Here is a 69,245-nt window from a genome sequence, read left to right as displayed (position 1 = left end):
TATTTTGCTCTCCGCGTAGCAAGGGTCCCTTTTAAAGGTTCGGGGGTCTGGCGGGGGAAGGGTGGCCTCTGCTCTCCCTGGTCCGTGCGCCCTGCAGACCTGGGTTCCCGGGTGTGTATGGGGGCGGGAGGGGCACGTCACCCACGCACAGAGTTGGGTTTTGCTCTGCTTTTAACATGTGTACGGATGTGTGCACGCAGTAGAGCGTTTCTTGGGCTGCGGCCGGTGAGTTATCTCTTTGAGGTTGGCACATAACTGAGCTGAATGAATGGGCCTGAGCAGGGTCAGCGGAGCGGTGCAGCTCCAATGCCCACCCTGGCCGTGGCCCGCTGGGCTCTTTGCAGCCGGGCAGTGAAGAGGAACAGCTATTGGAGCTTCCAAACTGAAATATGCAGGCTTCTCATCTAAGCCCATAAACCCGCCAAGGCGCGCGCACACGTGCGTGTGCGCACACACACACAGCCTGTGTTTAGTTATTCCTTCCCTGTTGGACCGGGGTCTCGAGCTGCAGCCAGTCAGAACCTGTGTTCTGGCCTCAGCGATTTCTGTGCGGTCCTGATTGGCCTCCATGAAAACCTCTCATCGCTGGCTCCTGGCTCTCAGACTGGGTGGAACTGCTCCCGTTTAAAGGGGAGACAGGGTGCGCCTTGTGAGGGGCTTTCTTTAAGTGGTCGGAGCGCCCAGCAGCAGCTTTGTCGCCCCTTCAGTGAGGCTGCCTTTCTTCCTTCCCACCCCTCCACTGGCTCCCGCTCCATTGAATGAGGGGCCCTGCCTGTTTATTCTCAGGGATGAAGTCTCGGGCCAGTGGGGGGGGCGGGTGGTGCCCCAGCCCCCAGGGGCCGCACTCCCTTTGTGCCCAGTCCCCTCCCACTCAGCTCACCGTCCAGTTTCTGGGCACAGGATGAGGTGATAGGGGCTGACCTTCCAGGGCCCGGCTCCACGCTGAGAGGCCCCCTGGTTCAGACGCTGCAATCAGTGGCCTCCCCTGCCAGGAGTTTCTCGTTGGGAGCGATAGAAAGGCAGCCCACAGGTGCTGGGTCCCCTCTCCATTGCCCTTACGTCCATGACAAGTGTGCCGCCAGGGGGGAAACCAGAAGTTCCCATGTCAGTGAGCTGCCAGGAGGTGACCCTGGAGCCCACCTGCCCAGAGGTGCAGGGTTTCCCAGCAGTTTGCGGACAGCGGCCGAGGACGGGCAGATGAAGTAACGCTATAGCCCTGCCGTGTCCCTGGAGGCAGATGAAGTGGGGAGAAGCATCTGAGGGCAGTGGGGGGCTTCCCTGGGCCCATCTTCCCATGTGCAAGACGGCCACTCCCCTTGGGACCTGGCAGCGCAGGTACTTGGGGTTAGTGTTGTAGGGGACGTGTCTGCTTCCTTGCGGGTTCTCCCCGCCTCTCCTTTCGTCAGGCTTTTGTGAATAAGTGATACATTCACAGGCTCACGTGCTGAGAGAAGGGAGTGAGCGATGACCCCTCTGCAGAGGCCACGGTGCCTCCTCCCCCCCCCACCCCGTTGTCTCTTCCAGCAGCTGTTCTCTTGGTTAGCATTTCTGCTGTTGGCGGCGGGGTGGGGGGAAGGTGTTGGGGAGGTTTTTTTGTTTTTTTAACATTATTTATTTGGTTGCACTGGGTCTTAGTTGCAGCACTTGGGCTCCTTAGTTGTGGCATGCAGACTCTTAGTTGCAGCATGCCTGTGGGATCTAGTTCCCTGACCAGGGATGGAACCCGGGCCCCCTGCACTGGGAGCGCGGAGGCTTAACCACTGCACCACCGGGGAAGCCCCTGTGCTGTTTTGAAATGAGCGTCGCAAGCTCGTGATCAGAGTCCGGCCCGGCTTCTGCTCTCGCTGGCGCCCACTTCCTGACCACGCCCTCAAGATCAGCCATCTGCGGGACAGGGGCCTGGGTGGGGGGGGGTCCAGGTCACAGGGGTCCTGCTGCGTCCCCACTCACAACCCCTTTGCCTCCCTCCCTCTCCGCAGATGTGAAGTTCATTTCCAACCCGCCCTCCATGGTGGCTGCCGGGAGCGTGGTGGCCGCGGTGCAAGGCCTGCACCTGGGAAGCGCCAGCAGCTTCCTGTCCTATCACCGCCTGACGCGGTTCCTCTCCAAGGTCATCCGGTGTGACCCGGTGAGTGACCGCTCCGGCGCCGGCTGGGGGGCCTGGCCGGCGCTGGGTGCTAGAAGCATCCAGGGCCTGGGGGTCCCGAGCTGCAGTCGTCTGGTGGGAAGTGGCAGGGGCTGGGGCCACGTGGGGGACAGGCGGCCACCTGCGTCCAGAGGCACAGGACCTGGCCGTGGCCCTGGCACACGCTGCCTGGGGGCCGCTCCTCCCCGTCTCCTGGGGGGCTCCTTTGGGAGGAGAAACACCTCCCAGAACTTGCCGATGGGCGGGAGGGTCCTCCCAGGCTTCTGGTGGTCCCAGGGGCGCCCAGGAGCCTAAACTCCCCCTGGGGTTGTGGCGGGGGGCCGTCAGGAAGAGGGGCCACACGGCAGGCCGGGTCAATGATCCGTGCCCTAATGGTGTGTGGGGTGAGGCCCGGTCGAGCTTTGTCTGGGCAACAGCGTGGACGCCCGATAAATGGCCGCTTTACAAGGGCCCCTGTGAGGTCTCCCGTCCACAATGGGCCTGGTACAGACAACTTGTTTTTATGACCCCCTTTGAGAGGCTGCTGCTTTGGAAGCCGGAGTCCATTGTATCTTTTTACTTAAAAATGCCATTGTCTTATTCCCCATTCTTTTCTTTTCTTTTCTCAAAGAATTAAAATAACAATTACAAGGGTTTGGGGCTTCACCAAATTAGACCAGCGAGGTTGGTGGCGGGGGTCACTGCCAGGCCCACTAGTGTCCCGAGTAGGAGCAGGTGACCGCCTTGACCCTGATCCCCGGTCCAGGTCCGGCTCTGGCCGCTACTGGTGGTCCACCCTCGAGCGCCCAGGAGGCTCGGGGAGGAAAGCTGGGTGTGAGATGGATGCCTTCCTGTCCTCTGCCAACGGTGCTTGGCCGCCAGCCTGCGTGACCCCCAGAGGGTGGGGGGGGGTGCCTTCTTGTTTGTAGGCGCGGGCAGCCCGGTGGCCCCCTGGGAGGGGGAGTCATCCTCGCCTGGCTGCCAGGACCAGCGCCATCCCCCAGCTAGAAACGCCACAAACAGCGCTGTCTACAGACAGTGGTAGGAAATCGCTGCATGATCCCTTATCTGAAGAGAGATTATTTTAATTAGATCTGAAGCAAAATGCCTTACGGCTGAGGGATGGTGGGAGGAATCAGTTGAGGCTGAAATTCGTTAGTCTGGTGACCAGGTAACAAACGTCGACAAACGTCGCTGAGCTCGGACGCAGAAAATTCTGGGCTGTGGAGGCCCCGGGGCGTGGCTGAGTGCGCCGTTCCCTAGAGCTGCCCCCGTGGTCACAGTCTGCTCTCACAGGCTGAGGCTGCAGCGCCAAGCAGGCTGCTGGGAGGAGGGAGCGTGGGCCGTGGAGCTGGAGGGTGCGCCGGGGCCTGCACAGAGGGGAGGCCCCTCCTGCATCCCTGTGCTCTCCGCTCCACCGCGCGGCCCCCCAAGTTGCAGGGGCCAGGGAGCCGCCCCCGGGGGGCTGCCTTCAGTGGGTGGGTGGAGGCTCTCGGGCCTCAGTAGGCCGTGGTGGGTGTTTGGATCAGAGCCTGAGGGGGCCGTCAGGAGTCTTGGGCCTCAGTTTCCTCCTCTGTAAAATGGGGCCTTTTGCACCTTCCCTGCCTCCTCCTCTGCCGTGACGAATACTGAAAGGGTGGGTAGGAAAGCCCCCCCGCCCCATAAGCCCTGTCCCCTTGGGAGATCTCCAGGGATTCACTCAGAAGCCCTCTTGGCCCGGCTTCACTTCTTCGGGGCGGGGTACACCGTTTCCAGCCCCATCTAGGAGGAGGTTAGCAGCGCCTTCCCCATGCTGAACCTCGTTCCCGTGGGAAAGGCGTGGGTCTATTTCCCAAGCTGCCCTGGAGCCTTTCCCTGGTTCTAGAACAGAAGCCCCGTGTGGCATCCCAGGAGTTGGGACAGCCTCTCTGTTCAGATCCGGGAGCCGTGGCCGCCCGGCTGCGGGCGGCGCCTTCGAGCTGCTGGGAGACTTGCCCGCGGTGGCACCAGGAGAGGCCCCCGGCCTCCGGGGTTCCTCCTCTCCATTGAACATGCGGGGTGGTCGCTGCCGGGAGCTGTGTGCGGCCGGAGCGTCTCCCAGGACGCAGGCCCGAACGGGAGAGGACAGGGATAAAGGCCCCAGGGCCGCCCGGCATTCATCCTCGGTCAAGCACGGCCTAACGCTTTTGACGGCCATTCATCACGGAATGCTGGGTTCACTGCGAGGGCTGACACGGCAGAGGTTAAGTCCGAAAAGCGGGGCTCAGAGGGCCTCCCCATGCTGGATCAGATGGCGCTGAATTCGCTGAGGGCAGCGGTGGGGCTGGTGGGAACCTGGGCCCGGAGATGAGAGCCCTGGCGAGGAGTTCCAGCGAGGGGCCGGGCAGGCAGGGGACTCGGGGCAGGTGGGCAGGAGCGTCTGTGTCCGCCGGAGCCCTTGGGTCCTGAGTGGGCTCACCATGGCCTGGTTGGCATGGGCTTTTCAGGGCGGGAGGGCAGCTGGTGGGCAAACAGGGTGCACACTTGTCGATCCTGGGGTCTGGGCAGCGGCTTCCCGGGTTCGGGGGAGGCGGCGTTTTAGGTGAGCGTTGGGAAGGGGCCCCTCACTGCGGACCCCCCTTCTGAGGACCCGTCTCGTGCAGGACTGCCTCCGCGCCTGCCAGGAGCAGATCGAAGCCCTCCTGGAGTCCAGCCTGCGCCAGGCCCAGCAGCAGAACTTGGACCCCAAGGCCGCGGAGGAGGAGGAGGAGGAGGAGGAGGTGGACCTGGCCTGCACGCCCACCGACGTGCGTGACGTGGACATTTGAGGGCGCCGCGGCGGGGGAGGGGCCGGCCCGGGCTCCGCGGACAGAGCCGCCCAGGCCCGGCCGCCGTCGGAAGGCAGCCCGCTCCTCAGTGTCCTGGTGTTTTCCTTTGCCCTTTCTCCCTTCTGTCTCTGAGTTAAGCAAAAGAAAAGAAACGTCCCCGAAAACCTATGTTTAAGAAAAAGAAAAAAAAAAAAAAAAAGGAGAGGAAAAAATAGAATTTGCATAACCCTGAGCTGGAGGGGGGAGGAGGGTTGTGCTACAAAAATAGAGGATGTTATAGCCCGTAATCAACTAGTTTTTATATTCATGTGTTTGTGTCTCTGTGTTATAAGGATAGGCGTTAACACAAGGAGCGAGTCTGCAGGGGAGGATTAGATTTGATTCTTTATGTGTTTCAAACAAACAAACAAAAAGCATGAAAACGTTAAAAAAAAAAAAAAATAGGAAAAAGTCCACAACCCATTTTTAAAGTAGAAGAGGGTTTTAGATAGAACCCTCCCCGTGTGCTTTTCCTAAGGGCACAGCTTTAAAGCGGTTCTAGGCATCCTGTATCTCGCTTATGCATGTAGTCACTTTATAAGTCATTTGTTTATTTTATTTCGTAGGTAGGCATGTAACCTTGACCTTGTCCATGGCTGATGTAACCTCTCGGCTAGGGTAGCGTAGAGTTCGGCATTTTCAAGGTCTGATCCTCTTTCTGCGTGTGGACCAACCACCTGAGGGGTTTGTCGGGCGCCAGCCTGCGCCTCGGTGACGGAAGGCCACCTCCGACTCCTAGCGTCCGCTACTAGAAAGAGAAACCGCAATAGTGACCTAATATATTCTATTTTTATAATCTTCATATTTTTGTAGTTACCTGTTCATGAGGTGCTGGTTTTTCACCCAACAGATCTGCAGCCTGCTCACATCCAGGTGAAATCTACAGCTGTTTTTTTTGTTTTTTGTTTTTGTTTTTTTGTTCCTTCTCAATATTCCAAAACCATTCCATTTCAAAGCACTTTCAGTCTCTAGGTGACATCTCTGTGTATGCTGTGTGTGGAGGGGGCGGGGAACGGTTTCTTAATGGAATGGTTTGGGAATATTCCAGTACTTGGGTGCAGACAGGATGGCGAGGCAGGTGCTTGTCAATATGGTGTTAGCGAAAGGGAGATGATATTTTGGAGGGCTAGGTTCCGGTCCAGGAGAAGAAAATGTGCATTCATTCTCACACTGCCAGGATGATGTGTTCCTTTCCTTTTCTGTAGAGAAGTTGAAGTTTAGGGATCCTTCAGTGCCAACTGGTGTTTGAAAGTAGGGGCCTTAAAGGTTTACCTAGAGAACCAGCAGTTTCAGAGTTATCTTTAGATGTTTTGCAACGGAAGGTTTTTAAACACTAAAATATATAATTTATAGTTAAGGCTAAAAAGAATATTTATTGCAGAGGATGTTCGTAAGGCCAGTATGATTTATAAAGTAATGCAATCTCCCCTTGATTTACACACACACACACACACACACACACACACACACACACACACACACACTTTTCTGCCTTAGATGTTGCAGGTGTAGGACAGTTTGTTAAAGTTAGGTCCTTTTATAAAAGAGGGAAAAAAATCCCGAGAAAAAAACACAAAGACGTGGATTTGGCTAATTTGGCCTGATTGGCTTTTCACAGAGTGATCCAACTGGAGAGGTGTCAGAGTTATAAGCACAATTAGGATGCTGGAAACAAGTTCAGTTCCAAGTTCAGTTCCAATACGATCTCATCCCCGAACCCTCCTTTCAAAAAAGAAATTTAGCAACCGCTAGATAATTTGCACATCTTGGCTATGTACCTTTTTGTAATTATTCTGTAGGGAGTGTTGAAGGGAGCGAGGAGGTGAGGGAGGAAGTGTGCGGAGGGGAGGTGGGCGGGGACCACGCGAGGGACAGGCTGCGGCTCCATTTTCTTTATTCGCTGCTACCGATGACTTCCCAGTACAGTTTGGAAACAGATGCATATCGCTTCTCTATTCTTTCACATTGTTTTGCTGCTATTGGAGAATCAGTTTTTTTTTGTTTTACAATGTCATATACTGCCATGTTCTAGTTTGAATTTTCTCATAGAAAAAATGTATTACGGATGCCTTTTTTTTTTTGGTAGTGTTGTTGGGTTTTTTTTGGTTTTTGTTTTTTTTTTTTTTTTTTTAATGTGATCAATTTTGACTTAATGTGATTACTGCTCTATTCCAAAAAGGTTCCTGTTTCACAATACCTCAAGCTTCACTTAGCCATTTGCAGACCAGGTGGTCAGGCTCTGTCTGCTGCTTCGGCAGACAGACACGCGGACGAGATCCCAAAAAGGACCTGGTGGGGATCCCCACCCCGCCGGGCCGCGTTCACAAGGACCCCCGGGTGTCTCTGGAGACAGGCCATGTCCGTTTCCTTTGCCCTGCGCCTGTTATGCTGGACTCTCCATCTGACCTGGGATTTACCATCATCGTAGTTTTTACAGCCCATATCCCATATCGTTCTTTGCGTATAGCTATGAAAGTTGCATTATTATTATTATTATTATTATTGTAACAAGTATGTCTTAATGTGCCACTGTGGTGCTGTGCTGTAGGACTCGGTCATTTGGCATGATTGGAATCGCTTCTGGCCTGTGTCACAGTTTGGGGTGTGTTGTATCTGTTATTAGTGTTCTGTTTGTTGTTCTGGTCATTATAGCAAAAATGCTCCTTTAAAGAGACTTCAAATCTCAATGAAGCCAGCCAACAGTGCTGTGTGCCCAAGAGCCGCCTAACACGCTGCCGAACCAAAAGGATTTGGATTTGCACCGTCCGCGGCGGCCCCAGGTGGGGCAGCCCGTGCGCTTCAAGGCCATTGGCAGGTGCAAACCCGCCCCACCCCACCCCTGCAGGAACACTGCTTCCGCTTACCTCAACCATTCTGGCCGCGGCGTCTCTGTCTGAACCAAACGGGGTCCATGAGGGACGGTCTGTCCGTGGTGGGGGGTGAGATGTGTGCGCTCTAAGGCCAGAGGCCAGTGGCAGGTCTGGGAGCGCAGGGAGTCTGCCCCGTGACCCGCAAGTCTGAGGGTCTGGGCGGGCAGGCACTTGGGGGTCTGTGTGTGTTTTTGGTTGCACACCACGGTGTTTCCCAGCACAGACATGTAACCGGCACGTTTCCAGCAGGAAACAAGACAAACGTGAAAAGTCTAGAAATAAAATTGGTAAAACCCCAGTGCAGTGCCCGCTTGTCTGTTTCCTGGGGCGGGCAGGGAGCCAGGGCCGTGCGCCCCAATTTCCTTGGATGGGGGTGGTAGGCGGGTAGGGGGCCCGCCTCGGCCCTGCGGACACCGGGGCCAGGCCATCATCTGTCATGGGGGGCTGCCCTGGGCACCGTGGGCTGTTGGGCTTTATCCCCAGTCTCCACCCGCTAGAGGACAGGACTGACCCCGGTCGTGACAACAAAAATGCCTCCAGACGTGGCCAGTGGTCCCCTGGTGATGCAGAAGGAAAGTGTGATGCCCTCCCAGCCGGGAGGAAATCCGGACCAGGGGTCTGTAGTGGGAGAGGGCCGCGTGGACCCCCCAGAGTTTGAGGACGGGCTTGCGGGCGGCCCCGACCACCTCAGACTACGGCTCTGGCCCCGGTGACATGACCCCCAATTGATCAGCCGCCTCCCAGCCCACGTCTGGCCAGTTCGCCCTCCTAGGTTATTTGCAGATGGGAAAGTAAATAAATGCGTTAACCCTCTTCTGGCGCAAACTGCTGTTTGCTCTGGGTGAATCATGGCCCCAAGGTGCCCTGAGCTCGGGGCGGGGGGTGGAACAACGCCAGTGTCCGGGCAGCGGTCCAGTGGCCTTTCACACGGACCCGGCGACCTGGGAGGCCTGGTGGACACCTGTGACGTCCACCTTTGGGCTCCAGATGCCTGCGAACTGGCCGCGTTCCCAACGCCGGTGGAGGTGGGAAGTGGATCTTGGTCCCAGCTCTGCGGGGCCAGGGCCTCTTCCCAGAGCCTGGGGGTCCCCAACGTGCCCTCACCCCCCAGCTGAGCATTCAGCGAGCGCTCCAGAGCCAGGAGGAGGCCTGGGTCACGCGCCAAGGATGGCACTACTTGCCAGGTCAGTTCACCGCAGCCCTAATGAAGCGCCTGCCGTGTGCCAGCCTGCCTGGGGGGTGCCCACGGGGTCGGTGGGGCCTGTAGCTTCTGGGAGGAGGTGGGGTGTGCAGGCACCGGAATTGCTGCCTCCCCCCTCGCCGGCTGGGTGGGGACGTGAGGCAAGGCCCCCGCCCCCGGGGCCTACAGGGTGCTCTGAAAGGGGGTCCCGTACAGCAGGGGACCGAGGGACGGCCAGAGCCCCGGGAAGTGCCCTGAAGCCCAGGGCCTGCTCTGCACCACCGCGGTGGCTCAGCCCCGGGGACCCGCTGGTCTGTGTCAGCACCGGGGCCCAGTGACATCGACGACCATGGGCGTATAGAGGGGCCCAAGCGAGGCTCCGACGCCGCGAGGGCCTCGGGTTATCTTGAGGAACAGGGGCAGCACTCTGATTGCGTTAAGTTCCAGCGAGAATCCGGGCGGAGGAAGCCGGGGGGCCGCCTCCCGCCACAGGGAGGCGGACGCACAGGACGCCAGACCTGCGGGGCTGTTTGACGGTTTCTAATGTTTCAGGTGGAAAATCTATCTGTGGGCTGACAGGTCGGACAGTGGAAAGGAAGAGGGCATGACGGGGGTGGCCTCGTGAGGCACAGGGGGAGGAGGGGAGGCAAGGGCAGGGGCGCAGATGGGACCCAAAGTACACAGAGGATTTGGACCAAGCGAGGAGGGGCCCGGAGCGCCCCAGGGCCGTCTCCCCAGCCGTGAGGCCCCCGGAGGACGGGCAGTGGCCTCCTCTGTTATGCCACGGGCCCAGACCTCTCCAACCGCCCGCGTCAGCTCGGGCATCCCCTCGTGGGGACCCCCCCGTGGGGGTCTGGCTGCCCTGTGCGTATCAGGAAAACAAAAACTGGCCTTTGGAGACAAAGCCTTCCCGTGTCCACTCCGCTGCCCCCTCCCGGAAGCCCGAACGCCTGCTCTCACTCCGGCCCACGGCCACTCACCTGGGGCCTCCCTGCCTCCTAGCCAGTCTCCCTGCCCCAGGCGGGCCCACCACCCTCTGCCAGAACCCCCTGAGGCTTCTAGCTCCATCCGGGGTCCTGGGACCTGGCCCATCTCTCCAGCCTCACCCCCCATCTCCCCCCAGCCTCACCCGATGTCCCCCCAGCCTCGACCCCATCTCCCCCCAGCCTCAGACTCCTCATTCCCCGAAGTTTCTGCCCAGGGGACTGCAGGACACACCAGACTACTTCCGGCCTCCAGGTTTGTGCTGGAGTGCCCACCCCCTGCTCTCCCCCAGGCTCACATAAGACTCTGCGGTGTTCTCCACCCTGCCCCGGACAGGTGGCTCTGGGTGGTCCAGGAACCATTACACGTGGTGTTTCCCCTCCGGGCTGTGAGCCCTTGAGGACAGCTGTCTGGCTGGTCCTCCTCTGCCCACGCCCTGCCCCCCGCCTGCACTCAGCGGGTGCTGAGCAGTAGGGCCGCGTGCGGGCTGCGGGCTTTGTGAGCTGCCGAGGGCTGGGCCCTGCCTGGCCCGGGTGTGGTGGGCAGACCCCGAGTTGTGAGGAGTCGGGGGCTGGGGGGCTCCCCAGGGGCCGGGAGCACCTCGTCACCCTGAAAAGGCCCCAGGACACAGCCTGGGCACTAAGGCGAGTCAGTTGCCTGCCAGGACCCCAGATTCGAGGGGACCCAGGGCAGGCGTGTTTGCAGAGGTGGGTACTGCTGGGACCCTGGGCTCCAGGCTCCCCACCTTCCCTCTGAGCCCGTCCCTCCTGGAAGCCCGGCAGCAGCGGGGCTCAGCTGTCCCACCACGAGGCCAACCCCAACTCCGGGGGGCGGCTGCGTGGGGCGTGTGTCCCGCACGCTGGGCTGGCCTCCGCCGTGCACAGGGCTCTGTCAGCCCAGGAATGTCTTTGATCAGGAGTTTATGCAGAGGGGACACAAGCCCCCAGCCTCTAATCCGTTCCCACAGTCCCCCTGCCCGCCGGCCCCTGCCCTGAGCCACACCTCGGCCCAGCAGACAATAACCGCGGCCGGTGGGCGGGCAGCGCCGGGGACGAGGGCCGGAGGCCCACATCCGGGGGCACTGTCACCGCCACTCACAGGGCGCACAGGAGGATGGGGAAGCTCTTGGCTCAAGGGCTGCCGTCGGCCCAGAGCCTATCAAAGACGGCAGCGTCTGTTAATCCTTTCAAGTTCCAACTAGCAGCGAGATAGCCTCCCCAGGGCGGTCCCTCGAGCGCAGACCCGTCTAGCTGGAGGGTCGCCCCGCATTCTGGACCCCAAGCCCCCGAGCACGCCGGGCGGTGTTCCTTCCCTGGTCCCATCGCAGGAGGACAATAGCTCAAGTTCACCCAGCACGTACTGGGGGCCAGGCATTGTGCTAAGGGCCAAACACACCATTTCTCCCTACATCTTTTTGCTGTTGTTGTTGTCGTTTTGTTTTGTTTTTACGGCTGTGCCGCAGGGCGTGCGGAATCTTAGTTCCCTGACCAGGGATCGAACCCACGCCCCCTGCATTGGGAGTGCAGAGTCTTAACCACTGGAAGGCCGGGGAGGTCCTCTCCCTAAATCTTGAAATAGCCCCCAGGGGTTGGTGACAGGCAGGGGACACACTGGCGAGGGGGCCCTGTGGAGCCCACGTTCCTCTCGCAGGTACAAGTATTCCCATCTTCCGGGTCAAGGGTGGGCAGGCTTCTCCACAAAGGGCCAGACAGTGAGTGTTTGGGGCTTTGCTGGCCACGGCCTCCATCCAGCTCCTCGACTCCACCGCATGGAGCAGGCAGCCGCGGAGGACGGTACGGCGACGAGCACAGCCAGGCGGGATCTGGGCTGAGGGTGGGAGCGAGCCGACTCCTGTTGGGGACGAGTAAACCGGGGCCCAGAGAGGTGAAGTAACTGAGCCAGGATCACACAGCAGGGAACTGACCGAGCCAGGCCAGTGGCCGAGTTTGTGTCTCTGGGGCCTGCGCCCCTGGCAGTCAGCTTGGCTGCCTTGCTGAGAACGAGGTCTTCAAAAATGGGCTTGAAGAAAACGCACGAAGTCTTCATTTGAGTATTTTCACCCAACGGTCAGTGCGTGCACTCGGGGCGGCCCTGCTTTGCCAGGAGGCCCAGGGGTCGAGGTCAGGTCCACCCACGTCCAAGACTTCAAGTCAGCGGTCCCTGCAGTCAGGGCAGAGTCTTGGTCAGCTGGCCCGGAGAAGGGCGGCCAGGCATGCTGGCAGTGGCGTCTGACGTGGTCAGTCGTTGTTTGAAAAACACTCTCTCACACATGAGCACGTTTTAGAGGAAAAGACCCAGGAGTTGGATCTCAGCTCTGCAGCTTTCAGGCTGTGCGGCTTCGCCTTCTGGGCCTCAACTTTCTCATGCATAAAATGGGGATAGTCACGTCTATAAGAAGGGCGGCTCTGCGAGGGCATCCTAGCATCTGTGACACACCCAGCACGGAAGCGGGGCTCAGTCAATCTGTTCAGTGACCGCCTCCTGGGGTGACGCGAGGACCAATGGCTCGACGTCCATGAAGCATTGAGCACAGTGCCTGGTGCACAGGCATCACTCAGTAAACGTCACCATACTGTCAGTGTGACCACCACCATCCCGTGCATCGTCCAGGTGTGCAAGGAGGCCCCGCTGGTCCCCGAGGGGTGGTCGAGGCCATGCTTATTTCCGTCCTCTGGCAGTTCTTGGTCTTTGTGCCCACACTGAGCCCCCCCACCTGGTGTTGACAGCACCCAGATTTCAGTCGGTGGGAACCACCGTTCTCAGCTCTGTGGCTCAGGTAGGACTGACCCCATCCCCAGCTCCAGGACAGGCGCCAATGGGCTCAAAGCCAACAGCACATCTGCCCCCCAGGACGAGTGGCAGGTTCAAGGGTGGGTGTGAAATCTAACAGCCAGCGAGACTCAGGGCGACCTTTTCTGGAGCTTCTGGAAAAGAGAGCACTCCACCCTGTTCCTTAGGACTCCTGGGGGCTGGCACAGCCCTTCTGCCCTGATAGGGGCACCCGTGGTGCCGCGGCCGCAGGATGGAGCCCGAGCGTGAAGCCGGTCGTGCAGGAGCGCAAGAGGGGGACCAGGTCTCCAGACGAGCTGCTGCAGACTGCCCATCACTGCCCCTTACTGTTTGAGTCCAATTGATATGAGTTTCCTAGCATTTTCAAAGCTGCTTAACTATCACACCGTATGTGTGTTTTCTACCTTCTCTAGATGTAACATGCATTACTGATATAAACAACAGGGGCTGAGACCAGGGGAGAGCTTCGAGCCAGCCTTCACTGGCAGACCCTGTCTCGGCCCCTGTACAGAGCCAGCGGGGCCCCCCAAAGGCAGCAGCCTCTCAGGGGAGGGAGCCAGGGGGCTCCTGTGCCTTGAGATAACAGCGTCTTTCTGGGGCATAGGTACCACCTGCTCCTCAGAGCAGCTGAGACCAGGGAGCTGAGGCAAATGCCTTAAGAAGGAAGCTCCCCACACATCAGGCCAGGAAGAAGGGTCTGGACATCACCGCGTCCTGCCTCTTCACTCAGCAGACGGCCAAACGACAGCCCAGACCCCGTTATCAGTGTCCTGGGCCTGCTATAACAAGCCATCACAGAGTGGGTGGTTACATCAGCAGAAATTTATTCTCTCACAGTCCTGGAGGCCGGGGCCGTGCTCCCTCCGCCAGGTCTCGTGGCTGCTGGAAACCCCCGGCGTCCCTTGGCTTATAGCCGCCTCACTCCGTTCTCAGTCTCTGCTCTCGCACGGCTGTCTCTCCTCCATGTGTCTCTCTTCACATGGCATTCTCCTCTTCAAGGACACGGTCATGTGAGACATAGGGCCCCCTACTCTAGTACAACCCACCATAACGTACACCCGAGTCACAGCTGCAAAAACCCTATTTCCAAAGAAGGTCACATTCACAGGTACCAGGGGCTGGGACTTGGTCATATCTTTTAGGGGACATGGTTCAACTCAACAGATGTGTCTGAGCTCTCAGAGCTAGGGAACCTGTTCGTGGAGCACCCTGGGATTTCAGGGGCGCATGCCCACCAAAAATAATGGAAGTTCAATAAATCCTTGCTGAAAGGATGCAGACAGCCCGCCACTAAGTCTTCAGTTCCATGGCCATTTACTTGGGGCGTGGGGTCCCCTGGCCCATCACACTCCTGAGTGGGTAGAAACAGGATCATATTCAGGTATCGCTCCAACCCTAGGGACCCAAGGCCCAGCTGATCTGGTAAAGGGCACCAGGGAGATGGGGCCGAAGCGCTGTCTCCACGGGGGCCCCCAAGGGACACACCAGCAAGGGCCTCCATGTAAGGTGAGGAGTTTAATCAGCCATCAGAGCTATGGAGAAGTTCACGTGCAAGGAGTGACTGTCCTTCTTGGGACACTGAAGCCCCCCTGAGCCCCTAAGTCCTGGTGGCTTGGATAGGCCCGTCCCTCTGGGGGCCTGGCCCAGCACCTGCACGACTCTCGTGTCCTGTGAGAACTGAACGCAGTGCCCGCTTTTCTCTGATGGATCATACTCGCTTGGGGACACGTTTCCTGGGCCGCAGACCGGTTCCTCACTTCACTCACTAAGGAATGGAATAACTGTGGACTTGGGACGACCTCACCAGTTACTTACAGGTTTTGATCTCTCCAAATTACATTGTGTTTTCAGGTAGGGTGGAAGAGACATTCTCCACGGTGCTGAGCTCAAATGAAAGCTTACAAAGCAAGTCATGCCAAGGTCACCTCCTCCAGGAAGGCTTCCTGCCCACCTTCCCACTCTCTTATCCCCCAGGCAGAGCTGAACGCCCCCCACCCCACCTCCAGGCTCCCCATCCGTCCCTTAGTGAGCCACGCTCAGAGGGTCGAGGGCAGCTGATGGCCCACGCGGTCCCTGCCTCTCCTACTGCAGCCAGCACGGGTCCGTTCCCGTAAAGCCGACTGTCTCTGCCGCGATCAGCTAGATGCAAGACTGGTCAGACAGGCTGTGAATTATCGGGAAAATGAGAGTCTGTTCTGGCTAAGAATAATTTAAGCAAACCCCTTGACCCCCGCTGTGCTTAGGCCTGAGGTCAGCCACTTACTGCGACCGCTGGCACATCACTCAACTCAACTGGGAGCCCCAGGCCCCCATCTGCCGGGGTGAGCGGGCCAGGCAGCGACCCCACCTCATAGGCTTTGTGGACACTTCAGTGACCCAAGGAAGGTCAAGGCGGCCACGAGCAGCCACTCGGTAAATAAGACTTCTTATCCCTTCCTCCAAATCACTTCATTCTTTTCTCACCACTGGGTAGAGAAAAACAAGCTGAACGTGAAGTAAAAGTAAGCGTCCGGGGCTGGGATCTGGCCTGTGGGTGGGTGTTTCCCACCACCCACCACGGTGCCTCTGAGAGTATAGTTCCAACGTGGTAAGTTCAGGGGGAGGATGGATTAGCCTGCTTATTCCCAATTACTAATGTTCTAAAAAATAAAATGAAGTAACTTCAACTTTTTTTTTAATAAAATTTATTTATTTATCTATTTATTTTTGGCTGCGTTGGGTCTTCGTTGCGGTGCGCAGGCTTCTCATTGCAGTGGCTTCTCTTGTTGCAGAGCACGGGCTCTAGGCACGCGGGCTCAGTAGTTGTGGCTCGTGGGCTCTAGAGCGCAGGCTCAGTAGTTGTGGCGCACGGGCTTCGTTGCTCCGCACCATGTGTGATCTTCCCGGACCAGGGCTGGAACCGAAGTCCCCTGCATTGGCAGGCGGATTCTTAACCACTCTGCCACGAGGGAAGTCCCAAAGTAACTTCAACTTTTAAGTGAAATGGCCTTCTTCTCTCCCAAGTTAAGTCCGTCCAGGCAGCCAGACAGGGTGGCTATTACAGGCCACCCTGTATTCACCCTATGGCTGAATTATGTCCCCACCAAAATTCATGTTGGAGTCCTGCCCCTCAGAACCTAGAATGTGACTATATTTGGAGATGGGGCCTTTAAGGAGGTCATCAAGGTGGGCCCCAATCCAACAGGGCTGGAGTCCTTAAAGCAACACCGACACACACAGGGATGACTGTGTGAGGACACAGGGAGAAGACAGCCGTCTACACGCCGAGGACAGAGGCCTCAGGAGGAACCGGCCCTGCCCACACCTGGATCTCAGATTCCAGCCTCCAGGACTGGGAGACAGTGAATGCCTGTTGTTTAAGGCACCCACTGTGCGGCATTCGCTATGGCAGCCCCGGCTGACTAATAATGTGGCACAAAATATGCTGGGAATTTCCGACAGGGCAGAGCAAGTAGGCCAGAGCCGTGGGAAATCTACGAGCCCCTGGAAAGGGGTGAAATCCAACAAGGGTTAATATCCAGCAGGACCAGGTGTACATGCACAGGAAGGGGTGGGGTGGGGTGGGGTGGGGCGGGGGGAAGGCAAGCAGGATCCCTTCGCCTGCTAACAATGGAAGCCCTACCGAAGTGGCCTTGAACCAGGGCGTTCATCAGCTCCTATAACCGAGGCTGGCAAGCAGAGCGCCTCTCGGGGGTCAGTCAGCACAGCTGCTCGGCAATGTCCTCGGGCTGGGTCCTCTCTGGCTGGGCTCTGCCATGCCCAGGTCTGGCTTCATCCGTAGCTACTTGCAAGCTGCCTGTCATAATTCCAGGTGTCGCATCCCCACAGCACAACTTCCAAAAGAGATACCATCTCTCTCAAGAGTGATGTGACCTTTCCCAGAAGCCCTCGGGTGTCCTCCACCGTCTCATCAGCCAGAAGAGCAAGCTCCCTGGACCCCATCGCTGGAGGTGGCATCACAGGAGCAGAGTGGTTGTGACGCGAACAGGGGCTCTGTCTGTACTGGAATCCAGAACATCTGTCTTGGGTGACCAAGGGGTCCTGGAAACTGGGTCTCATCCTCCAAGAAGGAGCCAGGCTGGCACAGGTCAAGTCCGGTGTCCAGGGGCCCTGAAGATGATCTATGAGGCAGCTCGGCCCCGCGGGATGGGGGAGAGGAAGTGGCGGCCGGCTGCTCTGGCTGACACCTGGCGTGGGAGAGGCTGAGAGGAGAGAGACGGAAGGGGTGGGGGGGAGTCAGGTTTGGGGCAGGAGAGGTCAGTGGTAAACGCACGTGGTGGCTGGCCAGGGGCAGCAGGACCCGACCCCTTCCTGAACATCACGGAGCGCCGTCCTGTCGCGGCAGCTGCCGCCATGCATATTAATGAAACACGCAGACACAAACACAACAGAAGGCTGTTCAGTGCGACCCTGGCACCTCAACCCCAAATATCACGGAGAAAGGAATGAATTCGCTAGATGTCGCATCAAAAATGGTCCCAGACGGCCTTGTGCTTTAAAATATACTCTTTTGTTTTTTCAATTATAAAAATAATACATTATCCAAACAGATTGCTTAGGAAGCACAAAAATCCACCCAGGAAAATGACAACAAAAGCCCCTCCATCCCACCAGCCAGAGATAAGCGCTGCTGGTGTCTGTGACGAAGGCGCACCTGGGGCCGTGCACCGCGTACAGATGATGCCTTTTAAGTCCAGGCAGAAGACAGAGAACTCACACCAGAAGGCAGGCTGCAGCAAGGCTCCGAAGTTTCTGCACATAGAGCGGTGGCCTTAAAGTCTCCTCCCCGTGACCGTTTCTGATGCTGCAGAGCCCCACCCACCCAGGGACACAGGAAGAGCACGTCCCGGCTTCCTGGGGACAGGGCTGGCCTCTGCTCCTCTCAGACAGACACCCACGGCCATGGGCACATGAGATGCCCCAGGGCTCCACGGGGCGTAGCGGGGACCTGCGGGCAGGGACCCCGAGCCTGTGGGCGCGAACGTGCATTCCAGAGCGGGCACCAGGAGACGGGGCTGGAGTCCCAGCTCTGCCGCCCACCGCCCTTGGACCAGGCGGTCTCTTGGGCCTCAGTTTCCTCGTCTATAAAATGGGAATAACGCCTACCTCATGGGCTCCTGAATGGACTACACAAAACATGAGAAGCAGGTCACAGCACTGGCACATCTCAAAGGTCAATAAATGTCACAGTACCCATCACTCCTTCCATTAACCTGCTTCATGTCAACCCTGTGGCTCTCATTTTTTAAAAAACTGTCCCTCTGAGCGCTGACCAACGCCCGGGGGGTAAAGGGGAGGTTTATCCTATCCAGAGCCAACCCGAATCTAGATCCAGCCAGGCCTGCCAGGTGACGAGAATCCGTGAGCCAGGGGCCTGGACCCTGGACCAGAGAAGAGCAGCCCGGTGAGGGCTCTGTCAGTGCCGCGTTCACGCTGCAGAGCAGACAGGGTCCAACAAAGGACGGGCCTATGTGGAGGGGCCCCGTGGGGGGCACCGAGGCCACCCGGCAGACCTCGGGGGAAGGAAGCCCTTTCAGCGGCCAAGCTGGAACCCTCCCTGCAAAACAATGAATCCCCCATCATTGTTTTGCCTTTAATCACATTTTTAAACACTTAACATACGAACATCTGTTCCCTGATGTTTCGTCTTTGTGCATCTGTCATCCTCAAAATGAAAGTCCGGAACCTTCTGCACTAACTTTAAAGTCGGGATGGACGTTTAGTAATGAACAAAGCTGAAAACACAAAAGAAAACAAATGTTTTTTTAAATTAGAGCAGAACTCTCGCTCTCTAGCTGCAGCTCTACTTGTCTAGGTCACCACCCTTCAAGAAGTTCTCACACCTGTTCCCTAGACGGTCCTCGGTTTCCTTACATCGACATACACAAGGATTTGCTTTACTGACCATTTATATGTTACCGGTGGCCCCAAAACCATTAGCAAAGTGAGCCCCCAGGGCTGCCCCAGCTACATCTGAGAAAGGCCCCCTGATCAAAAAGAAACACACAGGACACAAACCTGCTTAAATTTCCCTCTAATTCTGTCTAAGTCTTCATGAAGTTTATCGTAAGTAGGATCATCATAAGGGAATTTCTGAATCATTCCAATCAACGATTCTAAGACCTTCATCTTTTTGCTGTAAAACACAGAAATAAATCCTTTTAGCCCTTCGCACACGACAGGCTCAGCTTGTGTAACAGCAACGCCGCTCGCCGGCTTTAAGGTGGTGGTGCTGAGCGTGTCTGGCCTCAGGCGCTGGTGACTGACTGTCATCACACTGAACAACCTTTACTCACCTGGCAATGTGAGCCCGCCCACAACTGCGTCCCGACATCAAGAGCGAACTGACCTTACAGGGACGGCTCCATCCGGACCCAGTGGCCAAGGCAACACCGACCAGCACGCCAACCGCCGGTCCCCAGGCCTGACCCCAGAGCAGACAGAAGCGGACGGGAAAGAGTGCCGGGCGTGGCCTTGCCTGCTCCGGACCTGGGGATTTTCCAGGATCTGCAATCTTCACGCTCACGGCCTCTGGGAGTTTGACAGCAGGTAAACTGGCAAGCCCCCTCCACCCATAGGGCAGAAACCAGTGGCTGGTGTTTGAGTTCGTCTCCCTTTCCCAGGAAGACGAGGAGCTCAGCTGGTGGGCGGCCTGGACAACCGCCCCAAGGCACTCAGGTATTTCACATCTCCGAGCCTCAGCGTCCACATCTGTAAAATGGGGCCTCAACGGCCACCTCCCAGGCTCTCAGGAGGATAAGCCCAGAACGTGCTACAGAGTAGGGGCTCGATAAACGTCAGTCTCCTCGCTTCATTTGGGAGGGTGGGTGCCCTCTGGGTCGCGGGCAAGCGATCCTGCCGAGCCGCCTCCCCCGACCACATCTGATCCCCAGGGTGTCAGGAGCATGCCAGATATCTGATCCCTGGCAATCTTGAAGGACTCATCCTTAGGATGAAGCAACAGCCATTCAAAGTGACCAGGACCTGCTCACATTTGCGGTTTTTAAACCAGTTCAGAAGAACTATGATGGCCACCTCTTGGAGAAAACACAAAACCGCAAAAGGTCAGAGGGAGTTAATTAAAGCAACAAAGCACTTGGTTTCCAGGGAGTTGGAAGGCAGATGCCAACATGTGGGAAACGGGAAATGGCTGCACCTGCCACGATACGACGACTACCACCCACTCCCAACTCTGCAAGCGCGACGGGTCGTTCCTGCCTTCCCGGGTCAGTGAAGCTACTCCAGACACGCCCAGCCCGTCGCACGGTCAAAGCCAGTGCACGTCAGGAGGGTGTGACCCGCTCACGGCTGGTGTAAGGGAAAGCGCCTTCACCAGGCTGTGGAAGGGGCAGAGGAGCGTCTCAGGCTGGGTCAGAAAGCTACAGTCACCTGATGAAAGGTCGCCATCCTTCAGGCTGAGATACGGCTCTCCACACAGCTTCTCTCGTGTGAAAATTCCCTTAGCTCACTGAATGATAACACACATGGCAGGTGTTTCTCTTTTAACATCCTTACTTGAAACATAAAGAAGCAGATCCTCTGCCCGCCTTCTACCATTTTTAAAAAAACTGTACAGACTTAGAAAATCCAAAAACCATTGCTCTAAGATAAAGGGTCTTAGGCTGTGTTTCAAAGGGCTCCCCGGGCTCGCTGGTGGGGTGGGGATGGCGGGGCGGCGGGCCACGGGCCCTCTGATGCACAGACCGGGGGCGCGGCTTTAGGAAGGGAGGGAACCCCTGCCCTGGGGTGTGGGTTGGCAGCCCCCGGGTGCGAGACCCTTCACACCCAGTGCAGGGCCCTCCGTGAGCCGCAGATGCCGGTGCGGGGAGAAGGGGAGGCTGCCGGAGCATTCCAAGTCCGTGCGCCCCACCCCGCCTTCGTGGGCCGGGAATGGGGGGCACGCTCCGCTCCGACCGCCGCCCAGTGGCGCCCAGGGCTGGCAACCACTGTCCCAACCTGAGCGCCAGCTACCCGCCCACTCCCACTGAATTTTCAGAGGAAAATCTCCCCAAGATGGCCCTCGGCTGATGGACGAATCCGGTCAACTCCCACTTGCTCAGTGACGGGACAAGTCAGAGAGAAGGCGACCCCACAATCACCCAGACTCTGTCTTGAGCATCCCTGCTCTGACATTTCAATATGGCTGTGGCCCAAGTTCTAGAAATTCAAAATATTCCAAATAAGATGACAGATCACGTGGACGGGGGAATGCCAGCTTCCCTGCTCTGTCATCCACTCTCCTGGCACCCCTCCCAGGCCAGGCAAAGCCACCAGACATCAAGATGATGCAGAGCAGCCGCCGAAGCCCAGTGTCGGCTCCCATGAGCGGCAGGACGGCCTTTCACATAAGGGTGCGTTTCCAGCTTAAGAGAGAAGACCGGGGGTGGGGACAGGGTCCCGGGGCTTCAGGAAGCAGCACCCAGCAAGAGCACGCTCCAAAGGCTACAGACGGGCTTCCCTCGTGGCGCAGTGGTTGAAAATCCGCCTGCCAATGCAGGGGACACGGGTTCGAGCCCTGGTCCCGGAAGATCCCACACGCCACGGAGCAACTAAGCCCGTGCGCCACAACTACTGAGCCTGCGCTCTGGAGCCCGCGAGCCACAACTGCTGGGCCCATGTGCCACAACTACTGAAGCCCGCATGCCTAGAGCCTGTGCTCCACAACAAGAGAAGCCACCGCAATGAGAAGCCTGCACGCTGCAACGAAGAGTAGCCCCTGCTCGCCGCAACTAGAGAAAGCCTGCGTGCAGCAACAAAGACCCAATGCAGCCAAAAATAAATAAATAAAAAAAAAAAAAAAAAAAAAAAGGCTACAAACACTACAAATAACAGCTCATGGTTACTTAGTGCTTCCAGGTACCTGACACCTGTGAACCACATGAAATGGGTCATCTCATTAGCAGACCTTTCAGCTACATTAAAAAACCCAGGGACAAGGGAGTCACCATTTCTGAGCCCTGATCATACCAAGACTGTTCTGCTCTGTTTGCTAGAAGCTCAGAGGAAAGATGAATGAGAAGATAGTATCATTTTCATCGTGGTTTGACGAGCAGGGTAACTAAAAGCCACTTAGCGCCCTAAGGTCTCCAGGGAAAAGGCAGGGGGATCCGAGGACCCCTGGGAAGTAATAACAACGGATGTTCACCCAACACCAGAAATGCGCCCGGCGCTTTCTAGTTACTATTTCCTGTAAACCTCATGACAACATTTCAGGTTCAGCCTGGTTATTTCCCCATTTTACAGATGATGAGACTGAGACACTAACCGCCCAAGGTCAGAGTGAGCTATGAAACCGGAACTTCCCATCCAGACACCGAAGAAGAAAGAAGGCTCAGCTTTACCTGTCCTTCTCGGTGGTGCAGCCGTGCAGGAGACATCTCCAAGCAAAAGCAAAACCTTGGTAGCACCCGATCTGTGAATTTACGAAACATTCAAGAGTGAAATGACTAACAGCTATACTTGATCTAAATATCTAACTCTCAAATCAAAAAGGCGGGGTGTGGGGGCCAGGGGGCAGTGGTGCTTCTTCTCTTGCTGTTCTGGAAGCACCCATTGGGCACCAGGCTACAGAAGTTGGAGGTCACGTCACCAGCGGGGCAGCCGGCCTCCAAGGTGGCCCCACTGGACCCCACCTCCCCACCCCCGGGTATTCCTGCCCTGTGCGGTCCCCTGACTGGATCGGGGTGACCTTGCTCAGCAGGAGAACACACAGGAAGAGGCAGCACACGACCTCTGAATCTAGCCACTAGCAGACAATGTCACCTCTGCCCTGCCGACGTGGGTCACCCGCACAGTGTCACGAGGACACTCAAGCAGCCCTGTGGAGAGGTCCACGCGGCGAGGACAGCCGCGGGAGCAGCCACGTGAGAAGTGGCTCCTCCAGCCCCAGCAAGCTCTCAGCTGACTGCAGGCTGGCTGACTCTTAACTCCAGCATCCAGAGAGCCCGAGCCGGAACCGGCCGGCTCAGCTGCTCCTGGACCACAGACCCTCAGAATCCATGTGAGACGATAAACACTGCTTGTCTTAAGCCCACGTGTCTTGTGCTGATTCGTTCTGCAGCCACAGACACCTAATACAGTCCTGACGGCCTCAGACGTTACTGCTTAGGGCCAGTTATCTCCGTAAGTGAGGGCCAATCTAGGTCGAAGGGCCGGAGAAAAGGAAAATCGGGGATTTTATGGAACTCCAACAGAAATATAAACGGCATGTTTTCACATGACACAGGGCGCTCAGTCTCTGGGGGAGGATTCAGCTGGCTTAAGACACAGGCCAGCACCATGACACTGGATGTCGACTGAGGTGAGGGGGGCCTTGTTTTCTCTTTCTCCAGCCCACCCGACTTCATCATCTCCACACAGCAACACCCTCTGCGGGTTCCCTTCTGAGATGATTTCTCCGTCAACGTTCTATCTAGCCTACTGCCATGGGAAGAGGCCTGAAGTGGTGGCTCGATCATACTGATCATCAAGGCAAATTGTCAATGGTCAGAGAAAAGGATTCCTTTCTAGGTGCGGGGGTCCCACTTACCTCGGATCCGATTTTAGCTCCATGTAACGTGCCATACTGTCTTCCTTCAATCATGCCCAAACTACTTCCTTTTTCATAGCCTTCCTGATAACCTTCCCCGTGAAACCTGCAACAGAGGAGAGGAAGCGTGAGCAAATAAACAGGAGAAGGTGCATTCTTCCTGCAAAAACTTTCCTCTTCCACATCACCCAGACCCAGCAAGACAAGACCTAGTACTGTAGAAAAAGAACAAAATTTAAGCCAGAAAACTTAAGTTCCAATCTCAGCTCCACCCCTCCCTAAGTCTCTCCGTCTGGCAAGTCGCTGTAATTCTGGAAGCCCCATTTACCTCTTCTACAAAGAGGAAGGTGGGCCAAATCGGTGATTCCCAAACCTGGCAGAATATCAGAAACACACAGGAAAATTTCAAAGATACAAATTCAGGGGCCTCACCCCTCGTATTCAGTTAAGTCTGGAGTAAGGCCCGGGAATCTGCTTTTCAAAATCTCCCCGGTAATTCGTCTGCAGCCAGGTCCTCGAGCCCCAGTTCTGCGTCTGTAAGCTAGACTGCTTGGTCAAGTGCTTCAAAAAAAAAAAAAACAAAAAAACAAAAACTCTGCAACATGTACCGGGCTTTCCATCACATCTCAGGAGACTAGCAAGGAGAAACGCCATCAGATGATCACAAAATGTACCGTGACCGTGGCGCCTGCAGTAGAAAAAAGGCTCTGACTCTGAAGGCCCAGCAGTGTAACTGGCACCATCATAACCTGCAGTCACCAAAGTGAAAGGGGTGTGCGGGAGCGCCCAGTGAGGCCGAGGGGATAGCTCCCACTTACTGGCTGTGGGGCCCTGGGAGTGACCTTGCCTCCTCCTCTGAAAGACAGGGTGAAGGACAGGATCCACTTCACAAGTAGGGCTAAAATAAATAACGGGATACAACGCTTAGCTCAGCGTCCAATTCACAGCGATCTCCAAATAAACGTCAGCGACTGTTTACTGTTCACTCTCTTCCTTAACTGACATCTATTGATGTCTCAAGTGGGCAGGGCACTGGAAGACAGCCACAAAGCAACCAACAGCTCCCCCGCCTCCCCGTCACAGCCCTAGGCGCTCCCCGGGGGCTCAGGAGGGAAAAGGATGACGCCTGACACCTTTAAGAGCGTGTCCGTGAACGCTGCCGTATGTCCTACCGCTGAGGAACAAGAAAAACGGGAAGCGCCCAGATGGCAAAGGCCCGTCCCACCCGAGGAAGGGGCGTCCCTGGAGGGAGGCAGTCACCAGGCCGAGCAGATGCGTGAGGCAGCCCCGGACGGGGGAGGCGGGTCTAGAGGGGCAGCTGGGCACGTGGCGCTCGCCCGAGAGGCCGATGAGCAAAGGAGAAGCAGCAGCATCTCGGGCCCTCCCGCGCCAGCCGCCTTCTGAGCCACAGCGCGTTCCCCCAGGGCCCGGGCGGCCGCCGCAGCCCAGCGGCTGAGAGCAGACCTGCCCGGGTGGGGGCCCGGCCCAGCCCCGCTACCCACCTCTCATCCGCCATCACGATGGCTTCGAACATGTCCTGACTCCCGGCCATGGCGGCAGCCGGCCCGCCCCTCGAGCTCCGGCGCCAAGCGCTGCGGCCGCAGACACACGAGCCTCGGGCACTGACTCACCGCTTCTGAGGAGGCGAAGTCCACTTCCGGGGGCGGCCGCGCGGGGCAGGCCGGGTAAGGACGGCACGCGGGAGGGCTCAGCACGCGCCGGCGCGGGGCCAAGCCGCGTGCGCGGCGGCGGCGCTGGGCGGAGCTGGGCCAGGACGCGGCCCCGCCCCGAGGCCTCTTTGCCCCGTTCCCCGGCTCCCGCCAGGGGTCAGCTGCTCCCCGGCTGCATCATCTACCTGGCTGCGAGGGGGGATGGGGGGGGGGTGGAGGGTGACCCGGGGTGGGGGGTTGACCCGGGGGGGTTGGGGGGGACCCGGGGGTGGGGGGGACCCGTGACCTCACCGTCACAAAACCAGGCAGATGCAACCGAACTGCCAAAAGCGGCTTGGAAGGAATCAGGGGAAAAAACTGGAAAAGTTACCAAAGAACCAACGCCTCCGGAGGCTCTGCCAGTGGGGTTTTGAGGGGAAAAGTTCCAGGAAGGGCAATTCCCGGGTTGGAGACACGACCCAGAGGAGAGTGGCCCGGTCCCCCACCGACCCCGACCCAAAGCCAGGGGCCACCTTCCAGGACGACGTCAGACTTGAGACCCCGCCTACAATGCCATTAAATCCATGTTAACAGTAATCCAGGGACTGCACGCCTTTGTCCAAGAAACGCAGGGCTGACCCGACCCCAGGGAAAGTGAAACAGCAGCAGGTGACAGAGAAACAGCCTGGTCGTCTTAACACTCGCTGGGAAAGGCATTGTACATGTTGAAACTTGATTGAAACTCTATAGTTTTTTGAAAACTGGAAATAAAAGTTTTTGTGTTTTTATTCTTGCAGTTGTTTGATTGTAAAGCAAAAGCAGAGTAATTCATAATTCACGTAGAGAGTCAAGAATCAGCACAGAAGGGTTCATGGTTAACAGCCACCGGTGCCCTCACTCCAGCCGGAGGCATCCCTGCCTCTTGAAAAAAATAGCTTCTGGCTTTAGTCCTCCCATTTGTCATTGCCATGACAGGTACTTCCTGAACACGATTTTTAAAAGGTACTTCAAACTATCAGCCACAATAGAACATAGATATGAAATACCAAAAGCATTCCCATTAAAATCGGGAGTTAAACGAGAATGCCTTTATCACGTGCCCATTGAACGCATCTAGGAGGCCTAACCAACGCAGTAAAATTGAGCAAAAAGTCTATCCAAAAAAAAAAAAAATCCAACAAACTACTGTTATTTGTAGGTGTGATGGTCCATCTAGAAATCCCCAAATAAGCATTTACGACACTCAGAATTCGTAATAGAGTTCAGCAAGTAGCTATGTACATGATGAATCGCCAAAAAAATCACTTGCTTTCTATTATTCTAACACTAATTGGTAGTAGCCTGAGCAAGGATGACTGGGGAAATCCACTTTACCAAGGTCACAGTAAATTTCTTAGAAATAACAAGATTTGAGCAGGACCTATACAAAGGAAACTACAGCTATACCACCACCCTGGATGGGAAGAAATGCAATACCAATCAGTTTCCACATGATCTGGGGAGAATGTGTCAAATTCTAAATTTCATCTGGATGAATAAATTGATAAGAATAACTAAGATGTTTTTGAAAGAGAGAATGATATGGAGGGCTTGCCGTACCAGATTTGAAAAGATAGAAGTCTCCGTAAAAATATTGTAGCATATTGGTTCAAGAATAGACAGATGAATGAAATAAGATGGAATGGCCTGGAAGGAGACTCTAGGAAATGTAAAACCTTTGCACATGATAAAAAGCACCACAAATTAATGAGGAAAGGGGATATGCATCAATCACTAAAATGGGAAAATTTGTGGTTTGGGAAAAGTCAAGTTCCATTTAGATCTCATCCCATTCATCAAAATAGTTCCAAATGAATTAAAGACTTTTTTAAAAAGACATTTAAAAATTTAGGTGGAACATTCAGGTAAGCGCGGAGATGCATTTTTTTTAAAATATTTATTTGGTTGTGCCGGGTCTTAGTTGCAGCAGGTGGGCTCCTTAGTTGCGGCAGGCATGTGGGATCTAGTTCCCCGACCAGGGACCAAACCCGGGCCCCCTGCATTGGGAGCACGGAGTCTTATCCACTGCACCACCAGGGAAGTCCCTGGAGATGCAATTTTTTTTTTTTTTTTTTTTTAAGAAGGAATGCTACCCAGCTCTTAGGGCTAAACTGACCCTTTTAGTCAGCTGGTTCTTTTTATTTATTTATTTATTTATTTATTTATTTATTTATTTATTTATTTATTTATTTATGGCTGTGTTGGGTCTTCGTTTCTGTGCGAGGGCTTTCTCTAGTTGCGGCAAGCGGGGGCCACTCTTCATCACGGTGCGCGGGCCTCTCACTATCGCGGCCTCTCTTGTTGCGGAGCACAGGCTCCAGACGCACAGGCTCAGTAGTTGTGGCTCACGGGCTTAGCTGCTCCGCGGCATGTGGGATCTTCCCAGACCAGGGCTCAAACCCGTGTCCCTTGCATTGGCAGGCAGACTCTCAACCACTGCGCCACCAGGGAAGCCCTGGAGATGCATTTTTTTTTTTTTTTTTTTTTTGAGATGCATTTTTAACACATGAAAAGCCACGGAGGACATCACGAAGGAAAAACCAATGCAAATGTGGTAATGAACAAAATTAAAAACTAAAGAACAATCTGGGGATATATTGGTCATAAATTTTATAACTAAAGGAATAATATTTCTGGTTTATAAAGAACTTATTCAAATGCATAAGAAATAAATGCATCTTAACGGGAAAAAATGGGCCAAGGACTTGAATATCTAATTCACAGAAAAGAACAACAGCTGACTGGCAAACAAAAGTATAGCAAAGACAGACTTACTAGTAGTAAAAGAATGAGAATCGAAAGAAAAAGTCGACTTTTTTACCTTTTTAAAATTGTAAAAAAAAAAAAAAATCATCTTTTTTAGAATGAAGATACTCTCAATGCCCATGGATGCCTAAGTTAAAGCTACCTTTTGGTCCAGCTGTTTGAAAAGATAGGAAGGGCATTTAAAATGTTTTTTACCCTTCCACCTAGTAATTTCACTTCTAGGACTTCGGCTCAAGGAAATAAACAGAGAAAAGTGAAAATTTTTTGTACAGCGCTGTCCATTGCAGCATGATAGCATTATCTGTAAAAGCCAGAAAGAAAACCAGCTTATGATGACAAAAGGGAAGATGATACATGTATGGTAGGATATTCATACGGAAGACTCTTAAGCAACCACCAAAAATAATATTTGAAACAAGAGTAATGTCACAGAGAATGCTCGTGATGTTTAAGGAAAGAGAAAAAAACTCTGGTACACCTGAAACTAACACGATACTGTAAATCAACTATACTTCAATAAAAAAATTAAAATTAAAAAATAGAAACAAAAGGGGAAAAAGAGAAAAAACTCTACATATACTCCAATTCCATCAACATTAAACAATTATGCTTTTAAAAAGACTAAAGTAAGCACACCAAAATGTTAACGGTGATTATATCTAGATTTTGGAATTACAGTAATTTTTAAATTTCCTTTTATATTTTTTCTAAGTACTCCATGTTCGCACAGTGAACACGAGTGACTTCTATAAGAATAAAAACGTCCAAAAAAATATATTTGGGGAAGATGAAATGAAATAGACTTTGTATTATTTGTCCATTAAATGTCTTTTCATTTTTAGCTTTTTTTTTTTTTCGTAAGCAAATCAAATCACAAAACATTTGGGTTGTAGGAAAAAGAGCCAAACAAGAAAGCAAACAAATCCACTCTCCCACCACTCTGGCCACCGATTCATTTTTGCTAATTTTGTTACATTTTTCCCGTTGAATTTCCACACAAAAATAATCTTCATATATATACAACCTTATATCCTTCCCATACCCACTTCACACTGCATTACAAACATGTCCCAAGTAAGGGAACTGTTCTCTTATTACGACATACATAAAATACATGTCCTGACCATAAACCTTATCAGCTGAAAGAAAATAAAACAAGCTATATCTTTTGGCATAGGGAAACAGATATGTGATGAGAAAAAAAAAAAGAGACCAATCACAAGATAAAATTCGTGGGTATAAAGATTTGTACAGAAGACCACGAGTCAACCTCAAGCTTTTTAAAAAAGTGTGCAAAGCTTTGAAAGATTATATGCATTACAAATATCAACATTATTCATTTCACACTATTAGTTTGAAAATTAAAGCTTTAGAGGGTTCCCCGGCTGTGTTCCTAAAATATTGTTTTTAACACAGATTGTCTTAACATTGAAGGATAAGAGTTTGATTACATTATCTTGGATTTTCAATATTGTATTCAGAAATTGCTTCCTTTTGCAATAAGGGCCAGACTTTAAAACTAGGGCCTTGAAGGTAGAAAAAGGCAAAGTTTTAAAGTTCAAATATAATTTATTTCAAAAGCCTTAAGTAAGTTTCAAATTTGGTGCCCATGTTAGCAACTGAACCCATAAAAAGTAGGCAGGGGACTTCCTGGTGGCACAGTTGTTAAGAATCCGCCTGCCAATGCAGGGGACACGGGTTCGATCCCTGGTCCAGGAAGATCCCACATGCCGCGGAGCAACTAAGCCCATGTGCCACAACTACTGAGCCTGCGTGCCACAACTACTGAAGTGCACGCACCCAGAGCCCGTGCTCTGCAGCAAGAGAAGCCACCACAATGAGAAGCCTGTGCACTGCAACAAAGACCCAACACAGCCAAAAATAAATAATGATAAATAAAATTTGAAATATATATCAACTAAAAAAATTTTTTAAACACAATATTGTGTTAATTTGGACCCAACACAGCCAAAAATTAATTAATTAATTAATTAATTAATTTTTAAAAAATAGAAATGTTTTTAATGGAAAAGAATATGAAAAAAATATATGTATAGCTGAGTCACTTTGATGTACAGGAGAAATTAACACAATATTGTAAATCAACTATACTTCAATAAAATTTTTTTAAAAATAGAAATGTTTGCGTATTCTTGTTCAAGTTCAAAGAGAACCAGGTGGATATAACTAAAATGAAAAACAAACTTCATCAAAGCTTATTGGAAAGTGCTGACTTATTAGAATTGATTTTTTTTTAATTTTATATTCACATGAAATACTAGGCAGCCTCCAAAACTAACCAAACAAAAACTGATCTGTAGCTGTACAGTGGTTAACCTGGAAACACATCCATTTTATTAGGACAAAAAAAGCAAGTTAAAAACAAAATGTGTCATTTGCTCCTATGGTGGTTGAAGAAGAAACCTGCAAGCGTATTTTTTTAATATAAATTTATTTATTTATTTTTGGCCGTGTTGGGTCTTCGTTGCTGTGCGCGGGCTTTCTCTAGTTGTGGCGAGCGAGGGCTACTCTTCGTTGTGGTACGCGGGCTTCTCATTGCGATGGGTTCTCTTGTTGCAGAGCACGGGTTCTAGGCACACGGGCTTCAGTAGTTGTGGCACACTGGCTTAGTTGTTCCGCAGCATGTGGGATCTTCCCGGACCAGGGCTCGAACCCGTGTCCCCTGCATTGGCAAGTGGATTCTTAACCACTGCGCCGCCAGAGAAGTCCCCTGCAAGCATACTGACTGGTTTTATTATATGTTCAAAAATAATCTGCAGGAGGGACTTCCTTGGTGGTCCAGTGGTTAGGACTCTGTGCTTCCACTGCAGGGGGCATGGGTTCGATCCCTGACAGGAGAACTAAGATCCTGCATGCCTCGCGGGGCCAAAAATAAGTAAAGAAAATAAATTAAGAATGACTTTAAAAAATAATAATAATCTGCAGGAACAGGGTCCCTTTCCTAGTGTAGATTAACTCTATCCAAGTCCTAGAGTTACAGAGCCCCTCTCTGGGGGATAGGATTGATGAGATTATAAGTAATCTTTATTTTCTCCTTTATATGTGTTTATGAGGTTGTTTTTTTTTTTTAATCACAAAGTAATATCGCTTTTCATAATCAGGAGAAAAAAAGGATTTCAATTTCTTAAAAGGAAGTCATTAAATGACAACTCACTTCCAGGAAACAAACCTCCGTCTTGTTCTCTATTCATCACACATAAGTGAGAACACAGTTGGAAAAAGAGGCGTGCTTCGGGCTTTCATCCAAGTTTGACCCCCTGGGGCAGGGGGCACAGAATCCAAGGGTTGAGTCCCTTTCAGGCTTTCTGTTGGATTCTCTTCTGCTCCTTCCCTGCAGGAGGCGCTCTGGAGCCTGCCTGCAAGGGCCATTTTCCACCTGCCTCCCCAGGAACCCTCAGCAGCCACAAAGTAGAAGACCTGGGGTAGGGGTGGGGGCCTGAGCTGTGACCAGTGACCGTGAGCAGGCAGGGGTCCTCTGAACACCCACCTGCTACAGAAGGGTCCTGGCCCCGCCACCCCCAAAGCAGCAGGGACCCCTGGGTGGCTGAACGGCATAGGCCAGTGCTGTGCAGGACAAGCTCTGAGATGCGGGCCATACTGTGTGACCCCAGCCTCCCAGCTCCTAATCACCCATCTTTCTGGCTCGGCTCCGGGATCCACAGGGACAGAGCCATCGCTTCCCAATGCAGGAAGAAGAAACGGTGGTGGCCGCCACTTCCTTTCTTGAAAGGAGAGTCCTCCGAGCAGGCAGGGCCAGACTCCCTGCCTCCTTAAACCCCGGGCCAGTCTCAGGGGAGTCACATGCAGCTAGAGAAGCAGAGAGATTTGGGGAAAGTAGCACAAAGATGTGACAACAAGCCCTCCAGTGAGGGGGGCGTGGAAGTCTAAGAGGAGACTTACTTTTCACTCTTGACCTTTGTGTTAGTCAGGCTGGGCTAGGCTGGGCTGCGAAAACAAAGAAACCCTGCCGTTGCTGTGGCTTAACCCGGGAAGGGTTATTTCCCACTTACGCAGACTCCAGTATGGGCCAGGCAGCAGTTTCTCCAAAACCGTGATTTTCAAAGTAAATAAAGTTTGAAAAGACAATAGGAACGTTTGGGTGTTAGCAGATACCAAAACTGCAGAGCTTACTTTGCACAGGGTCTAGCACAGAGTAGATGCCCAACAGATGGCTGTTGAATAAATAAGTGAGGGGACGCGGGCGGCTGAGAGGTAACCCCCTCAGCTTTGGAGGGAGGAGGGGCCAGAGGCCACCATGGCTGTGCTTGTCCATGGCCTGCAGGGTCATTCCGAAAGAGATAAAGGGTTTTCTTTATCAGAGCTCAGGATGGGAGCCAGCCCTTCAGAGCTATACTACACCTGTGGCTGAGGAAGTAGAGCCCCAGACCAATCCATGACCGGTCCAGGCCTGGCATGGTCTTCCAGAGAGGGAGGGGTCCGGCCGAGGCCACGTGATGGGCGAAGGCACAAGCCAGCTCTGCTCCGTCCCCTAGCGTAGGGGGCGTGTAAGACTCATGACACCCCCCCCCCCATTTGTAGAGACGTGGATGGATCTAGAGATTGTCATACAGAGTGAAGTAAGTCAGAAAGAGAAAAACAAATATCGTATATTAACGCATATATGTGGAACCTAGAAAAATGGTACAGATGAACCGGTTTGCAGGGCAGAAATAGAGACACAGATGTAAAGAACAAACGTATGGACACCAAGGGGGGAAGGGGGTGGTGAATTGGGAGATTGGGATTGACATATATACACTAATATGTATAAAATAGATAACTAATAAGAACCTGCTGTATAAAAAATACAATTCAAAAAAAAAAAAAAAAAAGACACATGACCCCCCTGTGGAGGCTCTTGAAGGTCTCCACAGGGCTGACACCCCTTCCTTTCTTCAAAGGGGCCTCAGCTCTGAGCCTCCAGTGTCTGCCTCCAAGGGCTGTGGTCCCCCCTGGCCGGGGACCCCTCTCTGGACTTTTCCTCTACTGCGCCAGCAGCCCTTCCCCCTCCACGCACCCCCGCCCCATTCCTCCCCAGCTGGAGGGCAGCATCCGGAAGAACCCCAGTCAGGCCCAGAGTGCGGTCTTGGGCAACAAAGGGTGGGCAGTCCCCTCAACAGCCTTCCCTTCCCTCCTTTGCTTGGTGGCTGGTTCTGGTCCAGGAAACCAGCTTTTGCAGCATCTGAAATGCAGTCTCACCCACTGGGCATTGGTGGAATTGCCCTGGCCATGCCTCAGTTTGCCCATCTGTAAAATGGGAGGAATACTGATACCCACCTCGCAGGGCTGATAAGAAGATGAGTATCTGGCACGCGGGCAATAGAATAAATTCATAAATATTATAAATATAATACATTTAAAATGTCGTGTTGCAGAAGGGATGGAGACTTCCTCACCTTTCGCACTCTCCCCGCGTCCACGATCCGAGGTTCTCCCGCCTCCCATGGGGGTTGTCTGCGAAGGAGGGCGGGTGGGCGGTGGCTGATCAGTCAACCACAGGATGGGACAGAGGATGGGGCGGGCGGGAGCCGCGGACACGCTCCTCCGGGTCTCGAGCCCGCGCGGGGCAATTCGCACACCCGCCACCGGGGGGCGCCATTGCGCTTCGGACCGGCTCCCGCCCCACTTGGGCCGCCGCCGCCCCGCAGCCAGGGCTCAAGCACCCGCTCCTCTCTGCCCTCCTACGGGTTCTGGAACATTCTTCTCCGGAGCTTCCATTTCCCCAGCCGGGACACCATAACGACGATAAGGACCCACTGTGTGTCAGACCCTCTTCGTAGGTCATCACTGTCATTCTTAAAAGCAGCCTTGGAGATGGACTTTATCAGCATAACTCACAGAGGCTCTGGAAGGGTACGCGGCTTCTAAAAGGCAAATGTCACAGCCCGGTCCCCGGGCAGACACCTGTTAAACCCGACTCAGCCCCTGCCTACCCATCCCCCACCGGGGACTGATCAGGGGGCCTTGGTCCACCGTCCCTGTCGGCTCGGAGCCCTCAGATCACATATGGGAGAAAATGTGGGCCAAGTGACAGGTTACCCAGTTCTGATGCGAGAAGCGAGGTTACAGAGTCCCGCCTTCCAGGTCCCCCAGGGGTGCACTCATGTCCTGGAGCTTTGCCCCGCCAGGCGGCTTGAGTCTGGGCCCAGCTACCCGCCAAGGTCTCAGACTCCTCATGGGGGGGTCCAGGCTTCAGCATCAGTCGCTCCACCTGGGGCCCAGGGGCTGTGAGCAGAACAGCTGACAAAGAGGTGACCCCCACCAGCCCTCATGTAGGGGGAAGCCCAGGCTGGTTGGTGTCTGCCACGCTGTGGGCATGGCACTGTCACCACCCGTTCTCAGTCTCCCCTAAAGTAAATTGAGGTCGGAGGTGCTGTTGAGTCTGAGTCTGTGCCCAAGTGTGTGTTAAAATTGCCCCTGGGTAGATACATTGAGAATGCAGTCTGGCAGCCTCTGGAAATGTTTGTAATGTGCCTGCCCTTTCATGCAATTCCACGTGTGTCTGTCCAACTGTCGTGGGTTGAATGATGGCCCCAAGAAGATATGTTTAAGGCCTAACCCCAGAATTTGTGAATGTGACCTTAGTTGGAAAAAGTGTCTTTGCAGATATAAGAATCTTAAGGTAAGAACACCCTGGATTACCCACATGGCCCTAAATCCAATGACAAGTGTTATATTGTGACACAGAAGAGGAGACACACAGAGGAGAAGATGAGGCAGAGGCTAGAGGGATGCGGCCACAAGCCCAGGGACACCTGAAGCCCCCAGAAGCTGGAAGACGCAAGAAGGATCCTCCCCCAGAGCTCAGGAGGAAGGGGGGCCCTGCCGGCACCTTGATCTCAGACCTCTGGCCTCCAGAACTGGGAGAGGACAAATCTGTATTGTTTTAATCTCCTAGCTTGTGGTCATTTGTTATGGCAGCTCTAGGAAATGAACACAGCACCCTGGAAAATGCTTGCTGATGAGCACGGAGAGACATGTTCAAGGATGTTTCTAGAGTACTGCTGATAAGAGGAAAGCATCTCAGCATCCGTGTGCCTCCACAGTCCATGGTGCCGAGAGCGGTCCACGCGTAGGACGGAATCCTGTGTAGGACGAAGCAGGCTAGTTTAGTTGTCGTGGTCAGGAAGGTCTGCAATAAAGTGAGAGGGCGCAATCACTCCAGGCAGAGCCTAAGGGTGAGTGGTCAGGTTGGAGGAGCCATCAGAAGGCCAGAGAGGCTGGTAGAGGGATGGAGTGGGATGGAGAGAGGGGGGAGGTGAGGGCAGGGAGAGGAGAGCAGTGCGGCAGGGGATTACAGGGCTTGGGACCGCGGTGGTACCAACAACGGATGTAGCAATGCGCACAGCCCGGGATGGGTGGGAGAGTGAGCCGGGGTGGGGGGATTGGGGAGGAAGATAGACTTCTTCTTTGCCCAGAGAATTTGCTTTTTCACAAGAATAACTCATGCATCTTTATTAGTGTAATTAAATACACACCTTTTTAAAAGGAATCTCACGTGGAATCCAGGGACCCAAGTCTGATCCCCCATTTTACAGGTGGGAAGGTGGAGGCCCAGAAAGGACCAAGCTCTGCTGCTGGTGTCATAGCTGCGGCCAATGAGGACCCCTCACCAGGCTCCCCACTCCCGCAGTTGTCCATCAGCCCCCCACCCACCTGGCCTGGAGGGGGTGCGTGTTTGGTGGACAGCACTCCTGCAATGATGTCCCCCGCATTCCCTTCTGCACCCCAAGGCAGATGGAGCTTCCCAGGGCCTGCAGGACCCCAGGGCTCTGAATCCCCCCCCAACCCCGTGACTCACCCTCCAAGTTATACTTCTTCCTTTGGCCAAAAGGACACCTCCTCACCTAGGTTTTCCCTCCATCACCCACGAGCAAGCGCCTCCAGGATGCAAGATGCTGGGTGAGACCTGGATCCTGCCTCCGCAGGAGCTCCTGGTCCATAGCCTGTGGTTCTGTGAGTGATACAGGCTGACATCATATCAGTGAGTCTGTGGGTGTCCTGGGGCTGGGGGTACAGCGGGAAATGAACATTAAAACCTGCCTCATGGGGCTTAGGTGCTAAGAAAATGGGCTAAGTCCAGGTTAAATTCTCTCATCTGGACTTCATTCTTAGCAACATATGTGGAGATATTTATTAGTTTGCTAAGTGTGCCATAATAAAATGATCCCAGCGATCCCACTCCTGGGCATGTATTTGGAGAAAACTCTAATTTGAAAAGATACATGCACCCCAATGTTCACAGCAGCACTATTCACAATAGCCAAGACATGGAAGCAACCTAAGTGTCCATCAACAGATGAATGGATAAGGAAGATGTGATATATATGTATTATGATGGAATATTATTATATTCGGCCATAAGAAAATGAAATCATGCCATTTGCAGCAACGTGGGTGGACCTAGAGATTTTCATACTAAGCAAAGTAAGTCGGAAAGAAAAAGCCAAATACCATATGATATCACTTATATCTGGAATCTAAAATATGATACAAATGAACTTTACAGACCAGAAATAGTCTCACAGACATAGAAAACAAACTTATGATTACCAAAGGGGAAAAGGGGGATTAATCAGGAGTTGGGGATTAACATACACACACTACTATATATAAAATAGGTAAACAACAAGGACCTACAGTATAGCACAGGGAACTATACTCAACATCTTGTAATAACCTATAATGAAAAAGAATCGAAAAATGAATAGATAGCTATATAGGTATGTATAACTGAATCACTTTGCTGTACACCTGAAACTAGCACAACATTGTAAATCAACTATATTTCAATAAAAATTTTAAAAACCACAGATGGGAGGCTTAAACAACAGAAACCAATTGTCTCTGTTCCGGAGGCTGCAGGTCCAAGGTTTGGTTCCTCCTGAGGCCTCTCTCCCTGGCTGGCAGCCGGCGTCTCCCATTTCCTCGTGTGACATTTTCTCTGTGTGCACAAACGTCCCTCATGTCTCTTCCTCTTCTTTTAAGGATGTCAGTCATGTTGGATGAATGACCCACCCTAATGAACTCATTTTAACTGGATTAAACTCTTTAAAGACTCTATGTCCAAATACAGTCACATTCTGAGATATACTGGGGGTTAGGGTGTCAACATCTGATTTGGGGGAATGCAATTCAGTCTATAACACACACAGATATATGTACAGGATATATATATATCCTACAGTTATGTGCTCCCTGTACTTCCTTCCAGAGATGTCCCCTGCACACATAAGCCTCTGGGAAGGATGGCAGTTGGTGACATTTGCCTTAAACTCTAAATGGGAGGAAGAGAAAGCAAGCAGGAAACTTAAAGTTATTAAGGAAGTTAAGAGGGAGGATGGAAGGAAGGAGGAAAGGAAGTTTGTATAGATGGATGGATGGATGGATGGATGGACAGATGGAAGGAAGGAAGGAAGAAGAGGAGGGGGAGGAAGAGGAAAGATTGAGTTCTGTCTTAGTCCAGCAGGGCTGCCATATAACAGAATTTCAAAGACCAGGTGGCTCCAGAATGAAGGAGAAATAGACATTCTCTGATGAAGGAAAACTAAGAGAATTTGTTGGCAGCAACCCTACCAATAAAGAATGGCTAAAGGAAGTTCTCTGAAGAGGAAGAAATTAGAAGAAGGCTTGGAACTGCAGAGAGGAAAGCGCATCGGACTGGTCACACCAGGGCTAAATACACGAGACTATATTTATCATGCGTTTTTTAAGATCCTATTTGGTGAATCACAAACAGTAACATCTGACGTGGGACTCAACGTTTGCAGAGGAAAGACGTAAGACGATTTTACTTGGAAAGTGGGTGGGGGAGCAAAAGATGGAAGTACAAGGAAGGTTCCTCCCCTCCACTCAGAGTGTTAAGGGTCTGATATCAGTAGGCAGTGAGGACTTGGGTGTGTGTGCTGGGACACCCAGAGCACAGCCGCTAAGAAAACTCTCTGTCCCCCAGTTCCCCTCTCTCCCCTCTCTCTCTCTCCCCTCCCCCACCTCTCCCTCCCCTCTCTCTCTCCCCTCCCCCACCTCTCTCTCCCCTCTCTCTCTCCCCTCCCCCACCTCTCCCTCCCCTCTCTCTCTCCCCTCCCCCACCTCTCCCTCCCCTTCTCGTGTCTCTCCACCTTTCTCTGTCTTTGTCTCTCCCCCCAGTTGCAAAAGATACACCTCCCCTCCCCATTCCCGGAGCTGAGCCTCCTTTCTGGTGCCTCGATAGTGGGGGAGGGCAGGCTGATAGCTCAGGTAGGTTGGCCTGTCCTCTGTAACTAACTGGGTGAGCAGTTTCTGCATCCTGGGTGGCCCTATGCTCACCCACCCCTTAGACCTCCCGGTCTTTTGGATCCTTTCTGGGTGGCATGTCCTGATCCAGGAGAGGGAAGCTCACCCAATCTATCCCTAAATGGTGAATATAGGCATTTAGAGGGAATTCTTCTCCCCCTGCGTTTTCCTCTAGGGAACCAACCCCCCTCCATCCCAGAGCTTCGTGGGGCTGACTCTTCCAGGTGCTGGAGGAAGTGACATGGAGCTGACGAGTCAGAGCATCCTGGCCCCAGCTGTGGACACCTGGTGCGGTATGAAGATGGGACAGGATAAGGGTCCGCCAGACCTGATTCTGGGACTCCTGCTGGAGCTGTTGGTAGGAGAGAACTGTGTGTCACCCCTGCCGAGGGTGCAGGAGGACGGAAGAGAAGCCAAAGCTGCTGGGGACCGTCTTGTCATCACGAACAGGAAAGTGCCTGGAAACAGACAGAGACGCACAGAGATGCTGACACCTGATGCTGTGTCTGGGCCCAGACCCAGCGTGCCACAGGCCTTGAGGGGGTGCAACGATTCTCACTTTACAGACAGGAACCAACCCAAAGAAAGAATGGGATTCTCTCAAGGCTTCCCTGCCCCTGGGGTCTTTCGAATTCTGCTTCTGGGCTCTGACCACTGGACAGGCTCGTCCAAATGAGCCATTTTCTGCCCCTGGTCCTCCCTCCTTATTTGACCCCCATGTCAATGGTGTGGAGCTAAAGCTAGGGCTGCCAGATAAAATACAGGACACCAGTCACATGTGAATTTCAGATGAACAATGAATAGTTTTTTAGTATGTCTCAAATATTGCACGGGACATACTTATACTAAAAAAACCAAAGCGTTGCTTATCTGAGATTCAAATTTAACTGGGCATGCTGAATTTTATTTGCTAAATTTGACAACAGTATCTAAGGCAGGAAGGGAAAGACAGCAAGAGGGCAAGGCTACCTTCCTAGGAGGTAGGGCAGGCGGGTGGATGCTAAGAGACAGACCCAAAAAAATATTCTTCCCGGGCTTCCCTGGTGGCGCAGTGGTTGGGAGTCTGCCTGCCAATGCAGGGGACACGGGTTCGAGCCCTGGTCTGGGAAGATCCCACATGCCACGGAGCAACTGGGCCCGTGAGCCACAATTACTGAGCCTGCGCGTCTGGAGCCTGTGCTCCGCAACAAGAGAGGCCGCGATGGTGAGAGGCCCGCGCACCGCGATGAAGAGTGGTCCCCGCTTGCCGCAACTAGAGAGAGCCCTCGCACAGAAACGAAGACTCAACACAGTCATAAATAAATAAATAAAAGAACGTGAATTTCTAAAAAAAAAATATTCTTCCCTATCTCCTGCCCGAGTGCCCACATCATCCATAGAGACAGTCATCATGACTCTTTGGCCACCAGGTCAAGTGAAAATGTGACCTGGAGGGAAAGCATATCAACCATCAACACTCTAGTGTGAATTAGTTTACAATGTTGTGCATTTACTCATTGCCAGCTGTGCTGTAGGGAGGAGGTTCCAGGGAGGGAGGCTTTTCATTTTCCCTGTTTCCCTGTGGTCCTCAACCTGGGCTGCAGAGGAGAACCACAGGGGAGCTTTAAAAAATCCCTCTGTCCATGAGAACAGACTGGTGGTTGCCAAGGGGGAGGGGCTTGGGGGAGGGGTGGGGTGGGAGTTTGGGGTTAGCAGATGTAAACTATTATATACAGGATGGATAAACAACAAGGTCCTACTGTATAGCACAGGGAACTATGTTCAGTATCCTATGGTAAACCATAATGGAAAAGAATATTTAAAAAATTCCACTTTGCTGTACAGCAGAAATGAACACAACATTGTAAATCAACTATACTTCAATTTAAAAAAAAATCCCTATGTCCAGGCCACACTCATTCCAATTCAACGAGGTTCTCCAGGGCTGGGGTCTAGTTATACCCCAGGGGACTCCAATGTGCATCCTGTCAACTGAAAAAATGCACTACCTTAAAGTTGAGAATTCTGTTTTATTCCGCGGCCTTTCTGAGGACTTGAGCCTCTCAGAGAGCTTTGAGGGACTGCTCCAAACACCCACCCCCCAAAATAAAACAAACCGGCCCCCCCAAAAAATCCCCAAAAAAACAAAAGCCAGGTAGTCACATCAAAGCCTTGGACATCAAAATATTACTGTTACTTAAAGAAAAACCAGACATCTCAAGTTAATGAATTTAGTGCAACATTTCTCTGTACGGGGAGATGGAAGAGTCTGCGCTGATTGAAATCATTCCTTTGATATGCACCTTAGCTATCTAGGGCCAGCATCCCGCTTTTCTCCATCCTGAATCCCCTTAGGGTGCACAGTCTGGCGGGGGGGGGGGGGGGGGGGGTGTTGGCGGCTGCAGTGTCTGAGGGCTTGATGGCGGCAACATCCTTTGTTTACTGATATGGCAGACGATATTTTTGATCCACAGCCAAATCTGAGAACCAGTGGAAATAATGGTTCAGGGTGGAGAGTTCTAGCCCTGGTGAGGGCTGCTGTCACTGGCAGCCCACCATGTAACAGGGTCTTGCAGACAAAATTCTATTGGATTTCCCCAACAGTTCTGCAAGGCAGACATTGTTCATCTCACCGTCCGCACCAGGGTGCAGACTCAGAGAGGCTACAGGTCACGCAGCAGGTTAACGGCCTGAGGATTCCTTGCCGGGTTGGCCTGACCCCATAGCCCTTCCACCAGACTGCCTCTGGGCTGTGCAACTTTGGATGAGTGCCTTGCCCTCTCTGGTCCTGCACTCCCTCATCTGTAAAACAGGGCTAGAGGATGCTGTGTCAGCAAGCATCATGCAGTTCTGCCTGCCCACGATGGCTGGGGCCTTAAACAGTGAGGGGGCCTCTTGATGTGCAAATGGCATGGGTCAATTCTGAGTGACCTGGGCGTGTCATCTGTGTGAAAGGTGGTTTAGAGGGTGGGGCCCCCTTGCTGGTGGGGTGGGAGGTGCCCGGTGAAATGGTTTTCATAGACTTTAACAGTGATCTCAATCATCCTAAGGGCCCCACCTAAGCACCCAGTAATCCCCTGCTGAGCAAGTGAAGCAGACACTTGCCCACTCCAAGCAGTGTGCTGCAGCTCCATTCTCATCCCACCCTCAGCCCATTTTACAGATGAGGACATTGAGGCTCAGCTAAGAACGAACAGCCAGTGTCTGTCCCCCAGCAGTCTGTTGCCCCGCCTTCAAACTTATCCACGCTGCATTTGTGACCTGGGCAGCTTGAGGAGCAAACATTTGTGGTTTTTATGTTGTCAGAGAACAGGTTGTTTTTGCTTGGCAGTTGGTGAGGGGGCTTTAGTTTTTATTTTGAAATAATTATAGATTCACCGTAAGCTGCAAAGTCGTTACAAAGAGGTCCTGTGTCCCCGTTGCCCAGCCTCCCCCAACGGTTGCATCTTAAGTAACCTTGGTGCTACATCAAAAGCAGGGAATTGAGGTCAGTCAAAGGTGAGTGTAGTTCTGGCATTTTATCATGAGTGTAGATTTGATGCCACCATCAGGGAGATAGGGAGATAAAAAGCTGTCTCAGCACCACCTTTACATTCACACCACTCCTAACCCCTGGCAGCCTGTCAGTCTTGACTTTTAATGCACATTTCAGCAGCTGAATCCATGTATCTATACTTGCATTTAGGAGGTAGGTCCTGAATTAGTCGCCCCATGGAGACCGTCCCCCATCCCCCTTCTTCCTTGCTAACAGACACCCCCCCCCCCCCGCCCCGTTTGATCAGAATAGCAGTGTGCCCCACCTAACACCTGCTTTCCCAGCCTGCCCTGTAGCTGGGGGTGGCCCTGGGATGTAAGTGGAATCTGCTGGAAGTTTCTAAGAAAGCTTTGGCTTTGCAGATGAGAGGCCAAGGCAGCAATGAGTCCTTGTCCCCGGCTGGAGAACAGACAAAAGTTTCAGCTGAAGGCACACAGCCACGCTGAGACCACAAAGCCACATGACAGAGACACCATGAGGGTCACAGAAAACAGCCTGGGTTATTGCTGGGCCGTGAATAGACATCACCACCTGCTTTGTAACTGGACAAAAGAAACCCTGTATGTGTAGGCCAGTGGTTCCCAATCAGGGGGTGATTTTGTCGCCCAAGGACACGCAGCAACTTTTGGACATTTCTGGTTGTCACGATGGGGGGTAGGGGAGGTTACTGATGTGTTGTTGAGTAGAGGATGGGGATGCCGCTCCTCATCCTAGAACATTCCGGAACACGTGCCCCCAAATATCAGAGTCCCAGACACGGCAAACACACAGCAAGTGCTTCCTCCCCTCCCCCGGCTTCCTCCCAAATATCCCAGTTCCACAAATACTCCAAACAATTTTTGATACAAAGTCTGCTTTAATGTAGAAAAAAACCCTCGTGTACATACATAAATACCATTTGGGGGTATAAATAAAGTAAGAAAATAAAGAGATGTACATATCAAACACAATAAATTACTCATAAATATCACAGTGGAAACCAAGTGCTGGGGAAAGGACCTGATCTCCATGCGGCTTTTACAAGTTACTGGAGAGATGGGGGGCTTTCATATCTTCCTTTTTCTGGCTTTGGGATGAAATGTTTGGGTTTACCTAAGGCGGGAGGCTGCTGAGCCCCGAATCACAGAATGACCCCACACCAGGGGCCACGGGCTGGAAAAAGGGAAGCAGCTGCCGGAAGACAGCGTTTTGCCCTTTTCAGGACAACATCCCAGCGTGTAAGGAGGGAGTCAGTCCCCAAAGTGAGGTGAGAGCAAGGAGCGGGGTGGTGGGGGGGGGCAGTGGGGTTCCATCTCTAGGGGGCCTCAAGTGAAATCCACACAACCAGAGATCCCATTCCCTGGAAACCCCAGCGGCTGTGACAGGGACGGGCTGCTGGGACCGGCACTTTAGGGGGTAGGGAAGGAGGTGGGTAGACTGCCTTATCTGCCCTGGGCAGGTTGCGAAGGGGTCCCGTGGAGATTACCCATCCCAGAACCAGCCATAGCAGGGAGTTCTCAAGATTTACACCCAGGCTGGAGGGGGCCTCTGCGCTCTCCCTGCTCCTGAAGCCTGGTGGGCAGTGCCTGCACCCAGTTACTTCTCTGCCGGAGGGGCCTGGGGAGGGCCAGTGGGCCTCCTTGGAGTTGAGATCTGGAACAATTTCCACATGCAGTAGAGTCAAATTTACCTGAGGTTTCACCAAGGTGATCACCTGTACATGAATTTAAAATGACTGCTTTTCCTCTGGCTGCCCCTGCTAGAAAGGATGGGAGAGAACTGCAGAGAATGTCAGCTTGGCATAAGATCTTTGCCAAAGGTAGTGAGCTCCCCACCAGTGGAGGTATTCAAGCAGAACCAGGACAGCACAGCGACTTGTCCAGCAGGGTTGGGGGGCTGGGGTAGGTAGCAGCTGGACGGGTAGGATGGAAGGCTTACAATTTTATGATCATACAAGTCTATCCACTAGAAACTGGCACAGCCAATGCAAAACTTTGTCTATGTACAAGTTCTAAATGTTTCTTCCTAAAGCTAAATAGAACCTGGACTCAGGATCATACTTGTAGAAAACCCAGTCCGCAAGCACCACAGGCCTGGGGTCCTGGTCTCCAGGGGCGGGGGGTGGGGGGAGGACAGAGCCTCTAGTTACTTATAGAAGCTGGGACTCTTCACCACTCCCAGATTGGTGGCGAGCCCAAACGGGTCCATGCTATCTGTTTTCAGGGGCAAAGCAAACAAATCGGGCTTCAAGTGGTCCTGGATTTCATCGGGCTCTGTTGGGATGGTGGACAGCATGGGGAGGAAGTGAGACAGCGGCAGAAAGCCCCTGCTTTTGAACAGCTGCCTCTGCCTGGCGCTGCTCAGGGAGACCGGGAGATGGTGTTTCTTGGACCAGTACACGTTGTAGCCGTCCGGACGGATTTCCTCCTCAAAAGCACAATCCTCGGCCGAGTAATGGCTCTGCAGAGCAAAGAGGCAGCTTGTGAGCGTAAGTGGGTGCCCACCAGGGTGTGACACCGGCAGAGGTAGTAGAGAGACCAGAGCCAGGTGAGCACGCGTGCTACATACCGCCCCTTGGGTCCGCACCATTAGCCGTGTGTGTGTATGTGTACAGAGTTAAAGGTTATATAAAGGTATAAACTATGAAGGTGTATAAAGCACATATTTATATATTTATGCTTATATGTATTTAGTATAATGTTGTATATATACTTATATAAAGTATATAGCGTGTGTTATATTAATATACTCATTAACCATATTACTTTGTATTAGTATATAAATATAATTATATAACATTAAATGCGTGTTAAATATAACATTAAACATATATACTAAACATATACTTTATATATATATATATAGGTACTTATATATATTTAGTATAATGTTATATACACATATATGAAGTAGAAAGCTTTTTGTTATATTAATATACTCATTAAACATATATCATTGTATTAATAGGTAAATATTTAATAAATTATATCATATTAAATAAATGTTAAATATAACATTAAACCTATATACTAAACATATATTATACATATATATGTACCTTATATACCTTTATACTTTGTAACCTTCAACTATACACACATACTTCATGTGTTTTATGTATATTCTCAATATCTATATATACCTTACATAGATCCTTTATATTTTTCACTAAATCATGTCACTTTTTAAACTTAGTCTTCTTCCGAGCAATAGCCATAAAATCACAGCCACGAGAGGCACACATTACATTGACTATATAATTATTGCCATGAAAAAGTCCCTTGTATTCCACTGGCACTTTGGGAGACATTGCTAAACTAGGTTATCCTTTTTGGATCAGTCTTTTAATTAAGAATCAGGAGTAATCCAATCCGGGCCCCAGATGAAAGAACCTATTCCCCATTTAGGCCCAAATGACTGTGGTTCTGAGCCTTTTTGTCTGGTGCCCTGGTAAGAGAAACCTCAACCCCTCTGGCTCCTTTATTCAGTAGCTGGGGCCCTCCAGGCAGCCTGCCAGGATCGGGGAGATAAAGGCAGCCCCCTCCCCCCAGGCCAGGAAGAAGCCGCCACCCCGTGGGTGGCCAGAAGGACGGAAAGCAGTCCCTGGTTCCAGAACACAGAGAACGAGCAAGTCGTGTCCCAAACTGGAGAGGGTCATTACGCCTTGGGGACACAGAGGACAGCCAAAGGCGGGGAGCCAGGAGGGCTGGGCCATAAACTACGCTGGGAGGCACCCAGTCTCATTTCTGCCCAAGCCTACAAAGGTCGCTGAACTGCAGGTGGGTGAGCGTCGTGCTTAGATAAGGCCCTGATAAGGCCTGCATCTAATGAAGCAACCCGAGCGGGAATGAGGCCACCAGACCGCTGGGGAAATGCAAATTGGTAAACAAGGGAATTAAAACCAAATGGAGCGGCTACTTCACTCTGCTGGTTCTTTGGGAGAAATTAGCATCTCATTTGCCATAGAGGAAATGAAATGATTTCGAGTTTCTAGAAGAATGTGGAATTTGTTTAAAAAAAAAAAAAATCCTCAAGTTTTGCTAAATCGTGACCACGGGATCTAGAGGCAAAACAGGATTTTAGGTGAGGAGACCCTCACCCCCCAGTTTGGACTAGAATGGTGGGTTAGACCCATCCGCCCCTGCCGGCGCTCCCTCCACTGGCGCCCTCACCCCACCCCCATAAGTAAACGTCACAAAAGTGGCAACTGCGGTTTTGGAGTGGCTTTGGGTATCAGCTTTCTTTGCCTGCATTCTTGTCCTTTCACGCAGGACTGCCATAAAGCCTGCAACAGGCAGGTTCATTTATCTATGGATAAACAATAAACGGGCACCAGAACCACAAAATTTGGGGACACAAAAAAGATTTGCGCTGCGGAAAGGCAGGCATCTGCATCCATCTTTTCCGGATGGTGGGGCATCCCTTGAGGAGCGGTCCCCTCCCTACCCCCTGGCCCCTGCCCCTCCATCCCAGCCCCCGGCCCAGCGGGGCTGCATTGAGGCCCCGCGCCAGGTCCGGACCTCACACAGCCTCCTCTGCGCGCCCGGGGGCGCGGGCTCCCTTTGAACTCTCCCCGCCTTTGTTCCGGCGACCAGAGACCCGGCATCTGCTCACTTCCTGGCCTGAGACCTCTATGGTTACCTGGGCCTTCCCAGCCTGCCCCCCGCCTCCCAAAAAAGCCTTTGCAGTTCAGGTGAGCCCGACAGGAGGACGAGCACGGCCACTGCAATATTACCCTAACGCGGCTGCAAAAATCAGTTTTTCATTGTGAAAAAACTCTTCAATACCAAATGCGGTTTTTCTTCTGACTTATTTGAAGGTTGACTTAAAAAAAAAAAAACAAACCCAAGTTGTGGATATACCCTTCTTTCTTTCCTCCCCACCCCCTTCTTTTAAAATACCGTAGGGAGAGGGGGGAGGGGGGCCGAGCACCACACAGGCAGAAGAGGAAAAGGCCCGAGGGGGGTTTTCCCCGTTTAACGTCAAAGAGCCGAGAAATGGGTTTCCTTCGTCCGACTGGACCCGCTTGTGGTTCAAGTGGAAATGCAAAGGCGGGTCTCAAGCATTCTCCAGCCATAAACTTCCATATTAGAAAGTCGGACATTAGCTTAGTCCGGCCCTTGCAGCCTTCCCCTCCGAGCTCCATGGGGACCCCGGCGGAGGAAGCAAGGAAACCCTGTCTCCGATCCAGCGCGGCCCCCTCGCCCGCAGGCCCGCGCCCCAGCGCGTCCTGCCGGGTGGAGACACCTACCAGCCCTTGCATTTTGCCGTCGGCGCCCATGCAGAGGTACAGGACGCTGCGCTCGCCCTTGATGGCCACGGTACTCAGAGCGACTGCCCTGATCTCCATCAAACCTGGGCGGGAAGACAGCACAAAACTGCAGCCGGAGCCCGCGGGGCCCACAACACGTGGAAATGGTTGGTGGGTGCGCGGGCCCGTGTCCCCCCATCCCCCAGTTCCTCTCGATGTCTGGGGGCCCGGGAAGGGAGTAGAATGCCGAGGTGCCAAGACCTGGGGTTCCCGGGAGTGGTGGTGGGGTCCGCAGGAGCCGAAGGGGGGAAGGGGAGGGTAACGCGTGGGTGCAGTAGGTCCATGCACCCATTCCCCCCTCCGCCAGCTCCTCCCGCTGTCGGGGGGTCCGGGAAGGGAGTGGAACGCCGAAGTGCCAAGACCTGGGGTTGCCGGGAGTGGGGAGCTCGCGGGAGCCGAAGGAGGTAAAGGGAAGAAGGGGAGATGTGACGGGTGGGGGACCCGGCGGGCACTCACTGTGCGCGCTCTGAACCGGCGCGCAGTCCACGGCGCCGTCTGAGTGGATGCGCAGGAAGCAGCTGGAGAGGCCCTGGGGGCCCGCGGTGTACAGGTGCCGCAGGCGGACGGACTCGCCCCAGCCGTAGTGCACGTGCGGCCCGGCATCCGAGAAGGCTAGGGGGCGCCCGGCTGCAGCCAGCCAGAGGCCGGCCAGGACCAGGGCGCGGGCCACGGCGCACCGGCTCGGAGCGCTCCGCATGGCACCTCCCTCGGGCTCGGGGCTCTGGGCGCAGATCGGGCGGTGAGGGTGCGGGAGGCTGGGCGGCAGCCGGGAGGGCCTGCGGAGCTGAGCGTGCGGAGGCGGGGTGGCCGCGTCCCTCGAGAGAGGAGGCAGCCGTGTGCTCCGGGCACCTGGGCGTTCGGCTCCCCAGCTCCGACGGCGCGGCGGCTCGAGGCCGGCGACCTTATATAGCGCGTCTCACCCGCGACACCGAGCATTTCTTATCGGGATTGCATCAGCCCTCCGCCCCCCACACACACCCACTCACACCCCGCCCCCGACTCAGCCTCTCCCTGGGCCCCGCCCGGGTGACCCCGCCCAGGCCGCCCAGATCTGGGGGAGGAGGAGGCCCCGCTTCGCCGGAGACTTGGGGGGAGCTCCTCCCCGCGGCGCGGGGGCGAGGCCTGCGGCCAGGTGGCTCTCGGCTGGGCGACGTTGGTTTTGCAAAGAAATCAAGGAGACAACGGAGCCCAGCCCCCAGGCCACGGGCTCCCCGGGGAATGCGCCGGTCGCGGGGCGCTAGCAGGGGCTCGGACCAGGAATCCCGGGATCAAAGATCGGGGGGCGCGGGGAATGGCGCTGAGCTTTCCGTCCTTTAATCCCGGTCGGAAAAGCCTCGCCTCGGCTTTGGGGTCCTCTCCCCGAAAAGTCCACATCCACTCCCTCCCGTCACGGTCCCAACCCTCAAAGCTCCAGAGCTAAAGCCGTCCACTAGAATTTTCCCTGCAGCTCAGACCCTCTCACGTTCTCCGGCTTTCTGTTCTCGCGATCCCTGCCCGCACCGACAACCCCCTACCCCCACCCCGCCTTTACCCCAGTAAATTGTCCCCCAACTGGGGACCGGGCGCGACCTCCACTCTCGGAGGAACAATGGGGTCGCGCGGGCGAGCGCTAGATGGCGCTTCAGCCCCGGTTTCGGCCCGGCTTGGCTCTGCGCCCCGTCGCCGTCCCGCCTCCGCCCGGCCCGGCAGTCCCCGGAGATGGAGCCTGGAAGGGCCGTCGTGGTGAAGGCGCCTTTCGGGGGGCAGGGTGGGCTCGCAAGCTGCGGATTGGGAAACTGACTTTCCAGGGTGCACGGCGCAGGGAGGCTCCTTTGTTTCGGAGGGGCCCTTTGCCGTAGGTCCGGTCCTTGGGTCCCTGAGCGCTTCTGCAGTGCCAGGGTGCGCTGTTTGCGGGGGTGGGGACAGGCACCAGCTGGGGAAATTGGGGCCACTCAGTGCAGTGACTCCCGCGAACTGGATGGCTGTTCTGATGAGGCTCGGAAAAAGGACACCGCGTCCAGAGCATGCCCGGCGGGAAAAAGAGGGGTCCTCCTAGGGGGCTTTTGGCTCAACACTGATTCTTTCTCATTGTTCCTCCAACCCCTCCGCCCCCAACTCTGGGTGAGGGGCCCCAGGAGGCTGGTTTTGGGGAAAAGCCACACTGGCTGAGCTCAGGGGCGACGGGAGGGCAAACAGGGGAGACAAGGGAGAAAGCAATGCCAGGCCTAATGAATTTCAATGAGCAAAGGCCATGTTCATACCCCAGTCGGTGACTGGCGTTAATGACGGAGCGTGCAGAAAATGTCACCAGGAAAGTCTTTACAAAAAGACATCATCTCGAAAGCTTTATAGGCCGGGGACCCCCACGCTGAGTGTCTTGGTTCAGAAAGCCGCGGCTTCTGTTAAATCTAATTACTTCCCCCCTGTGGCTTTAAATCGACAGCGGCTCCTATTAAACTTAATTACCCTCCCCTGCAGCTTTCGTTTTAAAGATCCTGGATAAATGCAGGGCATTGAGGAGGATGACAGAGGCTGCACTGGGGGCCGTGCCCCAAATTGGGCTGGGGGAGGACGGGGCGGCCTCTGGTTCCACCCGCACCCCTCTGCTGCCCCTCCTAAGGCCATGGTGGGAAAAGAGAGGCCACCGTGATCCAGGAGCTCAGGAAGCTGGGAAAGTGGCAGCTTCCTACGCCCAGGCCCTGTTCTAAGCGTGTGATGGGTGCTCTCCCCCCACGGTATTCTGCCCTCCCCCACTGAACAGGGAGGGGGCCCCAGAAAAGTGTCACAGTGACCCAGGGCTGCACAGCCTGTAAGTGGTGAACGTGGAATTTGAACCCAGGCCGTCGGGCTTGTAAATCTAGGCCAAGCTGCATTTCAGGGAGACAGTGTGGCCTCCTAGCAGGGCCGCGGGTCCCAGGGTCAGACCCTCTGCAGCATAGATCACACCCCGCTGGTCCCTGGGCAGGTCATGAACCTGCTGGGCCTCTTGCCTCCTCCTGCCTGCTTTCAGCCTTGTCCTGGGTCGTACGGGAGAGTGGACAGATAGTGCCTGGGACATAGTTCATGGAGACGGACAGCCATCGCCTTAGGAGCTGCTGTGTACGTGACATTTCATGGTCAGAGCAATGGTCTGCGAGTTTCGGTGGTTAATCTGTGCTACACGTGAGGAAACTGAGGCTTACAGACTCGGCCAGACCGCCAGCCAGGGTTTGCACCCAGGCGGTGGGGCCCAGAGTCTGGGCTGGTTTGCTGGTACCCTGGGTCCATGTGGTGGCAGGAAGCCAAAGAGGGCCGAGGAGAGGCGGCGCTGGCCAGCAGGGGGCGCTGCCGCTAACGGTGGGGCTCTCCAGGTGAGAGCGGTGATGGCCCAAGAGGTGAGGACCAACCAGCTCCCGAGCTGCTCAGGGCAGACCCCGACCCCTGCAACCCCCAGTGTGCTGGGTGGGGCTGATTTCCAGCGTTCGGGCTGCATTTGATTTGGTCCAGGTGGCTGAGCCATCTGACTCACCCTGGTGAGGGGAGCGGGCAATGCAAGCAAGGTCCAATCATCCCCACACTCTCTCAACCCACGCAGGGCCCCAGGGGTCTCAGGCCCAGATGGCCAGAAGGGCTTGGCGTGGCGGCTTTGTTCTGGATCTGATGTTAGCTGGGATCTTTTTTAACTGCCCTAAACCCTTCTCCGGGGGTCTCCCTCCTGCATCTGAGCTTGTTGGTGGTGTTCTGATCGTGGTCAGTTTCCATTGTTTCTAAACCCACATCCCAACAGCTAAGAAAATCTCTTTAGCTTGACTTCCAGGCTTTGCATTGTGGAAGTAATCCCTTTTCTTTTCACTTTACAGTTAGAAATTTACGTTACAATGTCAAAAGTGCCTTCTTAAATACACAAGCACTTCTCTGTGCCCATCCCAAATCCCCCGCCCCCGCCCCTTAGTTGAGAAGTACTTTGTAATTACAGAAACTTCTGGGTGTTGGTAAAAATCTTCATCAGAAAAAAATAAGAACTTTGGGGACAGAAAGGATGGTGAAGACTTGGATGGGGGTGGCGGGCGGGGGGACGACAAGCCACACAGAGAGTTCTTGGCCTCGCCAAGACTGGAACTCGGGGTGGGAGGGGGGGGCACCTGAGTCTCAGCCTCATATTTTTGCTAGAATCTACTAGAACATGCATCCTTTCCCCCAAAGCGTTCTGCTTCACCAAAGCCCTTTTTTTCCCCTATTAACATCATTATTCTAAAAACAGGGCATCCTGCTAGCCTAGAAAAGGGAAGTCTTCTCTGAGCCTCAGTTTTCTTATTTGTGAAACAGAAAAAGGAAAGTTTTTAAACTCCAAAAGAGTTCATGTGAGAATTAACTCACATTAGAGATAAAAGATATCTCTATCAAACACGGGATCCATATTTACACAGAGACTGCCTGGCAAATGTAGGTGTATAACAGACGGGCTATATTTACTACATTTATTATTTATTTTATTTTATTTTTATTTTTAAATTAATTAATTAATTATTTTGGGGGACTGTGTTGGGTCTTCGCTGATGCGCGCAGGCTTTCTCTAGTTGCGGCGAGCGGGGGCTGCTCTTCGTTGCGGTGCGTGGGCTGATCATCGTGGTGGCTTCTCTTGTTGCGGAGCACGGGCTCTAGGTGCGCAGGCTTCAGGAGTTGTGGCACATGGGCTCGGTAGTTGTGGCACGCGGGCTCGGTAGTTGTGGCGCACGGGCTTAGATCTTCCCCGACCAGGGATTGAACCCGTGTCCCCTGAATTGGCAGGTGGATTCTTAACCATTGTGCCACCAGGGAAGTCCCTATTATTTATTTTAAAATGTAATGGTACTGAAGAATTGAAATTAAAATATTATTTTAAAAATCCAAAAAAAAATGTAATGGTAACATTAAAGAAAAGACCAGTCTAACCTACGTTGACAAAACCTGGCCGGTGGTTGCCCAAGGCGGGAGAGGGGGTGGGGGTCTACTGGAAAGGCCCAGAGGATGCTTTCTGGGATGATAGGAATGTTCTTTTTCTTGATTGCTGTGAATAACAGGCAATGACATTTGTCCAAACTCCTTGAACGGTGCCCTTGAAATTAGGCGGCATTTTATTGTAAATTATGCCTCAGTAAAGTTGATTTTGAACACTTTCAGTGCAAAAGTCGTCCTTGTTCCTGGTTGAAAATTTGGAAAATACAGGAAAGCACAAAGGACAATTCTGAAACCTGGAATATCATGACTGCATTATGAGTTGCTGTTTCTATTTGGGTGAATCTCTTCCTCAGACTTTTGAAAGTGTGTTCATATATATGTTTTTTTGTTTTGTTTTGTTTTTATTTATTTATGGTTGTGTTGGGTCTTCGTTTCTGTGCGAGAGCTTTCTCTAGCTGCGGCAAGCGGGGGCCACTCTTCATCGCAATGCGCGTGCCTCTCACTATTGCGGCCTCTCTTGTTGTGAAGCACAGGCTCAGACGCGCAGGCTCAGTAATTGTGGCTCATGGGCCTAGTTGCTCCGCGGCACGTGGGATCTTCCCAGACCAGGGCTCGAACCCGTGTCCCCTGCATTGGCGGGCAGATTCTCAACCACTGCGCCACCAGGGAAGCCCCATATATATGTTTTTAAGTATTTGAATTGTATCCTCCTGTTGCCCCACTTACTGTAAACATTTCCCGTGGCATTAAATATCCTGCAGGCGGCCTCTCTCGGTGCCAGCAGATCTGAGTGGTGTACCATGGGGTATGCAGTCTGTCCCCTGTTGCTATATATTTATCTTGTTTCCAGTTTCCCCATCCACATCAACCAGGGGAGGACATCTGTGGAGGCACATCTCACATCTGCCCACTCTCGGAAGGGGAGTTACTGGGCCCGTGGTCTCTCTTCCCATGTGCGTTCCATCAGCGTGAGGCCACTAGATCAGGGCAGGCTGGAGCGGCGTTCTCCTGGAATTCGGGAACTACCCTGTCCTGTCTACACTGAGGGAGGTACAGCTTCCTCCACACATCATCGGGCGAGTCTGACATGGTGTTTAAGTCACGGCCACCACCAGCCATCACCCAGATGGCACAGCAGCTGGGACCGGCAGCCTCTCTTGCTGTTGATTCAGACACCCACCCCACCGACCCCCCCAGGGCCTGAGACCCCCCCCACCCCCGCAGTTGGCCAGCTCCTCCCCCACCCCCATCGGGCGGGGCCTGGGTGTGGTTGTGCCTGACTTTTGTCATTTGTGATGATAGGAACTGGCAACTTTTTCCTGGGATTGATTCCTGCCCATGAATTCTGTTTTCCCACTGCCTCCATCATCAAAACAGAAATATGTTCCAACGGAAGAGATTTGGACCCATCAGTGTAGCGATGTAAGAATGCAGCAGTGGCGTAAATGTGACCCAGTGAAAGAAAACAAAAAGTAGCTTGATGAGAAAACATTAACTGTGCTGGTAGTGATGTCCTTCAGATAAAATTAAAATATTGAAATTGGAAAGTACTGGGACCCCAGACCTGTGATTGCCAACCCAGCCTCCACCAATTGACTATTCTTCAAACTTGATACACAAAGTGGGCTCAGTTTGCTGTATGCCTGTTATATACCAGACGCTGTGCTGGTCATGATGATGATGATGGGGATGAGGATGGGGATGGGCATGGGCATGGGCATGGGGATGGGGATGGGGATGGCTGACACTTGTTAAGCCCTTAGTACGTGCCAAGAAGTGTGCTAGGCACTTTATGTTTTTACATTTAATTTTCACGGCACCGATTATATTTTTATTGAAGTGTAGTTGATTTACAATGTTGTGTTAGTTTCAGGTATACAGCAAAGTGATTCAGTTATACATATATCCATTCTTTTTCAGATTCTTTTCCCATATAGGTTATTACAGAGTACTGAATAGAGTTCCCTGTGCTATGCAGTAGGTCCTTATTGATTTATCTATTTTATATATAGTAGTGTGTATATGTTAATCCCAAACTCCTAATTTATCCCTACCTCCCACCTCCTCCCCAAACTAACCATAAGTTTCTTTTCTATGCCTGTAAGTCTGTTTCTGTTTTGTTAACAAGTTCATTTGTATCATTTTTTTAGATTCCGCATATAAGTGATATCATATGATATTTGTCTTTCTCTTTCTGACTTACTTCACTTAGTATGATAATCTCTAGGTCCATCCATGTTGCTGCAAATGGCATTCTGTCATTTTTCATGGCTGAGTAATATTCCATTGTGTATATATAATATATATATCTCACATCTTCTTTACCCATTTATCTGTCAATTGACACTTAGGTCGCTTCCATGGCTTGGCGTTTGTGAATACACAGCACCCATTTTATTTTATTTTATTTTTATTTATTTATTTGTCTGTGCCTTGGGGCATGCGGGATCTTAGTTCCCTGACCAGGGATCATACCCACTCCCCCTGCAGTGGAAGTGCGGAGTCCTAACCAGTGGACCGCCAATGAAGTCCCAGCACCCATTTTAAAGATGCAGAAAGTGAGGCTCAGAAACTGTACTCTGCCCAGAGGCACAAAGCTAATAAAAGCAAAATTTGGGTTTGAATCCAGTTCTGTCTGAATTCAAGTCATAAAACTCTTAATTATTGCACTATATTTAAAAAAAAAGAAGAAGAAGAAGAAGGAAAGAAGGGAAAACCAAAACAGACTCTCTCAGAAAGTTGAGAGGCTTGCCCAAATTCAGAGGCTCAGCCGGGGCCAGGACCCTGCCTTCCGATTTCTCAGCCCCATCACCTGCCTGGGTATTTTCCTAGAGTGGTCATCTGAGCCCCTGGGTTGATTCCCTATAATACAGCAAGAGAGGTTCCTCCTCCCACCCTGCTTCAGAGCAGCCCTGGTTCAGTCACACCTGGCTGTTATTTCTTGGTGCCATTATTGCTCTGTCATCTGTCTCCTCCTGGACACATCGCCGCGGAGGTGGGGGATGCGTCTGCACAGTTGACAGCCGAGCCCTCAGCGCCTCGTGCAGATCCTGACACGTAGTGGGTGGTCAAGAAATATTGCGCGGATCATTTAAAGGAACCAGGAGGTGTTGATGTGGCCGCGAATTCACTGGGTTCGACGGTTTGTCTATCCTTTCCTTGTTCATTCCATCCATCCTTCCTTCCACCCTTCCCTGGCTTTCATTACCGTATTGATTTTTTGTTGATCTGCCAACCTTTCTGAGCACTTCTGATGGATCAGACCTCATGTGCCAGAGCCTCTGCCTGCCCTATGGTTCCCCAGAGGCAGGGCTCGCCCGCAGCTGGGGGGTGTACTTGAGGCATCCGGAGATGCAGGCAGGGAGGCCCCGCGCGGGTGTGGTTGACATTTCAGTTGCAGGATGCTTTGGGCCAGCCAGGGAGCATAAATGAGAACTTCTCCAGAAGTCTGGAACAGGATAGCCCCCTGTACCGTAATTACATTTCAGGGAGCACTGCTGGACTCTGAGATGCCCGCTGTCATTTTCATCGTGACCCTCGGAATGCTGGAATTCCTCTTGGAGTGAAGTTGATAAAGAGAGAAACCCACCAGCATTGGGGGAGGAGGGGCAGCAACTTTCACCCACGATCAGATCCGGTTCCTTTGCCTCAGCTCACGTGTAAGACCTCGTCTCTGCTCTGCAGTCAAGGCCGTTATCACACAGAATTCCTGCAGCAGCACTGAGAGCCAGCTGTTGACCCATTTGACAGATGAGAGACTGAGGCTCAAAGCCAGGCTGGCAGTAAAGACCTGCTGATGCGTATGGGAATGGCGAGCAGCTTCCGGGAAAGGAACCGGATTAGGTCACCCAGGGAGCAGGGCTCAGGGGCGGTCTCATCCCACCTGGCCCGGGCAGAGACCGTCAGGAAGGACAGGTAGATGTTCCCCGAGGCTAAGCTTCTATGGACATTGAACGTGCTGTTCCAGCTCATTTGAAATGGATGGGCTCAGAATTCTGGGGCTGGACAGGACCTGCAAAGACGATTTCCTAGAAGCCCCTCATTCCTAAATGAACAAAATAAGAACCAGGGAGGGGAAAGGATGGGCCCAAAGACATCCAGCCTGTGGGCAGCAGAGCGGGGACAGGAACACACTCTATAGTAACGACATTCCTTCCGTCCCAAAACACACACACACATACACACGCACAGTCCAGTGCAACATTGGATTTGTGATAAAGTCTTTTGAAAAAGAAACCCCCCTACACTCTGGAAGTCCCTTATTAAAAACACCTGCCCAATCATATATCCAGAGAAAACCATACTTCCAAAAGATACATGCACCCCAATGTTCATAGCAGCACTATTTACAATAGCCAGGTCATGGAAGCAACCTAAGTGTCCATCGACAGATGAATGGATAAAGATGTGGTATGTATTATATATACATAGTGGAATATTACTCAGCCATGAAAAATGAAATAATGCTATTTGCAGCAACATGGATGGACCTAGAGATTATCATACTAAGTGAAGTAAGTCAGAAAGAGAAAGACAAATATCATATGATATCACTTAGATGTAGAATCTAAAAAATGATACAAATGAGGGAATTCCCTGGCGGTCCAGGGGTTAGGGCTTGGTGCTTTCACTTCCAGGGCCCGGGTTCAATCCCTGATCAGGGAACTAAAATCCTGCAAGCTGCGCTGCACAGCCAAAAAAAAAAAAAAAGATACAAATGAACTTATTTACAAAAGACTCACAGATTTAGAAAACAAACTGATGGTTACCAAAGGGGAAAGGGGGGGTATAAATTAGGAGTTTGGGATTAACAGATACACACTACTATATATATTGATCAAATAGATGATCGTCAAGGACCTACTGTATAGCACAGGGAACTCTACTCAATACTCTGTAATAAGCTACATGGGAAAAGAATCTGAAAAAGAATGGATATATGTATATGTATAAATAAATCTCTTTGCTGTACACCTGAAGCTAACACAACATTGCAAGTCAACTATACTCCAATAGAAAATAAAAGGTTTTAGAAATAAAAAAATTTTTTTAAATCTTAAAAAAAAATGTCAAGAGAAAGTAAACCACTATAAAGGACATTACCGGAACCCTTGGAGAAATGTAAATGCAGACTGTCTGCTGGTTAACAGTCTGTGGTGGTTAAATTTCCTGGGTTTCTCCTTGTCTCGTGGTTCTGTAGAAAATGTCCTTGCTTGTGAAGTATTTAGAAATAAAACTGTCATATCCACAACTTTCAAATGATTCAGAAAAACACGTATGTAGGAGAGAGTAAGGATGCAAACATGGCAAATGTTGGTGATGCGGGGGAAGGGAGTATGGGGATTTCTTATGCTGTTCTGGAAACTTCTCTGGAGGTTTGGAATTTTTCAAAATAAAAAATAGACATATATATACTAATATGTGTAAAATAGTTAACTAATAAGAACCTGCTGTATAAAAAATAAATAAAATGCAAAAAAAAAAATAGAGGAGAAAGCCCCACCCACCTGCCTGGTACCCACTCGTGGCTTATCGTAGAGCCAGTGGCTGGTACATCGGGAGGGATTTCCAGCCCCAAACCAGGTTCCCAGATTTGTTCCTGTGGAAGCACAGCAAGAGCACCGTGGGTTCATCAAGATCGCTGTCATCACCACATTTTCCAGAGCAGGAAACTGAGGCCCGGGAGGCCGTGGGGCCGACCCATGGTGCCACAGCGCAGCACCAAGTAGGGTGTAGAGAAGTCGGGCTATTTTGGGCCTTCCAGGGGCGTGTCTCCTGGATAAACGGGAGTCACGTTGTCTCCCTGATGTCACAGGATATATCTTCCAAGGCAACCGTTCCCTAGGGAATGACCCCAAAAGCTCTCCAGTCCCTCAGAAGCTCTTCCCCCACCCCCTCCCTGCCAGCAGACAGTGGCTCAGTTCTCTCCTCAATCGGTAGCTTCCTTTCGGTCATAAGCAATGCCATTTTTAAAAGTGGGAGATCATGTTTACAAACTTGGGGGCTGGGTCTCGTTCCATATGGGGGTGTCAGCCTCCTCCTTGAAGTGTTACCTGAGAAGCAAACCCCAGGCCAGGGCACAGGGAACAGCCGTTTTAGGAATCAGAAGATGGTGAGAAGTCCAACTTGGGCCGAGCGTTCCAGAGCATTCTGCACCGTTTATTACTGATGGTAGTCACCGTGGAGCGGAGTGCCAGCTCTGGGTCAGGCGCTGCGTGCATGCATGTGCCATGTGCGTACCCGTGAACGTGCACGTGTGTGTGTGTGTGTGTGCATGAGTGCGCGTGCTCGTGTGTGAGCGTGTGCATGTGTGTGTACCTGCATACGTGTGCGTGTGCTCGTGTGTGAGCGTGTGCGTGTGCTCGTGTGGGCGTGCGCCTGTGGCCTGTGGCTCTGGCCATGGCAGCCCTGAGGATGCCGTCCCCATTCACAGCCGAGGAAATGAAGCTCAGAAGGGACCCTTGCCTCCTTTACAGAACTTACCATAATCGTCATCAAATGATGGTTTCTGCCATTGGTTCTGTATTTCCCTGTGTCCAGCGTCTATAAGCTCCATGGCGGGGCTGTGGAGATCTTGGTCAGTACCGTACCCCCAGGGCCCAGCATGGCCCTGGCATGTACCTGGCCTGATAAACGTCTGTTAAGTGAAAGAGGAGAGAGGGAGACGGGTGAGGAGGAGGACGGACGAGAGCGGCGTCCTCAGCTCCCTAGGCCTCCAGCCCTGCCTTTCTGGCAGGTCAGCAGAGACCAGAGGTATTTCTGTTTTGAGGCATTTAAACAGATGCTCCCAGCTCAGTTCTGGCTAGGGTTTCTGGCTGCACATACCACAGATCAAGGGGGTTGGAGATTCCTTCCAAAGGCTCCCGCTGTGTGCTGGGGACCGGCACAGGACCTGGTTTCCCCATCTAGGAAATGGGACAAGACTCAGCCGCAGTGGATGCGTGAGAACGGAGGGGCTGCTGGTGGCTCCCAGGGCCCCAGGGCAGGCCACCAGGGCTGGGATGCAGGCACTGGGCACGTCTGGAGGGCTGGTCCCGTCGGCCCCAGTCCCGACCTTTTGCTGCACTTAGGCTGCGACAAGAAGGGGCCTTTTTCCAAAGCCCCGTCCAGGGCTGCTCTGGACCTGAATGCAGCTAAGCGGCAGCCTGCCTCCTACCAGGTCACACGAGACGTTTCCGAGGGGTGGCCCTTGGCCTCCCGTCCTCTTTGCCTACAAGTCGCTGCAGCCCCCAACGGCCATTTCCAGGCACCTCTGCCGTGCCAGGCTCTACCGAGACCCCGGGTCCCCACCCTTACTCGAGGACACAGGTACCCCTGCCGGGGCCATGCCACTTCCAAGCAACAGCCCGGGACTCCGCATCAGTGTCCTGGGGCACCCGTAACAAATGACCACAAAGTGGGCGGCTTACACACACAAGTCTGTTCTCCCACCGTCTGGGGCCCAGAAGCCCCAGATCCAGATGTGAGCAGGGCTGGCTCCTTCCCGAGAGTCTGAGGGAGGGTCCTTCCTACCTCTTCTAGCTTTGGGGGCTCCAGGCATCCCTGGGCCTGTGGCTGCCTTTCTCCGGCCTCTGCCTTTATCCTCACGTGGCTTCTGTCTCCTCTTTTCTCTGTCTCAAATGTCCCTCTGCCTCTCTCCTGTTAAGGACACTTGTCCCTGGATTTAGGGCCCACCTGGATAATCCAGGATGATCTCATTTCAAGATCTTTAATTACACCTGCAAAGACCCTTTTTCTAAATAAGTTCACATCCACAGCTTCCAGCTGGACATTCGCTTGGGGGACACCATTCAGCCCCCCATCAGCAGGCCCCTTGGTCAATGCTGTCCCAACTGTCCCACTACAGCACAATGACCCCCAACCGAGATGGCTCCTCCCTTGTCCCGAGAGACAGGCAGTGGGTGGCTGGTCTCAGAGTGTCCTCCAGCAGAGACAGGGGCCACACACACCTGTGTGCGTGCAGCGGGGGTTGGTCAAGGGGGTCTTCTGGAGAAGACATGGAGAGAGCCAGCAGAGACGCCCCCAAGACCGGAGGCTGATCGTCCCGGCGGAGGGCCAGCGATGCTTCTCGACACTAGTTCACTAAGGGGCTCCCCTCCAGGCACCCTGGGGGCCGATGGGCTCATTGGCCTGCCTTCCCTCTGGCCTGGCAGGTTCAAAATGCACCCTCCCCAGACCCCCTCCACCCTTGGCCCCAGCACACCACTGGGTAGTCCCACCAGGCCAAACCCCATGACTGGAAGCTGGGCCTGGGCTTCCCGTTGCAGGCGAGGCCTGGGGAGAGAATCCATGAGTCTGAAACAGTGGGGAAAGCTACGTGCTCAGTGCTAAGGCAGCAGTTAGGTGAGCGAGGGAGCCCCCAGCTGAGATCGCCACCGTGGGATGCTGAGTGCGCAGAGCAGGGCATCGGCTGGGTGCACAGCAACATCTTGCTTCTGTAAAAGCCAGAAGGAAAAACAAAAAAGAACAAGAACATGCATCGAGGTCCATTAAAAGAAATAATCCACCCATTGTATTTCTATTTGCATATGTCTCTGCTTTTCCCTACGTTTTCTACACTGGAAATGGATCTTCTCTATAATCGCAACACAGAAGCTATTGAATCGGCTGTTTCTGAGATGGTCACTCGGGCCGGCAGACAAAGGATTCCCGTGGCGTGGTTGAGTGACTCCGATCAGTCGACAGTGAGTGACCACATGCGGGGACGTCCGTGCGGCTTCAGTGGTCAAAGGTGTGCAGACGGCGCTGTCTTACACGTCCCCAAGTGTCGCCTTCCTCCCAAACAATCCCTGGGCTCCAGCACAATGGCCTTGCTGCTCTGGCCCCACCAGCCGGAACCTTCCCCAGGTTTCCTTAGAGGGTCAGAGGAGCTGCCCTTTCTGGATGGAATCTGCGCCTGCCCGAGGCTCTGAGCTCCCCCAGAGCCAGGCTCTCCGGGACGCTTTTAACTTTGTCAAATGCTTTCGCGGTTCACAACGATGCCTCCTCCAAAGGGCTCCATGAAATTCTCGGAGACCTGTCACACCCAGCAAGTCGGGAGTGCTTTGATTTACGGGACAGATGCTTGCCAACTGACACTTGGAGAGGCTGAGGGAGGCGGGGAGGAATTAAATAAGAAGAGGGGTGTCAGCTCCCAAAAGGTGGCATATCTCTGCTCTAATTCCTTGACGCCCAGTGTGGTTCAGAGGTCGGGGCTGTTAATGGGCAGGGAACAAATTGGGGGCTGCCACCTGTGGCTCTTCCAAATGGGGAGGGCGCACCCCCTTTACAGTTCAGGGGCCGGTTTACTCCAAGGTCGGCAAAGCCCAGGTGCTCCAGGGTCTGACATTGACCTGCTTCGGGATACTCCCCCGCCTCCCTGAGCTTCACCGTCTTCATTGGGAATCAGGGCTGCTCTGAACAGGAAATGAAATGATGCCTGGAAACACCGTACACAGTGCTTGGCACACAGTGGGTGCTGCTATTTTCTGGTTCTGTCTCCCGGCATCCCAACCAGGCAGTTGGAGAAAAAGCATTGCCCTCCCTAAGGGCTTCTTCCATTATGCAGATATTTCTAGGAAGGGAGGATTGGAAAGACACCCAGGCCTTAGGAGGCTTTGTTTACCAGCTTCCTGGTCTCTGTGAGTCGGGGGCCCTGGCACAAGGCCACCATGCACAGTGGCCCAGGTTGTGCACCGCACAACTCCACAGATCCCGGGGTGATGCAATATGGCAGCGCTATCTGGATGACCGTGCTCAAGCACAGGGGTGGGGTGGGGGAGAGAACAGACGCCAGAAGACCTTCTACCCCAACAAAACACGACACAAAGTGACTTCTTTATTAGTGCGTTCATTTACTCAGTATGCTTCCCCTGCTCATGGCTCACGAGCGCAGGGCCCCCGTCCACCCGAATATTGCTGTTTCTGCAGCACCTAGCATCCCCTTGGCACATCGTAGCTGCTTAGGAGATATTTGTGGCATGAATGAAGTCAGGGATGGGGTGGGGCAGTGAAGGTGGGCAAAGGGAAATTTACCAGCTACAGGCTAGCCCAACGTTCTGAGACGCCACAGGTGGACCACTTTCACTCTGCGTGCCCCCCACCCCAGTTCTCCCACGTAAGGTTTGAAGAAGCCGGGGGTTCGGAGCATGGGTCGAGCGGGCTGTCAGAGACAACACAACCACTGGCCTGTCTCTGGCCAGGAGAGAAGCAGTAAGATGATGGCCTTGCTTTCCACCTGTGCCTGGGTTCTAAGCAGCCGAGGGAAGACTGTGTGACCCCAAACGCCAAGCCTCATTGCAGAAGTGCATGTATGGGGGCTTCCAACTCAGGGCAAACGCAAGCCCAGCATGGCAGGGAAAAAAACCAGAGGAAATAGTCCGGTAGCACCGGCACTGGGTGGGGGAGGCTGGCGGTGGGCTCTGTCTGCCCTCTTCTCTTTCGTTTTTACCGATTCCCAAATTTTCTCTAAAGACCATGCACTACTTTTATAATGTTTTTTTAAAGACCTGGTTAGAAGGGAGGGAAAGATCATAGAAATGGGTAAAAATGGATATTCGGGTACATTTGTTCTAGTGTTGTTCACCATCGTAAGAAATGGAAACCAACCTCAATGTCCAACTCCTGGGGATGGTTTGGACCTCACAGCATGGGCAGCCCTGCCAGTCGGGAGCAAGGTGGGTTTGCAGAAGGCCACGGCACTTAATAATCCCAGGCTTCCGAACGACACCCGCATATGAGCCCGTTCTGATTATAAAGCAAACATGCCCGTGGGAGCATAATTAAACAATAGAGAGGGCGTAAGATGAAGCATAAACGTAGTTCCCCTCCCACGCCCAGCAGTCTGACTGCTAACAGATTTTGACAGAGACGTCGCCTTTCTGAAATGTTCTCTGCACACACAAGCACTTATAGGGGAGCCTTTGGTTTTGTGTGGGCACACACTGACCCCACGGCCACTTTTCAAAGGTCTCTATATAGATGCAGAGCAAAACGTTGACTTAAAAAACAGTTGGCGGGACTTCCCTGGCGGTCCAGTGGTTAAGACTCTGCGCTTCCACTGCAGGGGGCACGGGTTCCATCCCTGTCAGGGACCTAAGATCCTGCATGCCGCAAGGCGCGGCCAAAAAAAAAGGAAGAAGGAAAAAAAGAAAAACCAGTTGGCATCATTCAGTAGTGTGGAAGCTCCAAGTGCGCTACAACCCGCAGTCCCACTGCCCGGCACCATCGCCCTCCCACTGTCCCTTCTGAGCAGCTACATTCCTATAGCTGCAGCCTGAAATGGTCCAGATGTCTCTCTACAGGGAGACAGATGAATGGAGTGTAGCACAGTCACACCGTGGCATGTTACACAGCAAAGGAGGATGAATGACTGCAAGTTCATGGGGCCACAGGAGCAAAACTCACAAACGTAACAAAGAGGGAGAAGGCAGAGCACAGGGCAGCTGGCCTTAAGGGGTGTGTCCAGCTTACAGCAAGGAAGTTATTATGGCAAAAGCAGAAGAGTGGTTACGTCGGGGAGAGGAGTCTGGGCTGGGGCTGCCGGGGGTCAGGAGGGAGGTTTCTGGGTGCCAAGGGTCTGCCTCTTGCCTGGGTGTCGGTTCTGTGGGTCTTTGCCTTAAAATTGTTAGTGAGTCTGTTTCATAGATAAGTTCATTTATGTGGTATTTTAGATTCCACATATAAGTGATATCATATGGTATTTATCTTTCTCTTTCTGACTTACTTCACTTACTGTGACAATCTCTAGGTCCATGCATGTCGCTGCAAATGGCATCATTTCATTCGTTTTTACAGCAGAGTAATATTCCATTGTATATATGTACCACATCTTCTTTATCCCATTCATCTGTTGATGGACACTTAGGTTGCTTCCATGTCTTGGCTATTGTAAATAGTGCTGCTGTGAACATTGGGGTGTAAGGTGGGGGAGGGATAAATTAGGAGTTTGGGATTGGCAGATATAAACTACGGTATATAAAACAGATAAACGACAAGGTCCTACTGTATAGCCCAGGGAACTACATTCAATATCCTGTAATAGACCATAATGGAAAAGAATATGAAAAAGAATATATGTATGTATATGTGTGTATATATATATAATGTATTACTGAATCACTTTGCTGTACATCAGAAACTAACACAACATTGTAAATCAACTACACTTCAATTTAAAAAACTATTAGTGAAACTCTACTTTGTCTTTTATGCACTTTTTAGTATGTATGCTATTTTCCACAATAACAAGAAGAAGAAAGCAAAAGGCCCCAAGGAGAGACTCCAAATCGTAGCAGGCTTATCTTTTGAAGGTGAGATTCTGGGTAATTTCCACTTTCATGTTAATAAAATCATAACCATTCACTGAGTCCCTGACATCTGTCATCTAATTTAATCCTCACAACAATTTTGAAACTAGCTTTTATGACCCCCCTTTCACACCTAAAGGACCTGAAGCACAGAGAGGTCAGTGGTGTTACACGGAGAGGTGGGATTCTCGCTCCCATCCTTCTGGGGGGCCAAGCACTTGGATGGCTTTACTTCAAAAATGACCGTAGGTGATTTCTGTCAACACCGCCAGAAAAGCTGGGCAGGAGGAAGGGCCACCGTGGCCCGGCCGAGCTGGGGCTCCAGGTGGCTGGACCAGGGCTACCCTGGTTGCCCCGGTCTGGGGGCCAAATGGCGGGGCCACAGGGGCTAAGGGCTGTCCAGGGGCTGCTCCCTTTCTTGGTGCTACAAGCAGGTTGTAAAGCACTTTGGGGGCCAATTGGCACCAGGGCAAGGAATTGCACCCTTGAGGTGGTTTGTGACCCCATAAATTGCCCCAAGGTGGGAGGCAGCTGGGAGCAATGCAGCCAGTTCGCTGGGGGCTGTGACTCTTGAAGTGCAGCATTCCACAGGGCCCCGGCCCCTCGGGCTCCTCCAGGAGAGACCCTGGAGCAAAGGTGGATGCGGATCAATACCCAGGGAAGGGGAGTGGGAGTGCCTCGAGGCGCAGGCTGCTGAGGGTGGGCTTGTGGACCGGGAGCCTTATGGGGGGCCTCCCAGCTGCCCGAGCTGAGGTGCCTTAGGCACAGAGGTCAGAGGGGACACCCCAAGCAACCATGCCTTCCAGGTGTGGACAAGCCCACCAGGAGCATTGACGATGTTACCAAACAGGCACCTGCCCTGACTGCCCGTGGAGTGCACGGAAATACCACCACTGTCCGACTCAGCGCCCGAGCACCCACTGCGTGCTGCGTCCCGGCCATCCTGACGTTTAAGGAATGGAGGGAGCCTTGCAAGCTCCTGTTTCCAAGGGGGAAACTGAGGCCCAGAGAGCAAGCCTGGCTCACTGAGCCCAGCAGGGCTTGGGACCCAAGGCCCCCCTGCTCCTACCACAGCCAGTGCCCGCACTAGCCTATAAGATGTTCTTGCCACTGAAAACAATGTATCCTCGCTGCACAGACGCAGCCCCACACCAGGCATCCAGCTGGGTGGCGGGCCGGACTTCAGGCTGGACGAAGCCTTGTGCAGTGCACAACCCGCACAGCTGTACAAGGCAGACCTGCCTGGCCTTGTGTGCAAGGTTGTACACTCGTGCGTGTTTGTGTGTGTGTGTGTGTGTATGTGTGTGTGCGCACTTCTCTGGACAGCCTGTTTGTCACTTTCATCAGGTTCTCAAAGGGGTCTGTGACCTCATAAACGAAGAAGGATGTCCAGAACACTGGGACCCCCTGCTGGCAGCTCCCTGAGCACCACTTAAGCTCAACAAGGCTTCCCCAGCCCAGTGTGCCAGGCCTGCCTCAGGCTGCAGACTCCCTGGGAGCTGTTTCTTTCTTCCCCATCTGTTGAAAGAACAATGTACCATGTGTCATATAACCCTCAGAGCGACCCTGCAAAACCTCGGGTTCTGGGGTTACGTTCATTTTGGAGACAGGAGACTGAGGCTTGGAGGAGTGTGCGAACTTACCAAGGTCCAAGCGGCAGGTGAGAGGTGGTGACAGCGCCTGGCTTCTGCCTCGCGTCCGTAACAGAGGCCACTGTGGCCCAGGCTGGGGTGCATGTCTGCCTGGGTCTCTGTACCCCTGGAACAAACACCTGCAGAGGCGCAAGAGGACACAGTGCCCAGCAAAACACTGGCTGCAGCAAGAAGGCCAGAATGCTCCAGAACATGGAGGTCCCCCGCATGCTCCTTCCCTGAGCCCTTCCTGCTCGGCCGTTTGTACTCAGGCCCTCGGGTCTGAATCACCAGGGTCAGGTTTAAGAGCTGAAGGTCAGAGGTTGCCCAGGCACCCATGCCAGGCCAGAGGGCTGACCTTTATGTGACCAAGTCGAAGGCCCCTGGGACCCAAAGAGGGGCTTCAGACCCCTGGCCGCCATCTGAAATGCTGCGTGGGGGTTGATCCTAATCACCCCTAATTTAGGGGCCAAATGGCCAATTAAGGGCCCGTTTGAGAGTCAGAGAAGCAGAAGATGAATGGAGCAGACAGATGAAGCGCAGCTGAAGCCCCGCCATCAGAGCTGGTCACGGGGTGCAGCCCAGGAGGGAGGGCAGGGCCTCCTCTCCTGGCATCAGGGGATCCTGGAGACCTGTTGTCCCCCCACCCATGGCTGCCGGGGGTCCCGTGGGCCACCAGAGTCCCGACAGCAGCATTCCCTGAGGCTCACTGCAAAGTGAGCCCCCTGCAGCCGCTGGGCTCCAGTGGTCCCCTCCCTGCCCGCTCGCTGTCGTCTGAACGCCCACCCGGTGTCTCAGCGGCGCCCAGGCGGCCAGGTGCCAGGACTCTCCGTCTGGACAAAGCAGAGCCCCCGCCCTTGGGGAGCATCAGCTGTCACATGCATGTGAGCGTGCGTGCGTGCGAGCATGAATGTGTGTGAGCGTGCACAGGTGTGCGTGTATGAGAGAATCCACGTGTGTGAGTGTGGGTTTGTGCACGATTGTACAGTGCACGTATGTGTGGGTGTGCATGACTGTGCAAGAGACTGAACGAGAGGCTGTGAGTGTGAATGGGTGTGCCCACATGCGTGTGTGGCACCGGTGAATCCAAGAAACAAACAAGAAATACACGATCTGTGGAAACATCAGGTGGTGCCGCCCCCTGAACTGAGTGGCTTCATGCAACTGGCTCTTGGCTGGAAATCCCGTGCCCAGGAACTGGGGACTCTGCAGCATCTGTTCCTGTGGCCCACTGGGCTCCCCAAGGTGGCGTCCATGCACAGGAGGCTGGGAGGCGCCCGTGGCCACCCTCGAGACCGGGCCCGGGTGCCTCAGCCCCTCTGCCCCGACGCGGCCCCCCTCCAGCTGCCTCCCCTCCGGGGCCTCGGCCTCTCCCAGCTTCTCCCCACAGCAGCAAAGCCTCTTTGGACCTGGGACCCCACGTCCTGGGTGCTCAGGGCAGGGATGTGGACCTCACTTCTGCAGGGCACTGTGGGCATCTTAGAAAAAAATCCACCCAAGCGGGGTGTTCCATCTACACCACAGTCCCGGGGCCCCTGGCGATGGGACACTTGTGCAGAAAGCTGGAGGAGAGGAGGGATGAGCCCCCCAGGTACCCGGGGTGCCCGGTCCAGGGAAGCCCAAAGGTCCAGGATGGGAAGGAGCCGGGAAGTGAAGAGTGGGGGTGAGGAGGGGAGGGGGGTGAGGGAGGGGGTCTCAGAGGGTCAAGTTCAGGAGGGAGCCAGCCCAGCCCTCCGGAGGGAATCCACAGGGAGGAGGTGCAGGTGGATGGGGCGGGGTGGGGGGTCTGAGGAGGTGCAGGTGGACGGGGCGGGGTGGGGGGGGTCTGTGGTAGACGCCCAGCAAGCTGAGGGCTGAGAAGGGGCCACTGCATGTTCTGTAAACGCAGAGAAGCAGAGGCAGCTGCAGGAGGGGGTCCAGGGGCTAGTTTGTGCCTAACATGGGACGTCAGAGCACATCTGCTGCTCAGGACAGAGGAGAAACCAGGGGTGCGGGAGACGGGGGGCAGGAAGGGAGCTGTGTCCTGGAGCCGATGGGAGGGAGGACGGGACGGGCGAGGGAAAGGGCTGCCACTGAGAGTGGCTGGGACAGGTTGAGAGGCCTAGGGTCTGGGCCCAGAGGGAGGGACGGAGGGGAGTGGCCATACATGGGTTCTCTTCCGAGGGCTCAGTGTTCTCCATGAAATAGCACTCACGGTTATTAGGTGAGACTGAGGAAAGGAGGCATGATGGGAAAGGCTCTTCTAGAAGGTTCTACAGACCAGACAATTGGGCTCAGAGAGGTTGGGTCACTTGCCCAAGATCACACAGCAAGGGTGGTGTGTGGATTGGGCGTCACTCTCCCGGCCTGGGGACTGTCCCTGGAGAGCTTGGGAGTGGAGCCTCAGAGGGATCATGGCAGCCCTCCTGCCTCCCCCCAGCCCCTCCTCACCGTGTCCTTGCTTTGGCGGGATCCCCGGCCTCCTCACCATCCACTGAGGCAGGGATGGGGACAAGTCCTGGCCATGGACCACACCACTCCCCGCCCCCTACTGCCAGCACCAGCCAAGCATGGAGGAAAGGGCAGACCCCAGCTCAGGAGTGGAAGATTCTGGGCACCCACCAGGTGAGGTGTCCTATGCCCCCCACTTCCTACAGATGCCAGCTGGCAGGCCCCTCCTTCATGTGCCAGGGGTCTTGGGGGCAGAAGCCACAAGCTATTCACCCAACCTGGCTTAGCCTGGTGCTGGGCTGTGCACACAGTGAACTGGGTGCTTCCTGGGTGAATGAACAGATGGATGGGACGGGGAGAGGGAGGGCTTGACGTGGGGGGGGAGGGGCAGGCCCCAGCCCTGCCACTCTGCAGCTGTGTAACTTTGTCTCTGGTGACCAACTGTCCAGAGGGACTGAGGGAGTCCCCAGGACACGGGACTCCGCTGCTAAGACCAGGATGAGTTGGTCACCCTATTTGTGACATAGCCAGGGAGCCTCGGTCCTCTCCTGTCCTGAACCAGGGCTGTGCCTGTGAGCCTCATACGCCTACAGAGAGAAGGAGACCCTAAGTCCATCTCTATCCAAATAGGGAGGACCCCTCAGTCAACCCTTAAACCCCAGCTTGGCCAGGAAATGCCGCCCCTGCCCCCCAAACACACCCACTCTTGAGCCCCAGATGAAGGCATTATTCTTCTACTTCTGTGACAGGTGTCCCCCAACCCGCCTTGCTGACAGGGGTCTCAAGGTAAAGTCCCAAGAGTGGCTTTCAGTTCTGGCCACTGGATGGGAGAAGGAGGCCAGGGCCCAGCCCCACATCCCAAGGACTCGGGGACCAGTGGGGTCCCCCCATCCCTGCCTGTGGCTTTGTGGCCATGGGGTCTTATCAGTTGCTCCGTAATTGAAAGTGATTTGGTTCTGGCTGAAAGTAATTTGTTTTGGAGGCTAATTTGATTATCTCCTGGGGGGGTTTCCTACCTGTTCCCCCAGGCTGCTCACCATTACCATCAATTACCATAAAGATCCTCTTCAAAGGGCAGGCCCCTCCCGTCAGGCCGGCCCATTAGGGCTGGGCTGAGCCCCCGCAGGCTGCAATAAACTTTCTGATGT

The 69,245-nt window shown here is 53.4% G+C and overlaps 3 protein-coding genes and 1 long non-coding RNA gene across 9 annotated transcripts in view; 2 read left to right on the top strand and 2 right to left on the bottom strand.

Moving 5' to 3' along the window:
* CCND1 (cyclin D1) overlaps positions 1–8,118 on the top strand; it is a 12,771-nt gene extending 4,653 nt beyond the window's left edge. The window contains exons 4-5 of the mRNA XM_082342843.1: positions 1,980–2,128; positions 4,747–8,118. Coding sequence (XP_082198969.1) covers positions 1,980–2,128; positions 4,747–4,911 — 314 coding nt within the window. The 3' untranslated portion in view covers positions 4,912–8,118. The remainder of the gene's footprint in view (positions 1–1,979; positions 2,129–4,746) is intronic.
* A 7,322-nt stretch (positions 8,119–15,440) lies between these two features.
* Positions 15,441–24,981, bottom strand: LTO1 (LTO1 maturation factor of ABCE1). 6 transcript variants are annotated; one of them, XM_082342771.1, is made up of 6 exons: positions 24,805–24,981; positions 23,303–23,408; positions 22,116–22,186; positions 18,793–18,910; positions 18,401–18,509; positions 15,441–16,976 (listed from the first exon to the last, which is right to left on the bottom strand). In XM_082342771.1, the coding sequence occupies exons 1-5, from the start codon at positions 24,852–24,854 to the stop codon at positions 18,441–18,443; spliced, it is 414 nt and encodes a 137-aa protein (XP_082198897.1). In that variant the 5' UTR covers positions 24,855–24,981; the 3' UTR covers positions 15,441–16,976; positions 18,401–18,440. The 6 variants fall into 6 exon arrangements, with proteins under 6 accessions (XP_082198897.1, XP_082198896.1, XP_082198894.1 ...); XM_082342770.1 differs by having other exon boundaries at positions 15,444–16,976; positions 18,397–18,509; XM_082342768.1 differs by lacking the exon at positions 15,441–16,976 and adding an exon at positions 17,263–17,900 and having other exon boundaries at positions 18,397–18,509.
* Positions 24,917–29,758, top strand: LOC309606127. Its single transcript, XR_014231669.1, has 2 exons — positions 24,917–24,987; positions 25,278–29,758. It is a non-coding gene; the product is annotated as an uncharacterized lncRNA (long non-coding RNA).
* Positions 29,759–40,417: 10,659 nt separating this feature from the next.
* FGF19 (fibroblast growth factor 19) lies at positions 40,418–47,767 on the bottom strand. The gene is made up of 3 exons (XM_082342557.1): positions 47,310–47,767; positions 46,794–46,897; positions 40,418–44,002 (listed from the first exon to the last, which is right to left on the bottom strand). The coding sequence occupies exons 1-3, from the start codon at positions 47,548–47,550 to the stop codon at positions 43,688–43,690; spliced, it is 660 nt and encodes a 219-aa protein (XP_082198683.1). The 5' UTR covers positions 47,551–47,767; the 3' UTR covers positions 40,418–43,687.
* Between the last annotated feature and the right edge of the window lie 21,478 nt (positions 47,768–69,245).

This window comes from Balaenoptera borealis (genome assembly GCF_965194805.1).
Source record: "Balaenoptera borealis genome assembly, chromosome: 11".
Classification (NCBI taxonomy): Eukaryota; Metazoa; Chordata; class Mammalia; order Artiodactyla; family Balaenopteridae; genus Balaenoptera; species Balaenoptera borealis.
This window is presented reverse-complemented; position numbering and strand designations above follow the sequence as displayed.

What these genes read in the sequence shown, in the direction of transcription:
- LTO1 (XM_082342771.1), bottom strand. Translation starts at nt 24,854, where the DNA reads ATGGCCGGGAGTCAGGACATGTTCGAAGCCATCGTGATGGCGGATGAG. An exon ending in ATCGTGATGGCGGATGAGAG is followed by an intron (nt 23,409 to 24,804) that starts GTGGGTAGCGGG and finishes CCTCTGTTGCAG; the next exon opens with GTTTCACGGGGAAGGTTATC. An exon ending in GAGCTAAAATCGGATCCGAG is followed by an intron (nt 22,187 to 23,302) that starts GTAAGTGGGACC and finishes GTAAATTCACAG; the next exon opens with ATCGGGTGCTACCAAGGTTT.
- FGF19 (XM_082342557.1), bottom strand. Translation starts at nt 47,550, where the DNA reads ATGCGGAGCGCTCCGAGCCGGTGCGCCGTGGCCCGCGCCCTGGTCCTG. An exon ending in GCCGGTTCAGAGCGCGCACA is followed by an intron (nt 46,898 to 47,309) that starts GTGAGTGCCCGC and finishes CTTCCCGCCCAG; the next exon opens with GTTTGATGGAGATCAGGGCA. An exon ending in ACGGCAAAATGCAAGGGCTG is followed by an intron (nt 44,003 to 46,793) that starts GTAGGTGTCTCC and finishes TTTGCTCTGCAG; the next exon opens with AGCCATTACTCGGCCGAGGA.